Source organism: Sciurus carolinensis, chromosome 1, assembly GCF_902686445.1.
Source record: "Sciurus carolinensis chromosome 1, mSciCar1.2, whole genome shotgun sequence".
NCBI classification, from domain to species: domain Eukaryota; kingdom Metazoa; phylum Chordata; class Mammalia; order Rodentia; family Sciuridae; genus Sciurus; species Sciurus carolinensis.
In genome coordinates this window covers 153,107,884-153,179,972 of record NC_062213.1, presented here as the reverse complement: position 1 = coordinate 153,179,972, position 72,089 = coordinate 153,107,884, and the positions used below count along the sequence as shown (strand labels likewise).

The following is a 72,089-nucleotide window of genomic DNA, read 5'->3' as shown; positions in this document are numbered from 1 at the left end:
TGGCTAATGTCTACCATCTTGAACTCAGTTACTCCTTTTTTTAATTGAGTAAATATAGTCCTTATGCTCAATCTTGATTGGAGGCTAAAGTTCATCAATCAATATGAATTTATTTTGAAATGAATTTCCGAGAACTGAGTTTCATGTAGAATAGCTTGAGGGGTGGGAGAGGCTTATGTTGTGAATCTTTGGAAGTGGGAAAATGAGATATTGTTTTCTCCAACATCATCTGAGTGAATCTATAGATAATACAAACAAAAAAATGAAGATAAATGTATCATCATAATTTTATGCTTCCCTGTTATAGCACTTGATAAATTATAATTGTCTCTTTTTCTGTGAGCTTCTCTGGGGCCAGGACTAGGGTGTCTTATTTAGACACTTATCCCCATTGTCCAGCAGAGTGCAGAAACTGGAGAATGTACCAGGGGGTGAATAAAGGAAAAGATGAATAGATGAATGATTGGTCAAATTTGTTTGTTATTTTGATTGTCACAGTTGTTGTTTTGATTCATAAGGTTACTTTTAGATCACATCCCTGATTCCTATCAGTCAAAATGGCCAACACATTTCTTCTCCTACTAAGGGTGGTATGTAATTATAACTATAGGTTAAGTGATAAGTATGTTTCAAGTTTTAATATTAATCTTCTACTAACAACTTCAAGTTTCTTGCCTTTACATTTAAACAAACCAACAGTAGTAGTTCCTAAATTCAAAGTGAAGAGCCAATTATACATCCATTGAATAATTCGGTAGTCCTGATATGGTAAAGACAGCTCTTGTGAAACAAAAAAGGGCATCAGCAAATTATATACCATGTCCATGACAATAGGATTCTTACATTTGTCTTTAGGATCTAGAAAAATGCCTAGAAATGAATGAATAAATAGATGAACATTGTATTGGGTATTCTTCTCAAGGCTAATTTGCTATCAATAAAATGACTGGGAGTATAGCTAGAAAAAAGAAATGATAAATTATTTTCTTCAATAGTGTCTATCTAATAAACAAGCTATTATGGTTTACAAAGAGAATTCTCATTTTCCAAAAGGTGTCCTCTAAAACTTCTTGTTCAATAAATTGTGCGTTTTATAACCAAATAAACCTGAATCTCTATAAAGAATGGACAAACAGGGTTTTTTTTTTTTTTTTCCCCAGAATAACTGTGGAATGTCTTTAAGCTTGCCCAAAGTATTCAAACTCTTGATACCTTGAATTCAAATCAAGTTTGCAAAGGAGAGATTAGTTTGGAAACTTTTGCAAGATTAAGTTGTTTCCCTGAAGGTCCTTATATGTAATCATAAGGGCACATGGGGGAAGGGAAGGAGAAAAACCCCATGTAAAAGGAAACACGGTGAGGCCATGCATCAGTTATAGAGCTCTAATATTATTTTATAATTAGACATTTGGCCAAACTTTGATAAGGCATCAAATGTAATTATGACAAGGTAAAATAGAAGAAAATAGCTCATTAAAGAAGCCCAAATCAGATTCGTTGAATTTTTTTTTCAGAATCTGCTTATCTTGCATATGAAAAAAAACAGCTGAGGGGGAAGGAAAATAAGATTAGTAGATTCTAATAGCTTACCATGCAAGCTTTTTTGATTAGTTTGCAACTGCTGATAATGGCACAAAAATGTGCATTAAAGCTGTGAAATATTCCATGAAACAGCTACAGTGTCTTTTCTTGGCATCTATCCATAAGTGCAGAAATTCACATTCAATTTGATTTGCTGGCAATTTTTTTCCCACTGTAAATCCCTGATAATCTTTCTTTAGCTAAGTAAATCATGTCTGCCCAGGCTGTGTGCAGTTGAGGCAGTTATCCAAAGAATCTTGACCTTAAAAAACTCTTTGATCTGTAGTGTTCACACTTCCATATGAACATCTTTTTTTGTTTTTTGTTTTTTAATCATCCATTGTTGAGACAATTTGCCATTTTATTATATTTTATGACAACAAATTTTTGAATATCTACAGTATTATTTTTTTTCATTCATTAAGTAGAGATGTTTTGCTAAACTAGGAATTTTTTTAACAACTGGATTTAGGGAAGTTATAATTTTATTGAAATTAAACTTTAACTGTTATGTTCAAAAGACCTACCTTAGTCAGGCACAGTGGCACATGCCTATAATCCCTGCAACTCCAGCTCGGGAGGCTGAGGCAGGAGGATTGCAAGTTCAAAGCCAGCCTCAGCAATTTAGTGAGATCCTGTCTCAAAATGAAATATAAAAAGGGCTGGTTTGAACTTGTGGTTTAGCACCCCTGGGTTCAATCCCCAGTACAATAAAAACAAACAAACAAACAAAAAACCCCAAAACCAAAAAAAAAAACAAAACAAAAATCCTACCTTAGATTTTTTTGACTGTGAAATTTATAAATAGATTTGAATTAATCAAGCAAAGTTACAATCTGGAATGGAGTAGGAAAAAAAGGACATCTTTTTTCTTTTTCCTAAAGGGAAATGAATGTCTATACTTTGGAAAAGATGAAAACTGTTTCAATCAATCATTGGGCCACTGGATCCTTTCACATGGTCTGAAAGAAAGAAATAAAGAAAACAACAAGGAGTTTCTTCTTCCTTCCTCTCCTGTGTCAAAACTTACATCAATCTATCAATTTATCTATCTATCTATCTATCTATCTATCTATCTATCTATCTATCTATCTAGGACCTTGTACATACTAAGTAGGCGTCCTATCAATAAACTACATCTCTGGGCTCAAAGTTAGATTAAACGAAAATGTCAGTAAGGTTTATAGCAACAAATGGGTTTACTGAAGTAATCAATCAGTACCTAAAACTGTAATTAATAAATGTTTCAGTCATACCAGTGATCTGTCATATTTTGTTTGACTAAACTTAGAATCTTAGATACTGGTGTTTAAAGGAGTTTGGATATGATAATCCCAAACTCCTATTTTACATGTTAGGAAATTAAATTTCAAAAATATTACTTATGTAACCTGTCAGTGAAAGCCTGAGGTATGGTGACTTTTATACTCAATTCAGTCAAAATTGAAATGCCTTGTTATAGGACATAGTGACCAGATTTGAGGCATGAGGCATATTTGTTTTTATATTTATCATTCTTTTTCCCCACCAGAGAAGGTTTATATCCAACAGCCAATGTTTGTTTCATCTGGATTCCAGATAGCATTTTTCCACATCCCTTTTAATTCAGAGGCAGGGAAACCTGTAGTTCTTACCTTCCAGTTAGACTTGTACCCAACTTGAAGAAACAGAATGATCAGCAGAGTTTCCAGGCAAAGTTTACTTCTTATTGTGGAAATCACATGAGTTCATGAGTCCCGCCTGAACCCAGCTTTTAGGACTCAGTTAAGACAATCGAAATTAGACTATAAAGTCATTCTAGTTAAGAGATATGTCAGCATGCACTAAACCTGTATGGATCATAAGAATCACAAGGGGCACTTGTTAGAGATAGTAGATTATCTCCTGAAGGTTTTAAATCCTGAAGTCTGATTTGATAGATTAGGCATAGTTCAGAAGCACTAGCATAGGACACATCAGCTCACTGGAACCACGCAGGCACAGCAGAGCTTTGTGGGATGCTCCTTCTATGGGAAGGAAAAGTTTAAAAAGCAAGATCTATACACAAAGGCAAAGGACCTTCTTGGTCTTATTGGTCATAGCATGCTTCAAAGTTGAGGTTGTTGGATGACATTTGTAGCTCTTAGGATAGGGTCAGTGCTCTAGAATGAAATAGTTATGTTTCCCCTAGAATTGTTTAATTAGTTGAGGTTAATTTTGGCATGTCAAATTAAAAGTTGGTTTTGATATCCCCAGTGCTTAGTATCCTTGTCACTTGACACGTATTGCTGAAACTAAAACTGTGTTCCATAGGGATGGTAAGGAAATCTTAGATAGATCTTTCTATTTAAGATGATTTTTATCTTTGAGACTGTAAATGTACAGCTATCTCTTTAACAATGGTAGAATATTTAAATTTTCTCCAGTGCTTTAGCTTCTGAATCTTGTGGAGAAAGGAATGCTTTTTGCAGTGATGGGGGGCTTTGTAAAGGTATTTGTGCTCTCAGATAGTCTGGATTGCCATGAAATTCTGGTTTAATTCTCATCAATAACACATAGTTTATCCTCTGAGGTGATTTTTTGTGTGTGTGTGTGTAAAGAACCTGGTGAATTATTTTACCTCTCTGTGTCTCAGTTTTGATAGTAACATAGTAACAATCATTATATTTACCTTAAAAATTCTTGTAAAATATAAATTAATTATTAATTAATATATTAATGCTTAGAATAGTACCTGGCAACAAGTACTCCATAAGTTGTTAACTAGTTGTTAACTGTGATCATTTGAGAATGAGAGGAGTTAAGATGCAAGGAGTAAGGAAGAAATGGACCATTGGACTATGTGGAAGACAGATGACAATGGTGGTCCTAATTTCTATTCTTTTTGTACCCATGTTCTCTGCAATGTGTTGTAGTAACACCTTCCTCTACAGAGATGGAGTCTATTTTCCCACCCTTTGAATCAGGGCTGGCTTTGTGATTTCTTTAATCCAATAAAATGTAATGGAAGGGATGTTATGTCATCCTTGGCAGGACATGCATGATTGTACTCTGTGGGACTTTGCCTCTGCCATGAAAAAAGCCCAGGCCAGCCTGCTGGAGAGTGGAAGGTTATTCTAGACCCGTGAAGACCAGAAAATGTATCCTTCTGACTCCAGGTCAAATTACTGACCTATAGAATTGTGAGCCAAATAGATGGTCAATGTTTTATGCCTCTAAATTTAGGGGTGGCCTATCTGACCAAATTTCTTTCAAATTTCTTAAAAATCCATATGCCCGAACTTGTGATATAAAATATTTGTATAAATGCATTTTCCCCCAAAATTTCATGAAAAATTGATTTTGCAGAAAGGTGGGTTATGTTTGTTCTGGGTCTTCAATTATGCCCTGACGTATGATCTTGAATGCTATTGGACAAGTACAGTAGATCAACTTGCTGCAGCAAAATGATCATTATCTATACACTGAGAAGTCAGCAATTGGGCCTTGAGTCTCTCCCTGGGCCTCACTGTGCGTTCTGTCTAGTTCGCTCACTCCACAATGTTGAGCACTTTCTATGCCAGGTGCTGTTCTAGCACTGGGGATACAGTAGTGAACAAAACAAGCTCCTGCTTTCAAGGTGTGTATGAATTTCCAATTGCTGTTGTAACTTACTATCATAAAATCACAAATTTATTATCTTATAAGTCTGTAGGTCAGAAGTCTGAAATGGTTCCGCAAAGCTGGTTTAGTCTGGGGTGTTTAGTGGAGAATCTGTACCTTGCCTTTCCCAGCTTGTAGAGGTTGTCCATGTTTCTTGCCAGTGACCTCTTCCTCCATTACTGAAGCCAGAAGCTCAGCACCTTCTCTGTCCTCTGACCACTGCCTTCATCCTCACACGGGCTTTCTTTGATTGGTTCTCCAGTTCTCCCTTATAAGAACCATTATGATTATGTCAAATCTACCCCAATAACCCAGGATAATTTCCCCATCTCAAGTTTAAGTTTTATCATACCTACAAAGTATTCTTTCATCACAGAAAGTCATATAACTTTAGACACAGAGTTTCATTCAATCTACCACAAGGAAGTTACATTTTAGTAAAGTTAATCTTTATAAGATAAAGTCCAAGTTCTTGATTACGGCTCAGATGACTTTGTAAACCTCTTTCTTCTCAGCCCTGTGTCTAGCAACTCCCTGCTGCAAGCATGTAGTCCAGCAATGTTGACTTGCTCCTATCATCATCCCCCTCAGAGTACATCTGCAGTTTTTGCTGTCCTGTGCTTTGGATCTTTCTCTGAGGCCCTTTACCTACATCCTATACCTGTTGGTTGGCAAAATACAACCTTCCCTTAGGATCCTTTATCCATGGGAGACTGGTTCCAGGACCCCTATGAATACCAACATCCAAGGATGCTCAAGTACCTTGTAGAAAATTGTGTGGTGTTGGCATGTACGCACATCCTGCCTTTGTTTAAATATCTCTGGATTACTTATATTTAATGCATGTTATTGGGCGCAACTTAAGAACAGATTGATCACCTCTGAGAAGTCCAAATTTGAGGGTCTTTATTAGCTGGCCGGCTGACTGTCTCACACAATGCCCCCAAAAAATGGCTACTGGGGGAACAGCCTGGACCATAGGGTTGCAGAGGTTTTTATACCAAAAGTCAGTTCATCAATCATAAGTGTCTGTCAATATGATTTAAGATTACAAGTTAACATCATGAGATCTGAAATCATAGCACAAGGGAGGAGTGGGTCAAATGACTTACTTAGGTACAAATTAAAGAATGGTTACTAACATCTAGACAATCACTGTTGACGTCACTGTTAACATGGTACATTGTTTAAGAAAATAGGAATCACAAAGAGAACAATTTTTTCATTATATGAGAATTGCCATTTTGTGTTGCCAAACAAGTCATGCTAAGTTAACTATTGATGGGTACAGAGGCGGAGTGTTCCCATGGGAGAAGCATTTCCTACATAACATGGAGTCTCAGAGCAAGATGGAGTCTGTTTAGTCATTGCCCATATAGCCTGGCCTATAACATTTCCATGGAGCCAAATCTGTCGGCCCATCACAATGCAATACAAATACCTTGGAAACAGTTGCTGTTCCGCACTGTTTAGGGAATGATCACAAAGTCTATATAGTAAAGTTCAGCACAGATACCATTAAGTATTTGGTCAAATCCACAGATATGATGAAAGGTACTTAGCGAGGACGTGCCTTTGACTGAGAACTAATGCTCCTCCATTCATTCTTAGAAGACCCATGCCCGCCTCTTGTCACTTTATCACGCTGTATTAAAACTGTGCATTATGTTGTTTTTCTCCATTAGTGGAGAGACTCTTTAAGAGTAGGGAGTGTTAGTCATTTCTCTAGCCCCACCCTTACCATCGTATCTGGTACACAGTAGGGCTTAAAAAATGTTAAGTCAATAAGTTTTGTGACATTATTATCTAATTGCAAGAGGAAGAAAGGCGGAAGGAGAAGTTGGAGGAGTTTTTATCTTGAGTACTTTAGAAAGTTTGGTAAAGAGTGGATCTCTCTGCTGAGCCTGGGAGTGAACAGCAGTTTGCAGGCTGTGATGAGAACCTGCCCCAGGCACCTGTGCTTCAGGGCAGCTCCTCTCGGTGGGGGGTACTTTTGATGTGTGCCTGCTTTGATCCCTGCTGTGTAACTAGGGGCCCAGAATGTTCTGGAATGGAAAAAAAAAACAAAAAAAAAAAACCCTACTGACTCTTTTCAGTTTCCAGCATCTAGGGTGTAATAGAGAAGAAGAGCATGGGGAGAGGGCTGGTTTCTCTGGTGGCAAAATAAAATAATTTGCCAAAAGGTAATTAGTCTTTCCAACATGATTGAGAGCTGAAGCAGAAGAAAAGAGGATGCAGAGGCAGAGAGGACACGCAATGTGCAGCAGAGAAACACAGAATGCAGCATTAAAGCAGGGACAAGAAAACAACGAGACAATGCAGAAGGGCAGCAGGGGGAGGTTAGCCAAGCTGTTCTGTCAGTGGGACACCAAACCATATGTGGAGGGATTTCGTCTAACATGTGGGTAACACATGGGAACCCTGGGAGTGACAATCGAGATGCCCTCCTATGAAGGAACAGGGCAACAGTTTGTGGGATCCCAACAGGGGTTAGGAGAGATACAGAAACCCACTGCTGCCATTCCCTGTGTGGGAGGCCCCGCGGGACTTCCATTTGTGTACTTATTTTTAGAAGTGTAAATTCTGTCATTATGTTCATGATAAATCAAACTTACTAAATTCATCTGAGATACGGATTTATTTTTTGAAACAGAGCTTATGTTTTAGAAAGTTTCTAAATTTATGCAGTAGTCATATCCTATTGACTACCTCAAACTCACAGAAATGTTGTAGGGGTGAAGGGAATTTCTCCCTCCCTCCTCCAAAGGGTCTAGTCACTGAGTCTGCTGAAATAGACCAGCAACAGACAGATTAACAGGAGAAAAAAAATACAAATTTATTTACCTGCCCAGAGGCATCCAGGAAGGTGAATATTTAATAACCCAAAGGGATTCAAAAATTTATGTATGATTCTTCATCAGGGAGAGGAAAATGAGGGGTTGTAGGCATTTTGAGGGATAGTAAATGATTTTTAGGAGATTTAGTTTTTCAGGCAGTGAACCTACAGAACTAACTATGACCTGGTACTGGGGTGGGAATCTCAGGTTATAAAGAGAGCACCAAGTCTTCAAAGAGAAACACCCACAAACCTTTGGAATATGAAACAAACAACTCTTGAGCAATCCAGCCCTTCCCACATACTCATTAAAGACTTTGGCAAACCAGAAATGACCCTAGCCTCATTATAAGAGTATGACACACACACCCCGAATGGAGATTTATGAAGCTAATGAGACAGCATGATTCGACCATGCAGGCACAAGGCCCACGTCAAGGAAAACAGGTGCAAAACTGCTGAGGCTACCCAGACTCCACCTCTAGGTCTGCCTCCTAGCTACTGTCCCAGGCCAGGAAGTGGTGACACGCTTTGAGGTTTCCCACAGTATTCCAGGCTCAAGTGTGTACTACTTCCACTTTACAAAACTCTATTGCTCAACTACTCATACCTGAAATGTCCTCGAAATCTTTTTCTGCCACATGGACAAGAACGTGGAGACCCCCATGTGGTGACAGTGAATGAGCTCAAAGTGCGATGTTTGATTTTCAGTCTTTTCCTCTGTTATATGAATTTAATCTTCCTTGGTTAGTAACATTTTAGTATTTCTTTGATGGATCTTGCTTTTAGGTAAAGAGGTTTCAGAGGAAAACCTAGTTCAGCATCTGCTGATCCCCAAGTGTCTTTAAAATAATCAGCATAAGGTATCAGTTTTTGAGCTCCATCAATATAATGCTACTTTAATCCTTTCAGGTGTGTGTGTGTGCGTGTGTGTGTGTGTGTGTGTGTGTGTGTGTGTGAGAGAGAGAGAGAGAGAGAGAGAGAGAGAGAGAGAGAGAAAGAGAGAGAGAAGGTTATTAAGAACTCTTAAAAGAAGGGAGCATAGAATAACTTTGAAGAGCCATTGCTAGAAGGAAAAATCAAGCCCCCTGAAGTCACACATACTAAGGGGAAAACATCTAGATTGTACTTGAGCAAACATTTGATGGACTTGATTCAAAAAAGAAGCACTTTCACTGGGCACGGTGGTGCACACCTATAATCCCAGAGACTAGGGAGGTTGAGGCAGGAGGATTGTAAGTTCAAAGTCTCAGCAATTTAGCAAGGCCCTAAGAAACTCAGTGAAACCCTGTCTCTAAATAAAATATATGTAAAAAAGGAGGGCTGGGGATGTGGCTCAGTGGTTTAGTCCCTGGGTTCAATCCCTGGGACCAAAACAAAAGCACTTTCTAGTGTGCTCTATATTCTATGGTTAAATTGTTCCAGCCTCATATCCTGGAATGTGATGGAATATACATGAGTGGAAGTCAAAATCATGATAGTTTTCCAATAAAGGTTAAAATTACATGATTAAAAACACAGAAGGCAGGTACCTTGTCTGTTTTGTCACACAGGAATAGTTTCTATACATTGCTGCAACCCCAGAGCTGCAAAAGCCCCAGCATACTATTTTCCAATGTGGAAGACAGAACTTGAAGAGGTTTTAGACATTTTATTATTTACTCCACAGCAGCAGTGAATCTGGATACACAGAGAGCTGTGCTAAGCCCACAAGCATGGGGAATGTATAGGGTAGGCTGCATGCCCACCATGCAGGTAGATTCTTCAGAGGTTTTTTGAGTACATTCCCAAGGACTGGAGGTCAGGGGAGTGGCCAGCTCCTCCTCCCCATTCCACTTGCTACCACATTCTTTTAGAGACCTTCTTATCTAATTGCAAGCTTTCCCAGGCACTGCTGCGTGCTTAATCCCACAATCACAAATACTTGATAGAATGCACAAAAGTAAAGAGAATCCAACACATTGAATCTGAACATTTTAAGCATGTGCATGGAAGTAACAACTGGGTTGAAAATCACTATTGTCCAAAGATCTTGTGCCTCTGAGACCTGGTGCTCTGTGGTTTAATTCTAGGAGAAAGTTAATAACATTGATAACTGCACTTTAATCGAGTGTCCATTGTGTACCAGATATTGAACTAGACAATTTAGGTACATTTTTCCTAATCCTCAGAAAAACTCCCCAAGTTACAGATGGGGAAATAGGCTAAGAGAAGTGCAATGTTTTCAGTTACCCAGCTAGTAAATGGCAGAGCAGTGACTTAGACCCAGATCTAATGCTACATAAATGCTTGGACTCAAACTATATCATCTCCAACAATGTATCTATTTTGAAAAAACTTTATTCCTTGCAATAATGAATGCATGTTCATGATGATAAATTTGGAAAATACAGGAGGGAAAAAAATCCATTGTCCCTGCACAATTTTAAACACAGTCAGTTCTCAATATTTGCAGTAGTTATGTCCTATAAACTCACCATGAGCACTGAATTAGTGGATTTTAAATCTTTGTTCCAAGGGGAAATACAGGATTAGGTTCTTGGAGACTCTTTTCACAACAATTTCATCAACCAATCAATACATAACCTTGTTTTATGTGTGTTTCTGTTTAAAGATGCCTTATTTAATATGTATTATTGATTTGTTAGCATTAGACTCACAGCCAACAGCACAGTAAGTCATGCCTGAATGGAGCTTATCTAACAGACACAGAAAGAACATCACAGCCCTCATTCCATAGCTCTTCAGCACTAGGCTTGGGAATCATTGTTTTAAATAGTGAAATCAGCAATAAAAGCACAAAAATTGGGAAAATTGACACTACAAAACAGACCCCGGAAAGGACATTGATCTACAATATGAGCTGAAACAAGGTAGCAGAGTGTCACCCCTGCTTGTGTGTCCGGAGACATATTACACCTCTCCACTCGTATCTCTGAAGAACTGTGGAAGTGCCACAAGCCTTAATTTGAGGGCAACAGATGCATTTTAGGAAGTAGGCAAACTCACAAACATGGAGTTGTGAAAAATGAGAATTGAGTCTATTTCTTCCTGAGGAGTCAAAACACCAAAAGGTTTGTGAAAATCACAAAACCAAAGGGTTGGTGAAAAAGGTTTTTCAGAAACACTTGCAAAGGGTTTTCACAAAGTCAGAGAATTTGGAGCCTCATGCTGGACACAGATACATCCATCTATTCATTTATTTCATTTAACATCTCTTGGATATTTACTTCCTAAGCATGTGCTAGGCTCTGGTAGTGCCACAGATCACACAATAATCAGAACAGCTCTCTAGCTGCTCCTGGGTCACTGCAAAGGTACAGACACACGAGCAAATTATTTTGATAAAAGATGGTCATGGACACACACACAGGGTCATTTTTACTTTATTTTTTATTAGTCCATTATAGTTATACGTAATAGTTGGGTTCATTTTGGCAAAATCATACAGGCATGGAATTTGATTTATTCCATTTCAGTCCCCATTTTTCCTCCTTTCCTTCCCCTCGTCCCTCTCCCTATTCTTCTTTCTCTACTCTAGTCTCCCTTTGACTTATTTGCTTTTTTATTGGTGCTTTATAGATATACATAAGGGTAGAAATCACTGCAGTATATTTATATATATGCATAGTATGATTTGTTAAATTCATTCCACATTTCCTCCCCTTTCCATCCCTCTTCCTTCCTTCTTGATCTTCTTTTGTACTCCACTGATCTTCCCTTTATCTTTTTGAAATCCAATCTCCTCACTCCTCATTTATGCTCTATCTTTTCCATTTGAGAGAAAATATTTGACTCTTGAGTCTCTGAGTCTGGCTTATTTCACTTAGCATAATTTCTTCAATTCCATCCATTTACTGGCAAATGCCTTAATTTCATTCTTTAGGACTGAGTAAAACTTCATTGTGTAAATATACAACATTTTCTTAATCCATTTATCTATTGATGGGCATCTGGGCTGGTTCCATCATTTGACTATTGTGAATTACACTGCTGTAAACATTTCATACTATAGAATGCTAATTTTAGTTCTTTTGGATAAATACCAAAGAATGGGATAGCTGTGTCATATGGTGGTTCCATTTTTGGTTTCTTGAGGAATAGCTACACTTCTTTCCAGAGTGGTTATAATTTGCAGTCCCACCAACAATGTATGAGTGTATCATTTTCCTCACATTCTCACTAGCTTTTATTATTATTTGTATTATTGATACTTAACATTCTGTCTTTGGTGAGATGAAATTGCATTTCCCTGATTGCTAGTTGTTGAACATTTTTTCCATATATTTGTTGACCATTTCTGTTTCTTCTTTTGAGAAATTTCTGTTTAGTTCTCTTTCTCTAATTGAGTTACTTTTTTTCTTTTTGGTGTTAAGATTTTGAGTTCTTTATGTATTCTTAATATTAGTCCCTTATCAGAGGAGTAGGTGCCAAAGATTTCTCTCTCATTCTAAAGACTTTCTCTTCATTCTCTTAACCGTTTCCTTTGCTATGCAGAAGTTTTTAATTTGATGGCATCCTATTTATTGATTTGTGGTTTTGTTTCTTGAACTTTAGGAGTTTTGTTAAGGAAATTGATGTCTGCATCAACATGACAGGAGTGTTGGTCCTATGTTTTCTTCTAGTAGTTGCAAAGTTTCTGGTCTAATTTCTAAGTCTTTGATCCACTTTGCATTGACTTTTATGTAGGATAAGAGATAGGATTTTTTCTACATTGGATATCCAATTTTCCTAGAATCTTTTGTTAAGAAAGCTATCTTTAACATATTTTTGGCACCTTTGTCAAGTATCAGATGGCTATAAGTAGCAGACACAGGGTCTTTTGGCAGTACTTAATGATTATTATAGTATAGTTAATAGTCAACCATTTTGTTAGATAGGCCAGCACAGCTGTATTTATGTTAGCTTTCCACATAGATGGCAAACTCCCTCAAGGTAGAGATTTTTTTCTGGGTTGTTTGTTTGAAAAAAAGAGTCTGCAAATAGAAATCATTGTCCATTGCCTATCACAGAGTTATCAGTTGAACATGTTTAGCTTATCCTTTGCCTCTTGAGATGATTGATTTTAGATAGTTTATTCTATTCTGATCAATTTTAAGGAAACTAGTAGACAGGTCCCTTTGAGAGTACATATTAAAGTTTCAAATAAATTTTATCCAAATGCTCAGTGAACTTCTCTTTTCTGTCTTGTTTCATTTGGAAGCAAAGATTTGGAGGGTGTAATTATCATTCTGTATTTTTTTTTATATAAAGGCAATCTCATACATTTTCCTTTTCCAGGTGTCTACATTCATTTGTTTTCATTTTTAAAAATGATATACCTGATTGAAATTAAAACAGTACAAACAGTGCACATTAGAAAACAAGATTCCATCATATCTCTAAAATTCAGCGACCACTATTTATATCAATCTCTTGTAAATATTTTACAGAAATAGTCTGTGCAGGTATTTATATATATTTATATATATAAATTTATTATATTTATATTCATATATATTTATATTTAAATTTTAAAGGACATCAGAATGCAGAGATAGGCCACAGTATGGATAACAAGTTTCCAGGAAGATAGTTTCTTTAAACTCCATTTTCTTCAAAAAGGTTGTTTAAAACTTGTTTTAAACTTTATTTATTTAGGTACTGGGGACTGAACCTGGGGGCACTTAACCACTGGTAATCACAGCCCCAGTTCTTTTTATTTTTTTATCTTGAGATGGGGATCTTGCTGAGTTCCTGAAGTTGGCCTTGAACTTGTGATCCTCCTGCCTCAGCCTCCCGAATTGCTGGAATGACAGGTGTGTACCACCATGCCAGCAACATTTTCAATAACTTACCAGATGCAAAGGTAATAAATGACCTCGAGATGGCTTTTGCTTAAATTTCAGGGAAAGGTCCTGTTACTAATTGAGGGCACATTCCATTCTTGGCACTCCGTCCACATATCTCAGTTGACCTTCAAACGTGATGGAGAAATTATTACCCTCATTTTATAAGGAAGAAAAGTGAATCTCAGAGATTAATTTTCTTAAGGTTTCACTTGGTTGGTAAATAATGGTGCCTCCATTAGAACCCAATCCTGCGTGATTCAGTATTCATGCTCATTATATATATGTATAAAAATACATGTATTCTAGATTCTATACAATAATGTTTGGTATTTTGCTTTTAAATATGGATGGGATAGTTGATAATTAGCTCAGTGTTAAAAAAATCCCTAACGGGGGACTATACCTATAAATTTATCCTTAGATTTCAGATTAATATCACTTTGTACTTGAGTTGATAAAGTCATAAATGTTCATCAATCAGAGCCTTTTATGAAAACTCCAAGGAGTAGAGCTGCATCAGAGGAGACCTGCAGGTGGCACTGCTGCCTGTGTGTCACTGGAACCTAACTCACTAACAGCCTTCACAGATGCATATGTAATTACTTTAGGAATTATCCAACACTTAAAAGTTAAATTTCAGTAAACATTTGAATGATTTATAAACTATGTCATTCCTTGCAATTTATAGTTGATGCTGAAACTTAATTTTCAATTTAATAAACAATGAGTATAATGCTTAATATCATTCCAGTCCAGCAACAGGAGGAATATAAATGCAGGAGGATGGGACACATGAATATCAATTAAGCTGGGGAAGAGAAAGAGGCTTGAATTCTTTGCTTGAGCATAAGGTACTGCGTGACAAATCAGATCACTTAGGAATCAGGAAGACGGATTGAAACTGCTAAAATCTAACAATGGATAAAGTTAGAAATCAGAAAGCTGATGAGAATTTGTGAAAACAAAAGTCTGAGAAATTGTACATAATGGACAAAAATGGCAGGTCTTTTTTTTTATCACTGTTTTTAGTGCTATCATGAATTTTTAAGAAAACGTTGTTAGTCGCTAACCCTAGTCAATCAGATATGCTTTAGAAAACAAAGTAGCTCTTGAATAATTGAGAGACATAAATTCTGGAAATAGAATACTCCAAATTTTTCATTTGGTTATATCGGGATAATAAGATTATAAGCAATTTAAACTGTCTTTCATTTCTAAATCATCTATAATTAAATGTTACATTTTAATGATAATAAATACTAAACTGAAAAAATAACCAAAACAATTTTTGTTGTTGTTCTTTGGTCTGCCTCTGTATCTATCTCTGTCTCGGGTATTAACACAACCCTTTTTGCTTGTTTCAATGCTAGGGAACTCCTGAAGATGGGGTGTTCTGCACAGACCCTTATCCAGGACTGCCATTCATTCGGGTCACTGTCAGTATCTTGGCTGCATTTCTCTTTGAGAAACTGTGCTCAGCTAAAGGGAGTTGCCCTACTCAAGGTTACGTTTCCTCCCAGAATTAGCTATATCCGGTGAATAGTTTATGTGAAGGCACAAAGATTTAACCTTGTCACTCAATCTGGGATAATCTTGAAAGGTTGTCCCAGCTGCCATGGGGTCAGCTGGGTGGAGGCTTCGTAGCAGTTGCACTGCATTGCCATTCAAGTTTTTCCTTTGCTCCAACCCACCTACATCACTTTCTTAAAAGTTGTGTTCCTAAGCAAACTTTCTACAGACAAATGTATGTCTCAGTCTTATGGCGAACATGACCTGTACTAAGAGTGGTTCTAGGAAGCGGACATCAACTGCCAGCCAAAATGACATATCTAAAACATCATTACTCAATTTTTTCTGGATTGAGTAGGGGGTTTTAAAAAGAAAACATGATCAACATATAATATTTGTACTTATGTATGGGACAGAGCATTATAATTCATGTATTCAACATGCAATGATCAAATCAGAATAACTGGCACTTCTGTCTCCTCAAATATTATCAATTCTGTTTTAGAAAGCTTTAAGTTCTTCTCTAGCTATTTGAAATATGTAATTGTTACAGACAAAGCTGTCTATTACTAAAACTATACGTTATAACTATTTCCCCTTCATCAACAGTATTTCGGTACTCATTATTCAGCTTCTCGGTATCCGTCCCCCTTACCCATCCTAGCCTCTAGTGATCTCTATACTACTCTCCATTTCTATGTGACCGACTCTTTTAGCTACCACAAGTGAGAGTACAAGTGGTATGTGTCTCTGTGACTGGTTTATTTCAATTAACATCATGTCCCACAGTTCCAACCATGGTGCTACAAATAACAGGCTTCTAGTCTTTCAGTAGTTGAATGATATTCCATTGTGTGTATATATACACCACATTTTTTTATCCATTCATCCGTGGACATGTTGGACATCTTGCCTACTCTGAGTATTGTCCTGCAATAAACAGGGGTGTACAGGTATCTCTTTGATATTTCATCCCCTTCAGCTTTATACTCAGTAGTGGAATAGCTAGAACATATGGTAGTTCTATTTTTAGTTTTCTGAGGAATCTCTATTCTGCTTCCTTAATTGCTGTACTAATTTAATTTCCTCCCTCCCAACAGTGTATAAGAGTTCTCCTTTCTCTGCATTCTTGGCAGTTTCTGATATTTTTTTGTCCTTTTTATAATAGCCATCTAAGTAAGGAGAGATGATATCTCATTGTGGGGTTTTTTGTTGTTGTTTATTTATTTATTTTTGGTACCAGGGATTGAACACAGGGGTACTTAATCACTGAACCACATCCCCAGTTCTTTCTCAAATATTTTATTTTGAGGGTCCTGCTAAGTTACTTAGGGCCTCAAAAGGTTGCTGAAGCTGGCCTTTGAACTTGTGATCCTCCTGCCTCAGCCTCCAGAGTTGCTGGGATTACAGGCATGCACCACCGTGCCTGACTTCATTATAGTTTTGATTTGTATTTTCCCAAGGATTAGTGATGAGCGTTTTTCACATACTTGTGGGCCATTTGTATAACTTCTTTTGAGAAATGGCTTCAGATCATTTGCCCATTTTGAATTGGACTTTTATTTCTTTTGTTGTTGTTGTTGTTGTTGAGTTGCTTGAGTTCTTTAAATATTTTGGATATTTCAGCTGTCAGATAAACAGTTTGTAAGTATCTTTTCCCATTCTTCAGGTTGTTTCTCAGCACTGTTGTTTCCTTTGCTGTACAGAAGTTTCTCAGTTTGATGTAATCCCCTTTTCCTGGTTTTCCACTGTTTTTGCCTAGGCTTTTGGGATCTTTGCCTATTCCAGGGTCTTTAAGTATTTCTCCTGTGTTTTCTTCCAGTAGTTTTGGATTTTATGCTTGGGTCCTTGATCTAGTTTGAGTTTGGTGAGAAGTAGGGGTCTATTTCACTCTTCTGCAGATTTGTATCATTTTCCCCAGCATTACTGTTGGAAGGGACTGTCCTTTTTCCAATATATGTCCTTTGCACCTTTGTCAAAAATCATTTGGTTGGACACTAGAAAAGGAAAAAAGCCTTCCATATTCATGAATAAGTAGAATTGTTAAAATATTCATATTATCAAATATGATCTACTGATTCATGCAATTTTGATCAAGATACCCAAAAAAACAGAAAAAAAATTCTTAAATCCATATGGAAGAACAAAAGACAGAGAATAATCAAAGCAATTCTGAGCAAAACGAGCAACACTGGAGGCATCACAATATTAAATTTCAAGTTAACTAGGGTCATAGTAACAGAATCAGCATGATACTGGTACAAAACAGACACATAGACCAATGGAACGGAATAGAAAGCACAAAGACAAACTCACATAGCTACAGTCATCTGATTCTTGACAAAGATGCCCAAAACATTCTTTGGAGAAAAGATAGCCTTTTAAACAAATAGTGATGGAAAACCTGGATATTTTCATGTAGAATTAAACTAGATCTCTCGCCCTCAAAATGGGACCAAACCCAAAGTATAAGACCAGAAATTTTGCAACTGTTTTTAGAAAACATAGGTGCAGGCACTCTCCCTGAATGAGACTCATATAGCTCAGGACATAAGGGCAAGAATAAACAAATGGGACACAATCAAAATTAAGAAGTTTCAGGACAGCAAAGGAAATGATTAACAGTGAAGAGAGAATCTACAGAATGGAAGAAAGTCTTTGCCAGTTACTCTTCCAACAAAGGATTAATATTCAGAACATACAAAGAACTAAAAAAAACCTCCATGTTAAAAAAACAACTGCTGGGTGTGGTGGTGCAAGCCTGTAATCCCAGAGGCTAGGTAGGTTGAGGCAGGAGGATCACAAGTTCAAAGCCAGCCTCAGCAACTTAGGGAGACCCTGGGGATGTGGCTCAGCGGTAAAACACCCCTGGGTTCAATCCCTAGTAGAAAAAAAACAAAAACAAAAACAAAACAAAACAAAAAAAACCCAGATAACCCAAAGACTAAATGTGCAAATGAACTGAACAGAGGTTCTCAAAAGAAGTACAAATGGCTGACAACTATATGAAAAAATGTTTAACACTTCAGCACTTAGAGAAATGCAAACCAAAATTGCATTGAGATTCCATCTCACTTCAATTAGAATGACAATCTAGAATATGATTCACAATAAATTCTGGAGAGGATGTGAGGGGAAAAGGAACTCTAATATATGACTGGTTGGACTGTAAATTAGCATATCAACTATAGAAATAAAAAAGCTAAAAATAGAACCATCATATAATCCAATTGTATCACTCCTTGATATTTATCCAAAAGAATTGAAGTCAGCATACTTTAGAGATACACTCATACCCATGTTTATAGTGGCACGATTCACAATAGACAAATTATGGCATCAGCATAGATGTCCATCAACATATGGATAAAGAAAATGTGGTATATATACATAATGAAGTTTTATTCAGTCTTAAGATCTAAAATCATGTCATTTGGAAGAAAATGGATAGAACTGGAGACCATAATCTGAGTAAAATAAGTTAGAAAAACAAGTATCATATTTTCTATCATATGTGGAAACTAAAGGGAATGAATAGGGTAAAAAAAGGGATGAAAAGAGACCATATGTGCAGTGGAAGGGGACCAGGGGAAGGGAGGGAAGATGCATGGGGAGGTATTAGGAAGTAAAATTGATCAAATTACATTTTTATGTATAAACGAATATGCCAAGATGAAACCCATCATCCTGTATATTTAATATGCACAATAAAACAAAACAAAAAATTTTGTCAACTGAGCCAGGTATGGTAGTACATGCCTGTAGTCCCAGCTACTCAGGAGGCTGAGGCTCACAAATTGGAGACCATGTGTTCCATGTGTTTGAGCCCAGCCTGGGCAACATAGTGAGAACACATCTCAAAAAAAAAAAAAAAAAAAAAAATCAATTGGAGGTAAATACTTGAATTAACCTCTGAATTTTCTTATGCCCAGACCATGCTGTTTTGATAACTATAGCTTTGCATTATGTTTTGAAGCCTAGTGTTGTAATGTCTCAAACTTTTCTTCCTCCTCAGGGTAGTTTTGGTTATTCTAGGTCTTTTGTGGTTCCATATTAATTTTGTACTCTTTGTGGTTCTGTGAAAAAATGCCATTGATATTTTAATGAACATTGCATTGATAAATCACTGGGTATTATAGACATTTTAACAATATTGATTCTTCAATCCATGGAAGTGGAATGTCTTTCTAGTATGTTACTTTTCTGGGTAGGTATTGTGAGTGGGATTCTTTTTTCCAGTCATGGGGACAAGACCCAGGTCCTTGCACTTGTATATGCTCTGTCACAAAGCGAACATTCCCTGCCTCATTTTAAAAATTTTCAGCTAGTTATTCTATAAAGTGGCCACTATGTTTTCTATGTTGATTTTGTGTCTTGCAATATCACGGATTTGTTTATAAGTTTCAACTGTTTTTTGATGAAGTCTATGTTTTTCTTTATATGATGGATAGCATAGGCTACTATCTTTTTTGTTGTTGTTTCTCTGCATGTTTTTTCCTCTGGAAACTTAAGATTTTTCTCTTTAAAACTGGTTTTCAGCAACTTGATTCTGTGCTTTAGTGTGTCTTTTGTTGAGTTTCTGTGGGTTTATGCTTTTATCACATCTAGAAAAATTCAGTCATTATTTTTGGCCAAAAACTTTGTATCCTACCCTCCTATTTCTCATTTCCAGATTCCAATTGCAACATTATTCAACTTCCTATTTGAAGTTTAAATAAGTTTGTTCACTTTTTCTGCATTTTATTTTGGATATTTTCTATTATTGTTTTCAAATTCACAGCCTTTTCTGTTGTATTTAAAAAATGTTTTTACAATACCTTTTCTTTGTCTATTTAGTTTTTTTTTTTTTTTTTTTTTAAATGTAGTGCTGGGGATTGAACCCAGTGCCTCTCACACATGCTAGGCAAGTGCTCTACCACTGGAACCACCACCCCAGTCCTTGCTCAATCTCATTCCATGTGTTTTTCATTCTGCATATTGCACTTTTCATCTCTAGAATTTCTATTGGGATCTTTCTTATGTCTGCCATTTCTATTGCTATGTTCTTAATTTCCTTTTATCTGAGTATATTTATAATTCTTTTAAAGTTTCTTTTTCCTGTTAATCCCATTAGCTATTTGTTTCTTTTGATAAATTTTTCTGCTGGTTAGGGGGTTATAGTTTTTGTTACTTTGCATAACTGGTAAATTTTTAAAAATAATTTATTTTGATTCATTGTAAACAAATGGGGTACAACTTATTTCTCTGGTAGTACATGAAGTAGAGTCATACCATTTGTGTAATCATACATGTACATAGGTGTCTCATTCTGTTATTTTTCCTTCCCCCCACCCCTCCCACCCCTCCCACCCCTCTTTTCCTCTATACAATCCATCCTTCCTCCATTCTTGCCTCCCTCCCACCCCCATTATGTATCATAATCGCTTATCAGAGAGATCATTTGGCCTTTGTTTTTTTGGGATTGGCTTATCTCACTTAGCATGATATTCTCCAACTTCATCCATTTGCCTGCAAATGCCATAATTTTATTATTATTTACGGCTGAGTAATATTCCATTGGGTATATATACCACAGTTTCTTTATCCACTCATCAATTGAAGGGCATCTAGGTTGGTTCCACAATCTGGCTATTGTGAATTGAGCAGCTATGAACATTGATGTGGCTGTATACTTCTGTAGTATGCTGATTTTAAGTCCTTTGGGTATAAGCCAAGGAGTGGGATAGCTGGGTCAAATGGTGGTTCCATTCCAAGTTTTCTAATGAATCTCCATACGGCTTTCCAGAGGCTGCACTAATTTGCAACCCCATCAATAAGAGTATACCTTTTTCCCCACATTCTTGCCAACACCTATTGTTGCTTGTATTCTTGATAATCACCATTCTAATTAGGGTGAGATGAAATCTTTAGGATTTACATTTCTTATTACTAGAGATGTTGAACATTTTTTTCATATACCTGTTGATTGCCTGTAGATGATCTTCCGTGAAGTGTCTGCTCATTTCCTTAGTCCATTTGTTGATTGGTTATTTGTATTCTTGGTGTAAAGTTTTTTGAGTTCTTTCTAGATTCTGGAAATTAGCACTCTATCTGAAGTGTGAGTGGCAAAGATTTTCTTCTACTCTGTAGGCTCTCTCTTCACATTACTGATAGTTTCCTTTGCTGAGAAAAAGCTTTTTAGTTTGAATCTGTCCCAATTATTAATTCCTGCTTTTATTTCTTGTGCTTTGGGAGTCATGTTAAGGAAGTCTGATCCTAAGCCAACATGATGAAGATTTGGACCTACTTTTTCTTCTATGAGGTGCAGGGTCTTTGGACTGATTCTGAGGTCCTTGATCCATTTTGAGTTGAGTTTTGTGCAGTGAGGGATAGGGGTTTAGTTTCATTCTGCTGCATATGGATTTCCAGTTTTGCCAGCACCATTTGTTGAACAGACTGTCTTCTCCATTGTATGCTTTTGGCACCTTTGTCTAGTATGAGAAACCATTGACCTACCTGTCTATTTTGGTGCCAATACCATGCTGTTTTTGTTACTATTGCTCTGTAGTATAGTTGGAGTTCTGGTATTGTAATACCCCCCTGCTTCGTTCTTCCTGCTAAAGATTGCTTTAGCTATTCTGGGATGTCTGGTAAGTTTTGATGGGATGCTGGACATTTTTATTGTTTTACACTGTTGAATGCTGGATTTTGTTGTATTTCATGAGTATTGAACTTGGTTCTGGCATACGATGTTACTGGAAGATCAATTTGAACATTTTGAGGTTCTCTTTCAAGATGTTAAGGTGAATGCAAAGTGGTTTTTATTCTAATTTGGCTCTTCTCCTAAAGCACAACCCTTCTGAAGATGCCACCTAATGTCATAGGTATTACAAGCTCTCTCTATTCTGGTTGGTGAGAACATTAACTATTTTCAGCTCTGTGATGTCCAGGGAATTGTTTATTGTTTTTTAGACATTCTTTCCATAGCCTTTTTAATTAGTACTCAAGTTATTCACTTTATTCCATGCAAATACGTAACAGAGAAAGAAGAAAGATGACAAACTCTGGAGTTTATTTTCTTTTGGCAGCATTCCAGATGACCTGAACTTAGTCAACTTACTGCCTCAATGTGGTGAGACCAGTATGCTTTATTTTGGCTCCTCTGCCTGCCGATTGCCTCCAGGAAGTAATCTGGGGCAATCATAAACCTTACTTCCTTTACCCATCTCCCTCAACCTCTCAGGATCATTAGCTCTGCCATTACCTGTAGTACAAAGTTTGAAATAGTTGCTTTATGTATTTGTCTGGTTTTCTGGTTGCCTATGGCAGAGATGGTAATTCAGGTCAGTGTGAAGCTAGATTAATACAAAATACATTGTTTTCATAATGAGCAAAGTCAACATTGCTTTTACTTGTATTATACTGTTTTTTTCAGCATACGTTCTGAGAGATTTTTGGAAAGATAACAGCTAAAATGTATTTTTAATTTTTTACTTCTGAGAAAATAAAAGATTCTTAGCAAGTTATTTGAATTAATAAAAGATTCTTAGGTTACTGTACTTTAGTGTACTTAGAGAACTGTTAAGTTTGAGTGAAATAATTTCATTCCTTTCAATTTAGTTTAACATTAAAACCAGCTATCCTTTCTTTCCCAGAAATGCTACATATCAATATTAACACCCCAAATACACTTATATCTTCAAAATCAAAGGATGGTGTATCTGTTGATGATACGTGTTACCAGGATCTAAAAATCTGAGGAACTAATCTTTCATTCCACTAAACATGAGGTAAAAAACATTGCCATTGACAGGGTAGAAAATACATTAAGAAATATAAGGACAGAAAATTTAAAGGAGTTTTAGTCAGTGGAGATATTAAAAGCTCAACAAGGCAAGAGGAAATAACATGGAATTGAGAATGGGTCTACTGAATTTCAGATTTATATATTACTATGCTTTGGATTTTGAATTTTCCTGAAAGGTCCATGTTGAAAGCTTGTTCCCAGGAGTGTGCCATTAGGAGGTTGTAGAACCTCTAAGAGGTGAGGCCTAGTGAGGTCTTTGGGTCATTGAGGGCATGTCTTTAAAGGGAACATGGACCTTGGCCTCTTCGTCTTTCTCTGACTGTGAGACAAGAGGTTATCTCTGCCACATACTTCCGTTGTAATGGGTTTAATTGATCATGGACTGAATCCTTCAAAACTGCAAGCTAAAATAAATCTTTTTGTCTTTATAAGTTGCTAATCTTAGGCATTTTTATAGTAACAGAAAGCTGATTAATACAAATATTTTGCCTTTTTTGGACACTATAACTACTTTGTTATATAGATGTTCTTATTCTTATTTTGTAGATGAGGAAACTCAGTTTTAAGTTTTCAAAGACAGAAAGGTAGTGAATATTTCCACGTACTTTCTACTACTAAAGGTTGCAAAACTGGACAAAGTGGGGAGAAGATCACAAGATATCAATTAGCAGGACACTGAGGATGGCGGTGGCTCAGAACTATAAAGTAATTAGACATCATCTGATCTTGTGAAACTTGTATATTTCCACACATTTTTTAGACTATTTCATATCTACCCTCTTTTTAAACATGCAATATTCTACCCACCTCCACTTTACTCTTAGAAGTATGACTTTGATTTTTATTTCCCAAGAAAGCAAATGTATCAGAGAATTTCTACATGCAACTAACATCAGACTTACCAATCCATCCATCTGTATTTGAATTTAAAGACTCTACCTTTATATAGAATGGAATATGGCCATGCTGCAGCCTAGGCTAAGCTCTCTATTGGTGCATTGGATCCCATATGCTTCCACAGATCAAGGAGATTGATTTTGAAGATAATAGCTATTCTTTTTCACCATTTCCTGCTTGACTAGATCAAAAATTTCAACCAATATGCATGGTCAGAACCTTTGTCTCATCACTGAAACACAGTTCAAGACTCACAATTTGGTTTTGGTTCATGTCTGTTGACAGCAATTGAGGGGAACTACATTTTTTATAAGGATCTCTTCTAGTGTTACAATTCTAGGTCACTGTAGCAATAATAGCTAATATTTATAGTGCTTATTCTATGCTTGATACTTAGTAAACACTTTGCATTCATTGTTTTACTTAACTCTCACAACAATCCCAAAGAGGTACTATTATAATCTTCATTTTATAGATAAAGAAACTAGGGGTTAGAGAAGTTAATAACTTGTTTGAGATAATTAGCCAGTAAATAGCACAGAATTCAAATGACTTCAGTCTTCATATTATTAAAGTGTCATACCAAGTGTTTTGTGAACTCAATTGTATACACACTAATGTGAATGAAAATTTACCGTTTTTTATATTTATATATTTAATGTCAATAAATAGAAAAGTAAAAGTTGTTACAAAATCTACAATAATTTTTATCTTAATTTGTAACAATTCACATGATCACATACCTTTAAACAGGAAGAGTTTTAGCATACAAACATCTTGGAAAGAATTCTAATTTTAATTTGGTTCAATAATTTAATAGCCATGATTTCTGGGCTAAAGTTATATTTATCATTTTCTGACCCAATTTTTAATAAAAAATAGTAACATTAAGTGGATCACAGTCATTCTATATATTGATAATATAAAATTACATTGAGAAATCAAAAGTCATTAAATATTAAGAGTATATTACATATATTATGTCTTCTGGTAAACTGAAGGAATAGATATTTAATAATCTTGCAGTTTAAGGAAAGGAAGAACAACTTCAAATTTGTACAAGTTAATCAAGGAGAAATCTGGAGAACCTTGTAAAAGGCATTTATATTTGGCATTTTCTTCCAATGAAAAAATATAGTCTGTGGTGTCAACATGACATTTACTTAAATGTTTATAAAAAGCATTTAGGTCACTGATTCTGAAAGTTAGCTGAATACTGGAATCACCTAGTTTAAAAAGTATAAATGTCTATATAATCCCCCTAAAATTTTAAATTAACTGATAAAAGGTAGGTCCTATACATACTGGTTGCCTAAATTGATTCCAATGTGCACCAATTTAAAAATCATTAGCTTTGAGAATTGTTTTATAACCAGAAAATTAGTCTTCATATGGATTCCCCATGGCTAGATTTCAGTGAGTATGTTGTTATTTTAAGTATCTGATAGATGTATCTCCCTTGATTAAAAAAATAAATACTTAAAGGGAATAGATTTTGATTTATTCATCATTGTCTCCACATACAGGGAACAATGAAAGGCACATAGTAATTGCTAAATACTATCTTCTGAATGAACACATGATTGCCCTATACTTCTTAAGCATCTCCTCCTTCTGGTAGATTGTGAGTGTAAGAATTCAAAAGATATTTATGGAAACAAAAAGAATGAATAAAGAAATGGGGATGTTTAAAGTGAAAGAAAATCTTACATAAACATATTTTAACATACATATATATAAATAGATCAAAAGTAGAAAAAGAATATACAAAAGAGTGCAATATTTAACAGTTGAAAATTCACTGAACTTTTAAATATTCTTCACATTCTTATATTTAGAAACGAAGAAGTAATCCTAAATAACAGTTCTTCAGCTAATATCTATAAATGCATGCGTAGATAAGTTTTCTTTTAAAAACAGATATAATCTTGATGAACACAAACACAGCTCAGTTTTCAAAATTCAAGTAAATAAAATTTTAGTTACAACCATGACAGGTTTTCCAGATAGTAGTATTACAAAACAAACTGTTTCTTGTTAAAATATTTGGTATTGCCTTTTGTTATGTTTTCTTAGTTGAGATTCAGTAGCTCCTTCACAGTCTCACATTGATAACTATTTTGACACATCCTCACATAATGCGTTTACTTTCTGATTAATGACAGAAATCCTTTTTAGTAGCTAATTTGCATATATGGCTTCATTTATCAAAGTTCCACAAGTATTAGATAATTTTTAATTTGGTTAGTATCTTAGACTACGAAACTTTGGTTTTCTTAAAATCAGCATTGGTTGCTTGATGGCAGGTTTGTCACCAAAAAGTGCTGCTTCACTCTCTGTGGTTGGAAATCTCTTCTGATATATCAAGGGATATTCCTTCTGAAACTTAAAAATGAGGTGAGGAATTAGAAGACATTTAACATTATTTCCCTAGTTGATGCCAGTGCTCAAAATTTTATAATGAGAATTCAGCACATTTTTCAAAGATGGATTACAGAGACAAATATTCTTTCATTTTATCCTTAATTCTTTTTCCCTTTCATTTCACATATGTGGAAGGCACACTAAAAGATCTCTTAGCTCCCTGCTAGCACTAACATTCTAAAATTCTTTTCTATTGCTAATTCCCCCTTAATTTCCAGATCTCTTCTATTGTAAAGCCCATGAAGGTCTCAGGGATTTGGTACAGTTCATGTTTCTTTGTGTGTTTCTGACTTAGAATTATTCTTACTAGAATCATGGGGCAATTGGGAGTTTGCCTTCAAGCAAATGGTAGTGATGAGTTAATCAAGTTATGTATTAAAGTCCAGATTTTATAATTGTTTTCCCAGGCCAATTTTAAGCTATAATTAATAAGCTATAATTCTACAAACCATTAGAAACAAAGGAGTGAATTATTATTTTTGCTATTATTTAAAAATTCAGGATATATTTTAGAAGTAGTTTAATGCCTACATATAATACACCATAATATATAGCCCATATATTTAAGTTACAAATGATTAAAATAAGAAATTAGATTCTAAACATTACTAAAAGGCAACCACTTACAGCATATTATAATTGAGGACTTGTTCATTCTCTTACCTGCTTTAGTTTTCTTCTTTTCTCTTTTAGAGGTAAACTCTTATTTTTAATAATATTCTCTAGAAGTTCTGCAATTGCTGCTTGAGAAGTAGAAATCTTTTGTTCATCAAATTCCTGTGCACTAATCTGTTTACAATAAGAATAAGTTGGCAAAGGAGCAAATAGTCCATCTCCAGGATTTTTAATCTGTAGTGAACAACATGAGATAGTAAAAAAACTATTAATTCTGGTCATGTCCTTACTTGGTAAAGCATTCTTTTGGTGAGATCTAGTATAGAATATTTTGCTACTAATCAAACATTCAATGCATTAAGAAAACTGTATTATGCAGTAGTGATGTCAGTAAGATCAAAAGTCTAGTTCTACAGTCTACTAGTTTTAAAACTCAGCATAAAACATCAATATTATGACTTATTAATAAAGTATCTGTCTACTGTTCTTTAGACAGTAGACAAGAATGGCTGTAATTATAAGCCAGGAAATAATAGAATGAGAAAAAGCATAATGTATGTGCTGGTCAGCCTAAGCTGAATACAGCAGTTATCTGTTGTTTCTGGCAGCTTGGTATTCTTTTTCTCTTTCTTTTAATAATTCCCTACCGTGCTTTTCCCTCTATCTTCACCTGTTTTGAAACGAATTCTAATATTGTAGAACCAATCAGAATATGACCCTCTTTCCATCATTCTCATACTCAATTACCCAAAGAATGCACATTTAACCTAGATTGGGCCAATTGAGAGTCCAAACCCAGAACTTTTCAAATTGGGGCTGGAGGGATGGCTCTTTTTCTTTGCATTCCAAACATAAGGGTATGATGCATGCACTTTCATCAACCATGTTCCCCATCATGTGATGGAGCCATTTGTTAAAAATAGGACTGAAGTATAAATATGAGGTGGTAAGATGTGCACAGGTTCCTAGTTCTATGTCTACACTACTGACTTTTAGAGGTTATTTATATGTGCTAATAAAATCTCCCTTTTTGATGGGGCTGGTTTGAGATAAGTGTGCCATGTGCAATGACTAATGCACAGACTTTTAAGACTCAAATATACCTACGTGGCCCTTTTTTAAGTAGTCAAGATGTTTCTCTACTGCAGTCTGTAAGTAAGAGGGTACTTGAAGAATTTCCTGATGATGATCCATTAAGAAAGAAACTAATCTTGTAGCAAGAAGCTCATCAAGATCCACTTCTTCAGCACAGCACAGCACACACCGAGAAAAAGTATGTATCATCTAGAAACAGTAAAAAATTTGAATTTAAAAATTTAAGATTTCATATAAATTAGAATATCAGTAATTTCCAGGCGGCACTATGTGAAGTAATGAGATAAACTGAGAAGCAGACTTCACTTTAAAAATGAAGACAATAATTTATTACAGTTAGAAAGGTACACATTCTATTATGCTTAAGTCCTTTTTAAAGTCCTTGTGAAGTATTTCCTTAACATAATTCCAAAGGATTATATAAGGCTTAGATTTATCTTTAGTTTTGTCACAATTATATCAGTAAATATGGCAGGTTCTATTAATACCACATGGACATGTTGGTTAAAAGACTGTTAGAGAACAGGGACTTACCACATTAAGTTAATTTCACAAAAATATAACCAGGAGAATATATCACTCACACAGAATACAGATTCAGCACAGGTTGTAAACTTGGCATTATATCTTTTAAAACTCTGGAAAATAGCTTAAAAGCTTATTCTATCAGTCTTTAAACAGCAACTTAATACACACATGTTTTAGTTCCATCATAGGAGTCCTTATATCCTGAGATAAATTTTGTTTCAAAATTCATCACTGTTATATCCATATAATCTACTAACACACACACACACACACACACACACACACACACACACATACACCTCATTCTATAATAATTAGAATGGTTTTTCTTTCTAGTTCCAAGGCTCAGTCCTTAGCTTTTTGCTCTTTTCCATATTGTTCATCCTCTAGAACTCATTTGCTCTTATTATCTTCAGCTACCATCTCTATGTGGATGTCTCAATAAAAACTTTCTCTGACCTGCCTTTTTGTTCACCCAGCTCACATTTCCAGTATTTTACTGGATAAATTTTACTTGAATGTCTTATAATTTTAAACCACAAAGTATAAAATCAAAATTATCTCTTTTCTACTCATGTTTCTCGAAACATAAAAATTTATACAATGAGTCAAGATGCAGTCTGTAATAAAAAAATTATTCTTAATAATGACATAATTACAGACATCATTACCCTATGTACATGTAGGATTACATGAATGGTGTGAATCTACATTGTGTACAACCACAGAAACCAAGTTGTATCCCATTTGTGTACAATGAATCAAAATGCAATCTGTAAAAATAAAAAAATCACAAAATGAAAAAAATATGCCATAATTACTCAAGAATAGTTCTTCTTTAAGTTTGTCACTATATTAAAAAAACTGGTATTATAATGAATGGAAGAACAGCATAGTTAAAGATTTCTTACTGTGAGAACCTTTGGTAAATTAAAGCTCCAGCCTATTGTGGAACCAACCTAGATGTCCTTCAACAGATAAATGGATAAAGAAACTGTGGTATATATACACAATGGAATACTATTCAGCCATAAATAATAATAATATTATGGCATTTGCAAATAAATGGAATTGGAGAATATCATGCTAAGTGAAATAAGCCAAGCCCAAAAAACCAAAGGCCAAATGTTTTCCCTGATAAGTGGATGATGATATATAAAGGGGGTGGGGGGTGCGGGGAGTGAGAGAAGAATGGAGGAACTTTGGATTATGTAGAAGGCAACGAGAGGGAGCGGGGTATGAAAAATGGTGGAATGAGACAGACATCATTACCCTATGTACATGTATGATTACATGAATGGTATGAATCTACATCATGTATAACCATAGAAATGAAATGAGGCACCTCATTTGTGTACATTGAATCAAAATGCAGTCTGTAAAAAATTAAAAGATAAATAAAAAAAAACAAGAAAGAAAGTGGCAGTTCTCAAAGGAGCCAGATCATTTGAAGGAATAATTTTCAACCAATAATCTGTACATCAATGCTTCAATCTACATTTTCTAAGAAATCTGAGACAGCTTGGTAATAATGTTTCCTAACTTGTTCCATCATGATGACCTACTACCATAATTCATCAAATACACCTTTCCTACCACCATACTCTGAAACACTTACAATACATGGATTTATTTCCCTTTAGTTCTCCACTTTCACAAAGCTCTAGTATCCTTAACGGTCAAACACTATGATACCATTCTCTTCCTTCACCACCAAACAGAAATGGCACACGCTAGCATAATGTGATGTGACTGTATATGGATCACTAGAAAGGTATACAGGATGCATGAGAAGGCTAAGTCCTCTGTCAAGATTAATACCAGGATACAAAAGTATAACAGACTGGGCACAAAAGATTAGTGCAAAAGTATTTGCTACTAGAAAAAGTTATAGATTTCTAAGTCTTTCTAACTCAAAAATCTAGGACTTCAAAATCAGGACTCACTTGAGTGGTACTTTAAGATAGGTTTTCTTTTTTCATTTGGTTTTTCACAAACCAAATTATGAATCAGAGCTTATTATTTCCATAAGAAATAAACTTACCAGTGATCTTGTACCCATTACATCATGGAGTTTGGGCATATCAGCATTTTGACTCATTCGAGAAATCATGCGCATTAAGAGTTGAAGCCGTCTACGATTTGGTGGGGGAAGTAACAAACAACATAACTGCAGTGCATTGATGGCAACTCTCTCTAAATGAGGTTGCAGCAAACCTAGAAGGCAAAGTCACCCCCACCCCAAAAAAATTCATCAGTGATACTAGTTGCTTTCATACTACCAGTAAATACAGTTATAAAAAGAGGTTAAAATAATATCTTAACATTTCATTTCTTTTAATTATGGAGAAATTTCCATATTCCTCAAAAACATAACAAGTCTCATTATTTTCTTCATTATGCATTTCTAAGTATTAAAATTCTTAACTTATTAAAAATAAAGTGACAAAGAATAAGCAAAATTGAAGAAAAAGGAAGTGCTTTAAGAGGTTGAATAAATCTTGGTTATATCATGACAAAAGTCCTTTACAGGAATATCTTTTGGAGAGAAAAAACAAGCAATTTCAGAGAAGAAGAGCGATATAAGCAAAATAGAGAGTTAGTAAACATAAAAAGTTAATTTTGCATGCACTGGAAGCAACAACCTTACTTTGCGTGCCAGTCAACATAGAAGAAGCTGGAAGTAAAGGATTTTCTGCAAGTTCTATTGTACTTTTGCAAAGTCTTTTATTGATTGTGGTACTAGACTCTCCGAGTTCACTGTTCATAGCTGTTTGCATACTTGTGCTGCCTTTTCCAAGATTTGGTTTCATGATAATTTCAGCCACTGGTGTATTGATATAACTACTCCGTCTAGCACTGCTTCTTAAAAGTAAACTCTGAGATCTACAAAGTTGTTTTGACTTGCATTTCCCATTAGATAGTTCTTCTTGGTCTTGAACAGTCAATGTAGAGGTTCTCTTAAACCCAGCACAGAGTGGCTTTTGAACACTTTCCTCTGAGTGAAGATTCAATAAGAATTCCTGGTTGGGCTCTGACTCTAAAACTTGTTTATTATTTTGTCCTTCTATGTTCTGAACAGATTGATGGAAGGTACTAGACACCTTTTTACTTGAATTCTCAGGCATATCTATAATTCCCTCCAAAGAAGAGCACCTTGGTTTGATGTTAGAGGCCAGAGCATTCATACTACTTAAGCCTATTAAATTATGACAGCTTCCTCCCATTATGTCATTGGCACTGGCTCTTCTGTTTCTTAAATTAACTAGTTGTATTTTCTTAGCACATCTTTCTTGAAATCCTTGATCACTTATCTGTAGTTTCTCAGTAGAATCTGATTCTTCTTTGTTTTTGTCTTTGTGAAGCAGACTAAGAAGAAGACACTCAGTTGATTTGAAGGAATTCAGATTATTTAAGTGAAGGATTTTTGAAGTCTGTGGATCATCTTGGATTTTATGAATCCCACTGGGTCTATCTGAAACTGTGACGTAGCCACAAACAACTACCAGGAAATGAAACAAAAATTAAGATGCAACTGTATGACAGTGAACAAAAATAAAAAACAATAGTAAAGTTAAAAAACAAAGCATCACTATGATACACATTGTTAGTATAGTACAAATAGCAGCTGCTTAATGTGGAAGGCACTTAAATAGGACACATGCAACATTCAGTTATAAACGTGCAAGATTGACTAGAGGTTTCCCATTTTTCTGTGATATAAATAACATCCTAATTAAATGGATCGAGTCAGAATTCATTTAAAAATATCTGCTTTCATCCTGTAAGTAGCAGAAACCTCTTAAATGTAAGACAACCATGGTATAATAGAACATTTAGACTCATCTGTTGGTATCCTTGAGGAACTCATTCCCGGATTGCCAATGGACACCAAAATCTACTGATTTAAGTCCCTTATATAAAACAGTGTAATATTTGCATATAACCCAGCATATGCTCCCATACCTTTTAAATATATATTTCTTGTAATATCCAATGCAATATGAATACTATGAAAAGAGTTGTTATGCTCTATTATTTAAGAATAATGACAAGGAAGAGAAGACTGTACATAATCAGTACAGCTGCAATTTTTTAATTTTTGTTTTTCTCAATATGTCCAATCTTGGGTTGGCTGAATCCATGGATGTGGAAGCCAGAGACATGGCTGACATTCCTGACATGGACTTTTTAGTACCTTTGAATTTTTTGTTATTCATGAGGAACCTATTTATGCTAATGTAACTCATGACTGGCCATGCTTACAGTGTCAGAATGTTCAACCCACATCTACAGGGAAGGAGGCTGACGATTGAGTTCAATCACCAAAAGTCCATGATTCAATCAATCATGCCTGAGCAAATAAAACTGCAATTAAAACTCTGGAACAATGAGGCCAAGGGAGCTTCTGGGTTGGTGACTACATGGATGTACTGGGAGGTAGTCTTCCCAGAGAGGGCACAGAGGCTCTGGGACACCTCTCAACTCCATACCTTGCCATTTGCATCTGTTCCCTTCAGCTGTTCCAGAATTCTATCCTTTAAAACAAACTGATAATTATAAGTAAAGCACTTTCCTGAGTTCTGTGAGTTGTAGAGAATTACTGAACCTGAGGGGGGTTTGAGTGAACTTCTGAACTGATAGTTGGCTGGACAGAAGAGCAGATACCCTGGGGACCTCACTTGCTGCTGGCATCTGAATTGAGGACAGTCTTGGGTAACTGAGCCCTTAACCTGTGGGGTTTAGGCTAACTCTGGGTGATCAAAGTGTTAGAAATACATTGCATTGTATGACACTAAACTGATGTCAGGACAACTGATATTGGAACAATATACTTGAATCATTAGAAAACAACAAAATAGCAACCACAGTATTATAGCCTGCTATTTTCATATTTACCTATTTACCTATGCTTCTTTTCTTCTCTCTTTTTTTCTTCTTTTTGAGACAGGGTCTTGCCATATTAGCCAGGCTGTCCTCAAGCTCTTGGGTTTGAGCATTCCTCCTGCCTCAGCTGAATGAGTAACTGGGACTACAGGTGTGCCACCACACCTGGCTACCTCTGCTTTTAGACCTCTTAAATTTTAAGAAACTTGAAAACTTTAATAAGCAAAACTCATACATACCCAAAATGTTCACAAATAATTCATAATATTCAAATGTAAGTAGAGGTTCAGGGAGATCCAGAAAATAATCTGCGATTGTTCTGAATACATCTCGCTCAAATCCAACGTAAGTTGGGTTATTTGTATCATTACTTCTTGGCCCTAAAATGTAGAAGGGAAAATAATCAAAATATATTTTAATTTAAATACAATTTTAAAATTATGTATTAAAGTGTAATACATGTATTGCACAAGGGAGCTTTTTTAATGTATATTTTTTTAGTTGTAGATGGACACAGCTTTATCTGATTCATTTATTTTTATGTGTTGCTGAGTATCATACGTAGTGATCATATGCTCTACCACAGAGCTATAACCCCAGCCCCAGGAGAGAGCTAGGTTTAACAACAAATTCTGCCACAATCCAAAATTTAAAGGGTTGTGCACATTTCATGCCTTATTATTATCTTTTAATTAGAATTCACTGTAAGCAGTCAACTGCTAGCAGTTTTATTTTAATACCTGAAAAGTTATACACAAAGTAAAAATTTTAATATATTTTAAACCATGAGGGGAGTTTAAGTAAATATTATTGCAATTGATTTTGTAAAGCAAAGACTATCTGGATAATACAAAGAATTCTTCCAACTTATCTTTTATAAATTTACATTTTTATTAATAAATTTTACGTGACATGAAGCATACCCTTAATTAACTTAAATGATATCTACACTGTGATTTCTTAATATTAACACAACTTTTTAAATAATTATGGTAACTCATTAATGTTTTCCTCAGAAATAAGATTGGATCAATTAAGAAAACTGAGGCTCAAAGTAATTTGCCTCAGATGAAAAAGTCCTTGATAGTGAAGCTAAAATTAGAACTTACTGAATGTACAAGGTCCAGGACTTTTAGGTCTAACAACATTTAAAATATGGTTCATAGATTACATATATCAGAATTATGCAATACGTTTATTAAAAATACAAGCTCCTGTACACAAACCAGAATCCACAGAGGTGGAACTAAGAATTTACTGACCTAAAAATGCTTGCTTCTGGTTCATTAATTTAGTGGTTTCCAAACACTTACTTGGGAATCTTCACTATAAGTAATATAAAAAAAATTTCTTGAACTACTGAATCAACCAATCAGAATCTCTGTAGTCTCCCTAGTGACTGTGATATGCATTCAGATTTTAGATTCACTATGCCATGTGTCAAGTTAAAATCTCTCTTCCTAAGTCCAAATCATCTTTTATATCTGTTTCCAAACTTTTATAAAACTAAATATGTATAAGTACACACAATGAAAAAAAGCACACATACAAATAGCTTAAAGACAAACATAGATCTTATATAGAGCAAAACAGTTATTTTTCTAAAGAAGATATAAGAAATATTCTGAATATGCTTCACTATTATTAGAATGTCTTCTAGGGCAGAAAACATGTTTACTGGAAATAATAAAGAATTTATAGTTAGAGAATTTAGGTTTGAGCTCTAAATCCTTCACATTAACAGAAAACTCAGAGGGTCTTGATTTTCTCCTCTGGGAAAAAAATTGAGAATATTGATTATTGATTCTTATATTTCACAGAATTACTCTGGGGTATTAAATAATAAATAGGTAAAAATCTTAATTTTGCCTCTTCACTATATTGCTATTAAATTGAAATTCAGTAAGTTATATATGAGGTATCATTTTGGTATACAATGGATTGGGAAGTGAGGGAAAAGAAATCCCTAAAGATGAATGTCAGAGAAATCTGTATTAATGTGCTTATCTGAGTTGTCAACCAAGAGCCAAGAATGAGAGAGAAGAGAATTAGGTATGGAAGGTTGAAATAGATATTAAGTCTTAAGGTTATGAACAGGATCTTTACCTTAATTTCATAAATAAAATGTTTCTGTAACTTATTTACATTGCTATTTATTCTGTTATTTTGTCACATTGACACCCAGTGGACAACAAAGGAATACTTATCCTGAACATTAATAAAACCCTATCTGATTTTCATTAAGTTTATAAGAACTAGAATCTATACTACATTTATAACTAAAATTATTAAAATAAAGTTAAATTTTGATGATTTAGAAGCATATATCTATAAATTTTCAAAATTTATTTTGAAATTAATTAGGGCTTGAACTAGGATCTTAAATTATAAAATCAATTGTCACTGATCACTATGAAAAAGATTGATCATTGAAATGATAAAAGATTATGGATTGGTGACAGATCTTTTTTTTTGTAAACATAAAAGTCCTATTAGTATGTACTTGGGACTAGTAGCATGTTATAAAGCACCTGAATATTGAAGCCACGTACAAGGAAAAAGGGAATGAAGTAGGCTTTATGAAACTTTACTTCTGATTGAATCTTTTCTGCCTTACAGGCTGTTTTACTTCCAAGTGGCCACTTGAACCCTCTGGTCTCTCACTGAGGTAATCACTATAGTCTAGATTTACCTAAAAAATCCTTTGAAATCCTCTAGCCTATGATTTTGATTTATGTGAACTGAGCCATAAATGATAGGCTTGCATTATAAAATCACCTTCTGCAAAGAAAACATTACTTAAGGGCTCCATAAGTAATCAATTATACTAGATTTTCACTTAAACATCAAGAGAAATAATACACTTTAATTTTATTAGGATTTTTATGAGTTATTTAAAAATTTCCTTGGTTCTTGCTAAATACTTATTTACATATATGACTTACATATATTTAAATGTATAATTTATAAGTATAATTTAACTTACAATTTGCTAGACACTTCATGGCAGATAATACCCAGTGAGGAAGGTCATCTAGACACAAAGAACATAAACATTGTTTATTAAGTCACACAATTTTTATGATAGCATATTTTAGAACTTCACACTTATGTATAATTATTCATGGATATACACATGTATATACGGGTATATTACCAGAATTAAAATATATCATATGTTTAACAACACATAGGATGAGCTTAATACTTTAAAATATAAAGTTTGGAAAAGCTATAGAGCTCTTGAGTTTGACTCTATCTACAATACATAAAATAATTAGCTAAGTCCAAATCAAGAATTACTTTGGGGTACATTTAGACATAAGCTTTTAATATTCATTTTTATCTACACCACCATTTTCATTTTCTCTTCATCCTTATTTTGGTTCTGTCTGTTGTTATATTACTTGAATATTACTGACTTTGATGAGACCTATGCTTGAAATGAACTATAGTTGAATATTAGGGTATTTTACAATGAGGCTTCCTTAAAATCTTTCCAACTGCCACCATTTTTATCTTGTTCATCATTAAATCTTTAGCCAATGCCTTGAAAATTATATATTTCAAGACAAATGTAGATAATCAACAGATTTTACTATTTTTTTTACCTTTTGAATGCTTAACCTGTTATTTAAAATATCATGCATGAATGCACCTTAGTAGTTAAACAATTTCTTACACTAGCATGAATAATATTCTATAAAAATTTTTCCACTGTTACTACTAAAGCAAGTATAATATAAAACAATAGACCCTCTGGTGTTCCCTCAGTGAAAATATTGCACTTTCTAAGTTTGGGTCTCTCTGCTCTCCACTATAGCTGCATCCTTTGTTACTAAGTTTGGAAAGATTCTGTTTTCTTTTATTAATACCAACCTGATTTGTCCTGTAGTACAACTACTCCATGCTTACTGGTATTGGTCATGTTATACATTACATATTGAGGAATTACTTGGCTTGGATTTATCAGTTCTTCTAGGGATGGCACACCTAAAATGGTTTGCAGGCTGAAAAGAAAGAATAAACCTTTTTTATTTCCTCCATAAAAGAAGAGAAAGAGAATATGAGTATGACTAGAGAACAAAGTCATCAGAATATTTTATTTAGTTCTTAAACAAACTCCCAAAGCATCTAATTTTAAATATATTTATCCCAAAAACATTCCAAAGATTCCAATATAGAACATTAAACTATAGCTATGACTTCAATTCAATTCAATGAAAAAGCAAATTATACTGAAAGTATCTATTTCTATAGCAAATGTTTATTTATTAGGAAACATATATAGGTTAAATTCTAAACTTTGAGAATTAATCTGTTCTTATTTACATATTCTTAGAAAATGTCAAATTAATAATCAGAATGTTTCAGGAATTTGATTTTAGCTTAGGTTCATCTTACTAGATCAGAATAATATATCTCCAAACTTCTTCAATATCTTCCTGGCTTATTTCTCTCTTATCAGCTGAGTTTTCTTGATCTTCATTGATCATTTCACAATTCCTTTTCTCTGTATTTTCCTGATGAAAAAAAAAAAAAAAAAAAGAATTACTATTGTTTGTTATACTCAAAGTAAGGAAATATCAAACAGGTACCACTCATAACACTTACTAGTTTTATTAATACAAGTCTATTATGGAGCTACAAAGTAAGTGCTGAATAAATAATGTAGCATATGGTTTTGGTTTTTGATTTTGTAGTTGCCATTAACATAAAAGAATCAACTTATTTCTAAGTATTGTTCACATTATAAAAGTCTAGGAGCAAGACAGATTAGTTGAGGAGTTGTGTGGTGACATATTGGTGTTATAGTTTTGATCTTGAATGTCCCTCAAAGGTCCACGTGTTGAAAACTTGGTCCCTAACCTATGGCACTACTACTGTGATATGGTGGAAACTTTAGCAGCTGGGGCCTAATGGAAGGAAGTCAAGTCATTGTGGGGTGCCTTTGAAGAGGATATTGGGACCCTGTCCTTTCCTTTCTCTTTTAATTCTCTGCTGCTATGAGGTGAGCAGTTTCCTCTGCCACACATCTCCCACTATGATTAACTATCTTCCAGCATGCTCCAAAGAAGAGAGTCAAATGACCATGGAATGAAACCTCTGATACTGTGAGCCTAAATAAACCTTTCATCCTTTGGATTCTCTCAAGACATTTTGGCACAGTGATGGAAGGCTAACACACCAGGTAAGAAAACATTATTAAATTATTTAAGCATCATTTTCAACGTCACACTATCATTTTTGTTGTTGTTTCTATGGATGTGAAATAAATTTACATATATATTTTTAGAATGCAATGTCAATTAGATTTTGGTATTGGCTTCAATATTAAAGCATCATCTACTTTTAATATTTTTATTATTAAGCACATAGTATTTATATTAAAAATTGTGATTAATAAAGGGGCATTTTTACCTGGAAGAAATGTAATCCATGCTTCTTAGGAGTTCTACGAGATAAGTTTCTTAATTTAAAAACACTATCTTTATCTTTGGGAAAGTTCTCTATGCTGTTTTTTCTCAATTCTGGATGTCTTCGTGGAAGAGTTTTAAGTGGAGAAGTTGCAGGAAATCTGGTTTAAAAATAATATGCAATTAAACAATATAAGATCAGAAATTAATTTTTATAGCCTATTTTAAAATTCACACAAAAACTTTGATTTACTTATATCACCAAGGAATGAAGATTCTACATGAATTAATTTTCCCATTATACTTTAAAAAATATGTTAATAATTTCTTGTTTTAGTACATTCTGCATATTTTAATTTTACTTATGGAAAATTCAGGGTTACTATTACAATTTGTTGGAGAAATACTTCTTACACACAAATGGCTCTAAAATGCAACGATTTTCTACATTCCTTTGATGAGTTATTTAGTTTGTATATATTTTCTGGTTTTTGCCTGTCTGTTTATCTTAATTTTCCAAACTTAGTTTCTTGCTCCTTTTGGTTATGTTTTTTCCTCCTTTTGTTTTAGTATAAAATATTTCAAAGATAAAGTACAGAACATAATAGAAACTGACATTCATGTATGTAACTATCAAGTAATGCAATCATTGACATTTTCCTGAAGATTTCACTTTTTTGTTAAAGTAAAAGAAAATCTTTGCACATTCCATTTTTTCTACTCTCCTGTTTAAAGGAAATCATAAATCATGATTAGTGTCCATGCTTTCATATTTTCAAAAGATATGTATGAACAATATATGGTCTTTTTCAACTCATGGTTTCTCTTCTTATTCATTAAATTTATACATAACCTTTTTTTTGGGGTGCTGGGGATTGAACAAGGAAGAGGCACTCGACCACTGAGCCATCCCCAGCCCTGTTTTGTATTTTATTTAGAGACAGGGTTTCACTAAGTTGCTTAGCACCTTGCTGTTGCTGACGCTGGCAATGAACTCTCAAAACTCCTACCTTAGCCTCCAGAGCCGCTGGGATTACAGGTGTGCACCATCATGACCCGCCCATGCATAACTTTTTAGTGACATTAGAAGTTCCTTCTTATTCTGTCATAGAAATTCTTTCTTTCTTTTGTGGGGTGTGGGGGACAATGGTATGGCGGATTGAACCCACGGGTGCTTTACCACTGAGGTATATCCCCAGCCCTTTTCATGTTTTTATTCTGAGACAGGGACTAAGTTGTTGAGGCTTTGAACTTGTGATCCTCTTGCTTTAGCCTCCTGAGTCACTGGGATTACGGGTATGTGCCACCATGCTATACAAATACTTCTTAAATTCCTTCATAATAGCTTTATTCTTCATGTTTAGATGTCTAAGTCATACATAACTTATACTGAGTTCCCGCCTATGTGTGGGTTTGTTTTCCCAGCATTTAAGGTAATTTAAGCCCAGATATCAGGTAAGGCAATTAATACTCTCTTCTTTGTTCTTCAAAACTGCCTTGGGCCTTTATCAAATGAATTTTAGAATTTTCTTGTCAAATTCTACAAAAAGTTATATTGAGATATGGAATGAAAATGTACTAAATTTACACATGAATTTGGAAGAACTGACATACACATAAGACAATATGATATTTTTGTCCATTTATTCCCGCTAATAACAATTAATCCAGTAAGGACTCAAACATTTTTAGTAAACTTTATTTCTAGGTATTTTGGAGTTTTGTTACCATTATAAAAGACGAGAGGCAGAGAGTAGTTGAGTAGCTATGCAGAAATGCAAATAAGAAAGAATAACCTAACAAAAAGAGCATTCATATTGGTGAGATAAGTATATAGAAAGTAATAGAAAATGAATTAACACAATAGGAAAGAACCTATATCTAAGATATTTAATTTGAAAAATGTTAATGTTATAGTAAAAAAAAAAGACATTAGAATTCAAAGACCTAGTTGAACGAATATTTAACAACCCTACCTGAATGAAAGAAAAAACAATTATGTTAGCAGGAGGGGGTCAGAAAGCCTTAATAGAAAAGATTATAAAGGAGTTGAGAAGAAATGTTTTAGTTTAATAGTTTCATAAATGTATATAATGCTTCAAGGTGGAAGAACATTTCAGAAATGAGAAACAAGATTTGCTGAAGCATGGTCTCAGCATTCTCATTTGTAAAAAGGGATGCTCTGCTCAGTTATTCCAGGGATCAAATAAGAAAACATGTAAATCACAAAGCAGAGTTTCTGATACATGATAACTGCTTGATAAATATTCTCTTTAACCTATGTTTTTTTTGGTTGTTATATAGTTTGCTATTATCTAATCACATGAATTTTTAGATTGAATTATGTTATTTGAAGGTAAGAACCTGTGAATTTGCCTTATAATTACGGAATCCACAAAACTAAAAGTCAGTATCATATGTCCTTGAAATGTCATAACACTTTCATAATGGGCAGTGATGTTTCCCTTTCCAATTATTATATAAGCTAACACTCAACGAATTTGAATTTTGTAGCCATTAACTTAATCTCAGACTTTCTAAATGATTTTAATTGAATTAGAACACTTTTCTAAAGAAAACGTTAGGGGTAGGGAAATAACTCAGTTGGTAGAGTGCCTGCCTTGCAAGCACAAGGCCCTGGGTTTAATCCCCCGCACCACCCCCCAAAAAAAAAAAAAAAAAAAAAAAATGTTACTTATCTTGAAAAAAAGCTACTATAGTAAAAACATGATAAAAGTGGAGATAAAACTTTATAGTAATTTCACTTTGTAGTTACGTATCTGTTAAGTACCTGAATAGCTGATTGTTGTCATCAAGATTTTCTGATCCCCATCTGCCTTTGATATCTTCAATTACATGATTCTTCAGAAATTTTCTCAACAATTGAATAGTTTGTTGCCTTGTAACTTCAGGACCAAAATTACTATTATTTCTTAATAGGTCACAAAGCCAATCCACTGCTTCTCCTGCTGTGAAACAATTGCCATATTTTTTAAAGTGTTGCCTGTGTTTTCTTAGAGGCATTCCTGCTCGAAAAGATGTAGTGACTTCATTCCACTGTAAAAATTAAAAAAGAATTAAACCTCTTACTGATTTGGAATATATTAGGTAAATAAATTTCTTTAATTCACATCTGATTACACTAAAATTTTTTGAAGAAATCATCTTATTTGTGCTATATAAAAACTTTATATCATGCTTTCCTTTTACTAATTCTAGTGCTCTAGTAATATTTTCATATAATAGAGTTTTACTAAATATATTCATTGGCCAGTCAGTTTATTTAGGACACTTAGGAAAAAGGAAGAACTCCAGAGTACCTCTCTCTTAGTCCTTGCTAGGGAAAGCATCTACTTCTTTTTTTTCACTTCAACTAAGACTAACACACTGGTAGCATCTGTGCCAGGATATGAGATTTATAGTCATTATTTTACTTTAATTCTCACAATTTTATGAATAGGTACTATTACTTCATTTTTTGTATACGGAATATGAAGCACACAGATTAATAATTTGACCAAGGTCACACAGCTAAGTGATAAACCAGGCATTCGAACCCAGGTTTGAATGACCCTAGAATCTGTATTCTCAATTATTGTGCTGGCCACATAAAACTTCTGGCAGGCAGTAATTATACTGGCAAAATGCCTTTACTACTAGGTATTTATTTATCTTTTATTTGAAGATTTGTCTGGTGAACATAGAACAGATGAGGTAAATTAAGTAAAATGTGAATCCACTGCATATCTAAGAACCTTGTGACATCTACATTAAAAAAAATTATTTTCTAAATTGTCCTCACATCAGCCAAATTTTTATATTTGTGAAAGCTCTAACACTGGAGCATGAAGGTGTTGGTAGTATAGAATGAACACATCATTTTTTAATTGAAAAAAATCCTATATTGGAGGTCAAGAAATCTAATCTGTAACCCTATGTATGTGACTATTAGCTATGTTATCACTTGTCTAATCTATGTGGGCCAGGTATCACAATATAGAATCTTAAGGCCTGAAAACATGTTAACTGTTTTCTTTCCACACCTCCCCATTTCATTTTAATATCAAGCAGCCCATTATGTACTGGCTGGGTATATAGTAGTAAAAATGACAGAAAGGAGTCTCTAGCCTCAAGGAGATTACAAAATGGCTGTCCTGAAAAACAGTATAGTGTAGTGGTTTATAGGTGAGCTCTGGAGTCACACCACTAGGGTATGTTTTCCGATTGTAGCTCTATTTATTGCATGAATTTTTGGGTCTTTTTTTATTCTCTGTGCTTATCTTCTTATTCATAAGGTAGAGACATTAGCACCTACCTAATGAGTTTGTACTAGTAAGTGTGGAGTAAATGTTAAGTTTTCATTATTTTATTATGGTGTCCTACTTTCATCTAATTTAATAAATTTTTAATAATGTGATAGTATTACCTGATTAAGGTTCTTTCCACTCCTAAATTCCATTCTTTATATTGATATACAATTAATTATTTATTGAGCAATAGAATTCATGTCAAGATCACCATATCTGGAAGATCTGCACTCTTCTAATTCTTCTATTTACTGTTTATGTGACTTTTGGGATAGCCATTTAACTTCTGTAAGCCTCATTTTCCACATTGTTAAGTAAGCCTAAGAATACATGCCCACTCCTGAGGGGCATTCCTGAGAGGATAATTTGCTTATTATTGTATACATCACAACACACTTTCATATGCAGGGCCTCTCAAGAAATCCCTTAAGGTGGGCACGTGTTTCATGCCTATTTTACCAATGTGAAAATGAGGCTCGCAGATGTTAAGTGAATCTCCTAACCACAGAACCAGTAGCTGAGTATGCAGGAGGGCTGAAGCTCTAAAGGCAATGTAAACTGTACACACAGATCCAGTGACCACCCACAGGGGTTGCTGATGGGTACTTAAAACTACTCCGGCTTTAGTAGGAGGCTCTCTCCTAGAGCTGTTCGGCCTGTACTTTCTGCCTCAAATTCTTCATGCCCAAGAAAGGACTCACACTGGGGTTTGCGTTCAATCTGACCCTGCCAAGCTCTGGAGCACAATCTGGACTCTAATTCTGGGCATGGTTCGTAAAGTGCGGGTGGGAAGCCACTCAAATCGGTGTATTCCATCACGTTCCCGGGGTCCAGACACCGTCAGGCGCGGGGTCGTCTAACCAAAGCGAGTACGATGCGGCCTTTCCCGGGCGCTTCCCCGTGGCCCTCAAGCCCCAGGCAGCTGGGCGCAGAGGCCCAGACCAGCAAAGGAGGGGAAGAGTCGAGCCTGGACAATTCCCCTCACCCTCCTTCCACCGAATGGAGGTGCCCGGGCTCCCCTCCCTCTGCCCGAGTGGTGGCTTCCGCCGGCTCGCGGACCAGTCTCGTCGTTCCGCGTCCTCTTACCAGCTTGGTGGCCCGATAAGGCCCGGGAGGGACACCCCGACCCTCCATAGGTCAACGCTGGCCGGAGTCCATGGAGGGGGAAGGCGACGCTCGGTCGGTGCTGTCCCGGCGGCGATTGCTGTCGGGACACAACTGTCGGCCCCGCGGTTGATTTGAATACCTCGGAGGGCTGCGCTGATTGGCCGCGCTCCGAGTCACGTGAGGTCGCCGCGGGGTGGGGGGGCGCAGTGGGCGGGAGGAGGCGCATCGGACCTGCTGCGCAAAGGTGGTGAGAGCTGTGGGCCGGGTCTGGAGCGCCTGGTACGAGGAACTGCTGGGCTGCCCGATCGGGACCTCTACCCGCTTTTCCAGGCGCAGCTTCTCCCTCTTGCGGTCGCTAGCAAGGTGAAATTATGTTTCCTTGCTCTTAAGGGGCGAGGCGGTTGAGTCCCAAACAGGATTGTTTGGGCCAGCCTCTGGCTTACGGGAATTTGAAATTTGAAAAAGAAAAACCAAAACAAAACACCAAAACAACCAACAGTAACAACAACAACAAAACTCTAAGTCTTTCTGTCTGGCCGTACAGGATCTTCAGCAGTATCAGCACACAAAGCCCAGCGTCACCAGGTGTAGCTTTCTCCTAACATTGCCTTGAGAGGCGTTATGGATGTGTGTTACGGGGTTCTCTCCCTTGGACGTCCTAGCAGAGGCCTTGATTGGGTTCTTTTCAATGAAAAAAATGTACATTCAGTCGCTTCTTCCTCTTAAAGGCTAGTGAAATGGAACACGAGCAGATTTTCATTAAGTACAATGTAAGTTTGAGGGAAAGTATAAAACATACCAAATTGCTTTCCTTAGGAAAATCTCCACATCTTAATAAGAATCCTGTTTATGTATAAACACACTTAAAACATCACTGGGATATTAAAAAAATCAATCTGCAACAAACATCATTTATCAAATGATAAAAAAATAATTGAAGGGAGGTTCCTAGCGTCGAATAGACTTGCCCCAAGATTCAGGTCCCCTTGGCAGAACACAGACTTAAAGTATTTAATAAACGCTTTGTTACCAGTCTGAAACTCCTTGATGCGAGGAATCCCTTAGTACAACTGTACAGGAGGTTGCTTGGGTGATTTGAAGCAGCAGTAGAATGATTTGGAAATCAAATAGCAATTTGAAAGGACAGGATTTAGTAAAAAAACTGGTAACGGAATATGTTGTTGGCAGTGTGGTGTATGGCAGGATGGGTGTAAGGTACATTCTCAAGGATGGAGGAGTCTGTCCATTATAGCTAAAAAGGCCATAAATTGCCTAGCTATGAACTTATATAGGAAGAAATATGTCTTTGTTAATTTGCTCTTATAGTTGAACTTAATACTATGTTATCACAAAAGAAAATGAATGTATCCTTTCCTAGGTATGATGAGGCATAACATTTTTCCACCGAGACAGAAGTTGTTCTAGTGGACTTTCTCTATCATCACCACGGAGTTTCATTAATTCTCATTAGAGTATACGGTCCATGGCACACTGTACCCAGGGTGTTCCCTGCTATATCTCCAGCCCCTAAACAGCATGTAGTAGGAATTTAATAAATATTTGGCAAATAGATGATTTTTTTCCTTATCACTAAAACAAAAGTTTATGGGTAGTAAAATTCAGTGAGCTTTCCTTACTAGGAAAGTTTCTGTAATATCTTCCTGTATGTTTGTAAGTTTTATTTATTTTTGAGATTTAGTCATTCTACCATGGTATGTCTAGTTATGAGTCTTATTTCATGAATCTATTATTGGTCTGTTCTGAGAAAATGTCTTCATTTTTCTTTTGAGTTGCTCCAGTCTGTTTTCTTCCTTGCTTCTGAAACTATTATTGGTTATTTGATCTCTTAGATCTATCTTATTTTTTTTGATGACCTTCCTTCTATAATTTTTATTTTATTATTTTTTTCCCTTGGTTCTGAGAGAATTCTTCTAGCTGAATTTCTAATTCACTGATTCAATTTCCTTTTGCACACAGTCTCTTTTTCATCTCCAAGAAAACTTTTCTATTCTGTGATTATTATTTATTTCTATATAACCTACTCTTGATTTTGACTCGAGAATCTGAATTATGAATTACAGTTTAATTACTTTTCCTTTATGTTTTATAGTAACTTACTGAAAAATGTTCATAGATGACCCTCTTCTTTGAACTATTGTTTCTTTCATTGTATGGATTGCTTTTAAAAAATCAGGTATTTGTTTTAGTCAGCTTTTTGACTGCTGTGACTAAATGACCCCACCAACACAACTGTAGAGGAGGAAAAGTTTTATTTGAGGGCTCATGGTTTCGGAGTTCTTAGTCCATAGAAGGCCGGCTCCATTCCTCAGGGCTCCAGGTGGGAATGAACATCATGACAGGAGAGGGTGGTGGGGTTAAGCAACTCACATCACCATGATCAGGAAGCAGAGAGAGACTCCACTCTTCAGATACAAAATATATACCCCATAGCTACGCCTCAATTCCTACCTCCTCCAGTCACACCCTACCACTTCGATTAATCCCCTTAGGGTTCAATTCACTGATATGGTTAAGACTCTTAAAACCCAATCATTTCTCCTCTGAACCCTCCTTCATTGTCTCACATGTGAGCTTTTGGGGGACACCTCACATCCAAACCATAACAGTATTCTTAAAAGATTTTTTTTTTAAATTTAGCATTAGTAACAAAATTAAGTCCAGAAAAGACCAGGTAAATTCATGTAAATGTTTCCAAAATAACTACTTTTTTAACTTTTCAATTGCTCATTCCCCAAATCTTGCATCTTCAAGTATTAAGGCTTTAGATGTTTAGTTGACATGTATTCTTTTGCTTGGCAATCAGTTTTTATTTCCTCTGGGAAAGTGTACTCCTTCATTTGGGGTAATATGTCTCCCACTCTATATTCAGAATAGAATCTTCTGTCTTCCTTACTCTTGGGGATTACCTAGTAATAAACACTTGATCCAACTGAGTCATGGTAGTCTGCTCCCCTGAGTCAGTGATATCATAATGTGACCCAACCCAAGGTAATGAGAATCCTCTGAGATTTTTTTCAAACTGGATCAGGAGAAAACAACATCTTCTTTCTGGTGACTGAGCTGAGAAGATATGAGCCAGGAGTCAAAGTGAATTTAGTTATAGTATGTTTGATTAAGGAGACCCTAGTCAGGTAAAATGTGCTAATGTCCAAAGAGAAACAGAAATGAGAGATAGAGGGTGCCAGTTTTAAATTTTCTGAAGATTGCTTGCATTCCTGAAATTGGATTATATGAGTCAATAACTTCTTAAAATCAAGCCAGTTTGTGTAGACTTCTTGACATTTACCATCCAAAGATCTTCATTAAAAAAAGTTTTCAGGAATACAAATCACAAGGCTGGGGATATAGCTCAGTTGGTAGAGTGCTTCCCTTGCAAGCATAAGGCCCTGGGTTTGATCCCCAGCACCGCAAAAAAAAAAAAAAAAAAAAAAAAAAAAAAAGGAAAATGACAATAATATCTCTCAGGGGGGTATTACATTTAATCCTTTAGTAAGATTTTTATATCATTCCAATATGCTTCGGAGATCTATAACAGAGAATATCAGAAAAGCTCTATAACTAGACTGGGTAGACTTTTCAGGATTACTCTCAATAAAGTACTGCCCTTCCTGAGGATCTTGTCAAATGTTTAATAGCTAAAGTCTTTTGGGAACTTAGGACTCTTCATAGGGAGTTTTTGATCTCTCCCCCAAATTAAAGAATCTTATGTCCAATTACATACTAGACATTTACACTTAAACTTCTATTAGGGCATCTTGTAATTAACAAATCCAAATCAGAAATCTTGATTCCTATCTGAGATCTCTGATATCCCACCTAGTACAAAGTTACTCACTTCTTCAAAGATTTGGGTAAAACTCATATTCTCAAATATGCTCTCACAGTCTATTGAGAGAATCAAGGAGGAGGAGAGTGACCCATAGTCAGGTTTCCATATTCTATTTTTTCTTTGTTGTGTTTGTATGTTATAGAATAATTATTAGGAAAAATAAATATTTGGGATGGTAATTATTACAAGGAATTCAATTGTGTGATTTTTTTTCCACCCAAGATTTTGTTATATAGTCCTAGTGAGTCTGCTTCGGTTTTCATGCTTTTGTGTCATCCATCGTAGAACAACTAGGGTTAATGTAAGTAGCCAATAGAACATTGCAGAAATGAGTGTGAATCTTGACATTGAATCATAAGAGAAATCCCTGCTCATGTCTTGCTCTCTCTTGCTCTAGGGAAAGACAGCTGCCATATCATGAGATCATTTATGAAGGAAGCCTTTTGGAGTCTTCTCTGTGGGGACCAGTTGAAGTCCTTCATCAATAGACAGCACTGACTTAGTTAGGTACCCCAGAAATGGATCTTTCAGTCCTAGTCAAGATTTTGGATGATATACTCTGGACAACATTTTTACTGCAGTCTTATAAAAGTCCTTGAGCCCAAACTACCAGTTTGGCCATATTTAGATGACCCTCATGCAGAACTATCTAGGCTAATAAATTTTTAGTGTTTTAAGCTGTTAAGTTTTAGGAGAATACTATATATCAATGCATAACTCATGTAAAGAGTCTCATTATTCTTAAGAAATCAACTGAATGAATGGTAGTAGAGTTCAATGGAGAAGGTTATGGAAAGAACAGATAGAATGAGGATTTCTGCTTTGGATTTTTTAATTGTAAGATGCCTTATAGAAATTTAAATGCAGATGTCTAGTATGAAGTTGAACATAAGATTCTTGAAATTTGGGAAGAGATGGAATTTGAAAAACTTCTGTATATAACTTGTATTTAAAATGACAGGACAGATAAGAGAGTGGAGTTCATCACTGCATCACTCTTGTGGTTACAAAGGATGTCATTGAGATAGGAGGAAAGAGAAGAAAGTGTTTTCAGAAAGGATCACTCCACCCTGTCCAAGGACCTGGCAGGTTGAGCAGGAGGATATAGCAGACAAGCCTCAGTGGGAACTGGCAACGCGGAGCTCAGTAGCACCTTCATGAGAGCAGTCTTATTGTAGTGGGAAACACAGTGAAGCTCAGTGGGAATGACTTGACAAGATAATCAGAGTTAGGAAATTAAGGTAGATACCACTATCATGTTCAAGAAGTTTTTCACTGAAAGGAAACTGAGAAATATGAAGGTAGCCAAAAGAGGGTATGAAGGCACAAGGGGTTGATTTTTGTGTGTTTGATTTGTATTTTAAAAAAGTAAGATTCAGAATATCAGACTATATAAGCTGATGGGAGCATTTAAGTACAAGAGAATAATTGATGATGCAGAAGAAAGGAAATAATTATGGGAGCAAAATCCGGGAGAAACTGAGAAGTGGAATAGTAGCGCAGAAACTGGCCTTTGATGGGAACAGGAAGTATTTCCTCCTTCCCACTGAAAAGGCAATTATAGGCCTATCCTGTAGTGATACAGGAAGTGTGGGAGTGGAACATGTATCAGAAAAACCATCTTGCCATCTCAATTCCTACTCGATGTTACATAAATTATTGAAGAATTTACTCTCTGATACAGAGTTCTGATTGACTATTCATTCAACAAGTATATATTAAACTTGGAAAAACAATGGAATGTTTTCCTCTAGGGGCTGAAAACCTACTTTGGAAATGGTCCTGCAAACAAGCCATTAAAATGCAATAATTTAACAGTGATCATAGAAGGACTCACATCTGTTCTGGGGAGATGGGAAAAGCTTTAGAGCACAGGTGTAGTATAGATTAAGGAGAAGCAGAAACTTGCAATTTAGCAGATCAGGGTAGCTATAACAAAAATAGCAATACAATGATAATAGATGATTATAATAAACCTCATTCACATATGGGAGAATAGGGAAAAACTGTGGTGGTGTGTCATTTTCTACTTTGCTCCTTGTAGTTTGTGTGAATGATTCCACATAATTGTATTTGACCTTCACTGGACTATCCCTGGAATTCCCTGTAGTAGCATATCAGTGTATTGATTTTGGTTTGACCGATCCTCAACCAAACCAGATTTAGGAGTCTTCAGAGGTCAGGAATTCAAAATCTTCTTAAAAAGAGGATGCAAATATCTAAAAGCTCTTAAAAAAATACTGCCTCTCTGTGAAATAAGACCATCTAAGCATTATATCTTCTAAGCATATACAATAGTTGTCCCACAAAATTATAATATAGTTGAAAAATTCCTATCATCTAATGATGTTATAGCCTTCAGGATGTCATAACTCAGAGTGCACTATTCACATATTTGTGGTGATGCTGGTGTAAACAAATCTACTGTGTTGTCTGTCATATAAAAGTATAGCACATACAATCATGTATAGTACAGGTTACTGGCAATTATAATAAATGTAACTGCTTTGTGTGTTTACTATAATTTTCATCTTTATTTAGAGTATATTCCTTCTACTTATACGAAATAAAGTTTACTGTAGATAACATGCTGTGTTTTAGCAGTCTCATACATCTCCTGTTTACTACATCTCTTGATTTTATCAATAGGTCACATGAAGTAATTGACTTATTTGTAACTATGCTCTGTAAGGTATTCTGTGATACATACTGATGGAATTGCCTAATGACACATTTTTCAGACTGTATCCCTGTCATTAAACATCACATGATTGTATTTGAAATTCAGATTGAAATTCAGTCCTATGCAGGATATTCTGGTTAATCAGAAAATTCTTTACTGTTGGTACACAATTCTTGTTGAAAATCTTTCTAAAATAAATCACTGCTCTTGATATCATGTTGATGCTTAAAAATGTTTATTACAATTATGTGGAAAGTGTTTAGTTACTTTTCAGTTTTATTTTGAATGGGTGTTACTATATACTTAAATTTTTTTTTTCCCCTTATCTGTTGTCTCATCTGGCAGAGAGGTAGAAGTAAGGGAGGAGGCTGTAGGGAATTCTAATGCTCATATCACATGTCATTTTATAGACTTCTATCTTTCTTTGAACTCAATGCCAATTTTTTATTCTCTTTTAAGTTTGCTTAGTTAGAACTTATCAGCAGGGAGTGAAATTCATTAACAAATTTCAGTCAGTATATATGAAAAATGCGTCTGTAATACACAACCATCGAAAATCTGGGACTGCTCCGGTTTAAAGTGATTTTTATGTTTTAAATAAAGATGATTCATTAAAAGTCAATTCCCTTTAGTTGTACAGTTATACAGTTCTCAGACATAGCTATGTATATGTGTATGTATATCTGTTAATTCTCACATCAATCTAAAATTCCTTTGACAGACTTCTCTGTACCTTTAGTGAGTACATGGGAAATCTGGTAGACTAAGTTGCAATATTGACCTTGCCAGAGGGGCTTTATAGAGGAGTGGTGGTTTGCAACATTTTTATTGAGAAAAAAACCAAAGGCAGAATGCTTTCTCTTATATGCAGATGCTAATTCACAATAAGGAGGGGAGGCACTAGGGAAGAATAGTTACTCTAGATTAGGTAGAGGGGAGTAAAGGGAGGGGAAGGGGTATGGGAGTAGGAAGGATAGTAGAGTGAAACAGATATTATTACCTCATGTACATGTATGAATGCATGACCAAAGCGATCTTACAATATGTACAATCAGAAAAATGAGAAATTATGCTCCATTTATATAAGATTTATCAAAATGCATAAATGCATTCTATTGTCATGTATAACTAATTAGAACAAATAAAACTTAAAATAAAATAAAATGGAAACAAAAAAGAATGCTGTGAAGTCTGGAAATGACTCTGGTAGGTAATCATAGAACAAGAACATTCTCTCCAGAGTAGTTTATTGATTGATTACACGGCATCCATTTTCCTTGTCCACCTTCCTTACAATAACCAGATTTTTCTTAGGTCTTCCAGGTCTTTTACATATTACTTACAAGTTCTAGGACATATCCCTATTGCCAACTCTGAAGGAGTTATGGATTGCCTCAAGGTAATACCTTCCTCACATGAGGGAGTTTTTACTCCCATGGGACTGGACTGGTTACCACAAGAATCCATTGCTACAAAGTCAATCTTCCCTCCACATTTTGACTTTGCACTTGGCCACTTGCCCTTCTTCCCATTCTCTGCTATGAGACGAAGCAGCATGAGACCAGCATGAGACCTTAACAAAGGCAACCACCCGATCTTGGACTTCTCAGCCTCCAGAACTATGAAAAATAAAATGCTTTTCTTTCTAAATTAGTCATTCTCAGATATTCTGCTGAAGCAACAGAAATGGATTAAGACAATAGTGTATTAGAACACTGCTGTCGGAAGGAGTCGAGGAATATTCATTCTAACTTTGGCTCTGCCCTTAACTAGCTATGAGACCTTGGCAAATCACTTCCCTGTTTTTAATTTTCTCATCTATAAAATGAAGAAGTTGAAGTAGATGTATAAAATTGTAGCAATTCCAGTAACTGGTAACAAACTAATCAAATACTAGAACAAAAATCTATTTAACAATGATTTTAATACTGTTTCAAAAATATATTCTATAAAACATTTTTCTAGGATTGAATTTGTTCTTCTAAATCATTAAACATTATTCATAAAAGTAAGTTTACCTTTGGGATTTAATTTCATACATTAGTTAAGATCATTCTGACAAAATTTGATAATGGTCCTAAATTATAACTGAAAAAGATAATATATCAAAAGTATATATTAAATACATTTAAATAAATATTAATTTGTATAATTTGCTATACAAAATTTGTTCATTTTTTTTCAAATTGTTTTCATGATGCATTAACTTTGGAGGAATTTGGATATTATTTGTGTATGTGTGTCTTACATTGTTGTTCATTATTCAGTCTAATTGATGCCAGGGGTATAAATCAGACGATTGTTGGCTGCAAGGAGCTTATGATCTGTTGGATGAAAAAATCGGGTTAACTGATGATTGACAAGTCAGTTAATATATGAAAACATGATCACTAATCATCAGGGAATTTCTAACAAATTCTAATGAAAATAATGCTGTACTCTGGATCTGGAATGTTCTCCAGAGGCCCATGTGCTAAAGATTTGGTCCTGTTTGGTGTTATTGGAAGTTGATAGAAACCTTGGAAGGTGGGGCTAGTGGGAGGTTTATGTAATGGTGGGGGGCATGCCCTCAAAAGGGATTGTAGTATGGGGGTTTCTTTTCTTTTTTCTTTTGTTTCCTGTCTGCCAGGTGAACAACTTTGCTCTACTATTTATTCCCTGCCATGATGGCTTACTGCCTTGCCACTGGGTCCAAAGTGACAGGACCACTTTTTCATGGAATGAAACTGCCAAAAATGTAAGCTAAAATGAACTTTTTCTCTTTATAAAATAATTATATCAGGTATATTTTTATAGGAACAGAACTGACTGATGCAAATAATATATTCCAGTTTTTAATCATTAGATTACTGATAATGCTAGTTGTAAGGAAGACTATGGCAGTGGGGACATTGTTTTGTAATAATTATGCATCCTATTTCCTTTTGTTCCCTTATTCTACTTTTTTTTTTCTTTTTAGATCTTATAAACATCAACACATCATATGTTTATTTGAATGTAATCTCTTTTCATCCACTGGAATGTAAGCTCCATGACAGAAAGTATTTATATTAGAAACTCTGCAAGAGCACACACTAATTTGGAGAAAGTGAAGGAATCTATAAATGTTTACTTCAGGAAAATATTTATTCTGTTTCTATAAGACCTTTATTTTCCTATTGTGTGAAATTTATTTTTATCGGGCATGCATTCATGTAATATTTAAATTGTGAATTAAATAAGCAGATACTATAATTTCTTAAGCACTATGACAACTATAATAAATTATGTAGAATAAATAAGGAAGTCATGAAAGCTTTCATTGGAAGAGTCTGCATGAGAAGGAAATGTCTGACCAAACTTGACAAATGAATTCGAGATGGACAAGTAAGGAAAGGAAGAAAGTCTCATGAGAAGAAGCAACTTATTTCTGGACTATAAGGGGAATTGCAAGTCATTTCTATACAGCTAGTACATAATGCAAAGAAAGGAAGAGTAATATGAAGTTATAGAGATAAGTATGGGGTAGATCATAAGGACACTTACATGCTCTTAAGGATGAATGTAATCCCGATTATTCTTGATTCTAGTTTTAAAAATAATTTTCCTGTTGCCAACCACATTGTAATGGGAGTCCTTACATCTACTTTTATCCAGTTATAATTTGTACTCCATGGAGCAGTTAGTTGACTTTCTACCATATAGTTTCCTTTAGTATCTCCTTTTCTTTTTTAGTTGTCTTTGGTGTTAATAACTACAACTGAAGACCAGATAAGGTCACAAATTTTCCTTCAAAATGCACATTTTAAGAATAAAAATAAAACACATTTTAAATAACTGAAGAGGACAAGAAGAGTCTATCTTATTTATAGAGATATTTGCTATTTCTGTTGTTCTTCCTTCATTCTCAATGCTACAGACCATTTTGGGTGTTACTTCCCTCTGTCTGAAGAAGTTCCTTTACCAATTCTTTTAGAACAGATGTGCTGACAACAAATTCTTTAGTTTATTTAGCCCCATTTGAGAATATTTCATCTTCATTCCTAACAGATATTTTCTCTGGATATGAAATTCTGGGTTGAAAATTATTTTTCTTTCAGCACTTTATAAATATTGTTCCACTTCCTCCTGGCCTCAATGAAACAGCTGCAGTCATTTGAATAAATGTTTCACTAAAAGCAATGCATCATTTGTCTCTAGCTGCCTTCATGATATTTTCCTTGTCTATAGTTTTCAGCAGTTGGAGTATGATAGTTCTGAATATAGATTTTTTTTTCCTGTTTGGGTTCATTGCATTTCTTGAATCTAAAACTTTATGTCTTTTCTTCAAATCTGAGTAATTTTCAGCCATTTTTTCATCTTTTTTTTTTTTATCAACATAGTTTTACTTTTTTCCGTGTGTGACTAGTATAACAAAAATGTTAGTCTTATCATTATTGTCCAACAGGTTCCTAAGACCCTATTTAATTAAAAAAAATTTTTTCTCTGTTTATTAGACCATTTGGTCATTATTGCTTCATTAAGTTCAGTAATCTTTCCTTTGTCATTCTATTCTACTATTGAACCCATTCAATAAATTTTTAAATTTGTTATTGTATTTTTCAGTTTTAAAATTTCCCTCTGATATGCAGACGATAATTCACAATAAATGGGGAGGGATAAGGAAGAATAGAGTTATTTTATATCAGGTAGAGGGGAGTGAAGGGAGGGGAGGGGATATGGGGGTAGGAATGATAGTAGAGTGAAACAGACATTATTACCTCAGGTACATATATAACTGAATGACCGATGTGATCCCACAATATGTATAATTAGAAAAATGAGAGATTACATTCCATTTATGTATGATCTATCAAAATGTATAAATGCATTCTACTGTCATGTACAACAAATTGGAACAAATAACAAATTAATTAAGTAAAAAAACTTGATTTGGTTTCTATAAATATTAGGTTAAATTATCCATTTTTGCATGTATTTTGAATTACTTGCCCTTACTTGTTGGAGCATTTCTATTATAGTTGACCTAATGTCTTTTGCAGATAATTACTTCTGTGTCATCTCAGCATTGGCATCTGTTGATTGTCTTTTCCCCATATGAGTTGATAATTTTTTCTTTTTCATTCATAATATGCCAGGTAATTTTGTATTATATGCTGGACATTTTGAATACAGGTGGTCCTTAATTTATGATAGGATATGTCCCCATAAACTAGAAGCTTATTTATCAGAAGTTGAAAATACCATAAGTTGAAAATGCCTTCTATTAGGCAGCTTTGTCTTACTATACCAAAATTCCTGACACAAGCTTCTTAGGAAGTAAAGAGAGATTTGCTTTGTTTTATGTTTCTGGAGGTTCGAGTTCAAGATTGGGCAGCTCCTTTTATTTGGGTCCCTGGCACATTATAGTGAAGTGTGTGTCAGAGCAAGTATTCAAATTGCAAGCCAGGAAGTAAAAAGATGGTGTGGTCCTAGTTCCACAATACCTTTCAAGGATATGCCCTATCTCTTGAGGTCCACAGAGCCTCCCAATACCTTGTAAAAGGATGAAGCCTTAACATATAGACATTTTTGGGAAACTAGTGCAAACCACAGCGTGCAACTTAGCAACACAGTGCACTGTAGAGTGTCGGTTATTACCCTTATAATTGCGAGCCTGTTTGGCTGTTTGGCAGAAGCTGTGACTAGCTTCTGCTGCTCAGTATCACAAAAGAGTGTCATACTGTATACTACAAAGATCAAAATTTAAAACTCAAAGTATGAACTTTAGACATTCAAACTATCTACAGAATGTGTATCTTTTTATATATTATAGATTGAGGTCAATCTATACTATGAATCTTTGTGTCTTGCTTAAATCCTGTGGAAAATATTGATATTTCTGTCTCAGAAAGCAATTGACCAAGTTGATCTAGGGCCACAGTTACACACCAGATTTCTCAGGCTATGGTTTCAACATCGGTTGTTTTCAGAGTTTTGTAGTGCACTGAATCTTTCTTGTGTGTGTGTGCCACTCACACTGTGGCATATGAGTGTGGGATATGAGCAGTGATTCAGATGAGATTGGACACATTCAGGGTGGTGTGAACATAGTCCATATGGGGGGGGGGGCGGCGGGTAGGAGGCAGGGGGTGAGAAAGATCATGGAATGAGATTGACATCATTAACCTAAGTACTTATATGATTACATGAATGGTATGGACTCTACATCATGTACAACCAGAGAAATGAATAGTTTTGCTCCATTCATGTACAATGAATCAAAATGCATTCTGCTATCATGTATAACTAATTAGAACAAATAAACATTAAAAAAATAATGATTCAGTCCTCATGGGCATTGGGACACTGTTCAGAGTCAAATGTACAAATATGCTGCTGGGGAGTCCACGGAATTTCATAAACAATGGTGTTGCTTTCCCACACTCCTCACATTCTGCATTCTTTCCTGGAACTCTTCAGTTCTCTGGGCAGAAAGTTGGGTCTTTATTTACTCCACTCTGTCACACACTTCCTGTGTCTCCATCCAAATCTTTTGCAAAGCATCAAAAGGATAGAAGAGGGTGGGAAGGAGTTGCCTAATCCCTTTGAACCACATCGTCTCTGTCTGAAAATGAAGGACCCCCTCTCACATAGTGTTTTCAGGCTTCTAGCCTCCCTTTGTCATCTCAGCTGTGGTCACTGAACTACCTTTGGTTTGCTTGGGGGCAGAAGAATGAGAGAATGGAGAAAAAGGAAGAAAAATGGAGTTCTTGCACTCTCTGAGTGTTGGGAAACCCCCTTTCTGTTCCTTGAACTTCTAGGTGAGAACTGGAGGAATACTCTTGGCATTATCTGTATTCAAAACCAAATTCTGTTTTTGGTTAAGCTGAATTGACCCCAGGTCAGGAGATGCCAAATATAAGGCAAAACTAATTTTCATTGCTGTTGCACAGTCTGATTACTATGGTTAACAGTCACATACTGTATATTTCCAAAGGTTACAAGGAAGAATTTTGAAAGTGTTCACCACAAAGAAATGATAAATGTTTGGGGAGATAAATATGCTTAACCTGATTTAAACATTATCAACATATGGATGCACCATTCATATGTATAATTTTTGTGTTTTTGTGTATCAGTTAAAACAACAACAACAACTTTGCTACCATCTCAGTGGTATCTGATTTCTGGTTTTCATTCCCAGTCTCCTTGCTACTATTCACTTTTAAAAGTCATCAAATCACTGCCCCATGCACTGTGTTGGAGTTTTCTACTTGTGTTAGTATAGTAGTGAGCTACTAGTAAGCAATTGGTTGGTTGATGAAGAGTGGGTGATTATTATAGCTTCTCAAATTTAGAATTTTTGAATGGAATTTTTTGAAAGCAATTTTTTTTTCTTTTATGAAGGGAAATTTAATTTCTCTCATAAAATTCTTCTTCCAGATATTAAACTAATTGTCCTTTTTTATCCTGAAAGAAATAATGTTCTTCACATTGTTGTTTATGTCTGAAGCTATTTGTAGTAGGCTTAGTATGTGATTGATTTTTAAAATAATTTATTTTGTATATTTCTTCAATCTAATTACTAATTTAATGTGTATATTCTGGCTTGTGGATCTTTGCATTCTAATAACTCAAAATGAAACAAAAGTTACAATATATCTGAAGAAACAACTAAAGTGTTGAATTATGTAAACCAATTACCAGTATAAAATATCCCATCTATTATTAGAAGTTTTAATTCTGAGTTTATATTAATAATCAAATAGTCCCAACTATTTTAGTAGTATTTATTTTTAAAAAAGTTAAAATGCAATAAATTTTCATATGTTACTATACTTGCTTCTTAAAATTATTAGGTTCATTCTTATAACTGGAAAAATAATTTTAAAAATTAAATTATACAAAATGAAATTCTTGAATAATTAAACACAAGGAGTAAAGATCATTTAAAAATTTTACATTAAATAAAATTATTTATAACTAGAAAACTGCTGCTTAGGATGAATGATTACTACAAAGGAATAGAGGGGAAAAGAAGTTGTTCAGATATATCAACTAATGATCAAAAATCTTATTTATTTCTGGGTTATCTCTTCATAAAATATGAATATGTTGCAGATGCAAGCAATTGCAACTGAATTGTATTGTAGTTGGTACTGTAAAGCTCACGAACCTTTAATATCATTTCATCTTAACTGCACGTTAGAGACTTTAGTCTTACTGGGTTTCAGACACTAGAAGGAGTTCTAAATATAGGAAACATTGTGTCATGGGCACTATAAAATGAATTGCTGGACTCTGAGATTCAGACTTGGTCAGGAGTGGATTTAGCTTATCTGCCTTCCCTTGTCACCATATAAGAGGGTAATTAGGTTGAATGCCTACTTTCTAGAAGAAGCCTAAGTTTATAACAGTCATACATTTCCTAGGAGCCATGACATTAATCCTCTTTAAGATTCTTCAGGAGTACCTATCAGGAAGTGACAGATTTCTTTAAGACTAAATATTTTTTACTTTTGGGTAAGTCATCACTCCTATCTAAGCATTCATTCATCCTTTCAGCAAATATTTACTTTACTCCTACTATGTTCTAGAGACTTTGTTCAATCTGGGGCATTATTAGCCAGTAAAATATACTTTCACTCCAAGTCACAACCTAGCAGAAAATACCAACCAATAAAGTGAGATTTACTTGATACTGTGATACAAGTATAAATCTGTGGGAGTACATAGTGGGGGACATCTAACTCAAAGAAGGCCTAGGATAATACTCAAGGTCAAGTACAAATCACCCAAGTGGGAAGATGATAGAAGAGGCCCTCCTTGACTTGCTCAAGGGGAGTCTCCTAACACCTATTGCCCATAAATAGTGATTTTTTTTTTTTTTTGTTGCTCTACTTCAAGGTTATTTTGCATCTTCTAAAGAGTGCATGCCTGGCAAAATCTATGCACTTTTCCTCTACTCTAAATGATGGTGAGGACCTAATTAATATGCAATTCTAATCAAATACAAGTGAATAAAAACAGTGATTGGTCATAAAGAAATATTATCATGCATCATAAATAATTTTATACATTTACTATCTCCTAAACCGAGTTATTGCAGTGCTTCCTGATGGCATCTCTCAGTAGCATTCCCTGTTATCTCATCTGGCAGCAGATCCATTCATCTGCTTGTCTAACAGTTCTATTTTGAGATCTCTTCAAATTTCTTATCCCTTATGGATCATTCTGCCCTTGTGAAATGTCAATCCCATCTTTGTTAGATTTGTTACTCATTTTATCACTTTTTAGACAAATCACCATGACTTTCTATGTCTTTTTTACTTGACATATAAAAACTGTGGATATTGTGACACTTTAAGCCATATATATGTTGTGTAGGATATTAAGAATTTAATGTCTCTACCATCTTGCCATCAGATACTTGTTGCTTTCCCCAAGGTTCCTCTTGTTATTAAAAGTTTCATTTCTGAACTTACTCCTTTATATTAGTTTCTCAATAAATTCCTACAGTGTAGTAAGAGAAAAAAATAAATCTTGTTTGCTGGATAACTTGGATAGATGAGTAGAGAATAAATTATTAAGTCCAAAGTCCAAAGAAGAACATGACTACAAGGTGAAGATGGAACTGAATTCTATTTATGTTCATGGACAAGATGGTTTTGGAATTGTGATCATTCACCTCATATGTGTAGGTGAACCTCAGACTTCAGCAAGAGTCACATATGGACATTTAGACGGTCTGATGAAGAACCTGGGTATCATAAAATGTATGAGCGAATGGGCTTCTAAAACATGGAGGTCTTAAAGAAGTGTATTTGAAGTTGCTTATATTGTGCTTGAATGGCCGTATTCTACAGGATACGATGAGTCTATTTGTTGGGATATTACCTACAGGATTGCAATTTCCATGAACAAGTTGACTGGCATTTTGTGTCTATGTAGTAAATGCTGTGTAATGAATGAAGAAACATGGCACAAATTACAATACCACACTCCTCAAAAAATCTTGTTATTACCTTTCTTTTTGGAGAAAAATATGTTGTACATTCACATGAAAGAAAATAAAGGTTGTATCTCTGGAGGTTTTTTATGAGTATTTGTAGTTGAGTAGGTGGCTTAGGGTGGCATTGGAGAGATCAATAAACTTGGATGACATTTGATTCTTATAGGCCTTGTCAATTTTACAGAATATTATGATCTAAGGAGATCTGTCTACTTTGAAATCAAGGAACCATCAAGGATCACTACAAAGAGCTGAATTGATGTTTTATTTATTACCATGAGAACTTCTACTATTAATATAGAGCAATAAGTAAGAATATGATATGAGAATTTCTATTAATATAAAGCAATAAGTAAAAATATCCTATGATTAATAGTTTAAAGTAAAAAAATGAGGTGACTAGCTTTTTCACTCAAAGCAATTTCTCTTCTGTTTCACAATTACTCAGTTGCATAGTCTCAAGAAGTTACTATCTCTTTATATCATAATTAATAGATAAAATATGACACATTTCTGTTTCCTAACCACTGCTTATCCAAGCAGTCACAATCTGTTGTAATCCGATTTTGTACTACCATATTTATAAGTGAGCAGCTTTAGATTTTCAATTTTAGTGAGAGAATTATGGTAGTTAAATAAAGAAACACTGATATAAGTCAAAGAATTAGAAACTGAATAAACTTTGATATTGAGACACATACATATTCTTAAAAAATTAATAATAGTAGAACTAAAGAATACAAAGTTATTTTACATTTATAACTTCAAAAACTATACAATTCATATTTAAAAAATTGCTTAAAATTTTTATCACAAGGTTTTTAGGAGCATTTCCTACTTTAATTATATAAAATATAGTAAGAACTACCCAGAGATTTACCATTTCCCAGGATCATTTTTCTCAGTTTCATTCAAATCAAACATGTACAGATGTATATCCCTGAAAAAAAATGTTAAGATCTGTTACCCCTCTGCAAAGAAATTGGCTTTAACTGGAAATGTGGGTAATTTTAGTGCAATGTCTTGGTAGGTGTTTTGATAAGGGCATGCCCATCATTCATACAAGAGGTATGAGTTGCTTTTTCTACGCCTGGCCTCCTGTCTTTGAAAGAGAGTACAGTTCTTGACTCTTGACTATATACTCTCTAGAGGCTGGAATCATAGTGAGGGATGGCTGGTGTGCCCTGAAAGATGAGTATCACACTGAAAGGCTGGGTGATTTGGGGAGCATTGGCGGATGCCCTCAGACCAGAAAAATAACTCAAGGACGGGGTACCATAATTACAATTGAGGGACTGCAATGCCTTCCCCTGCCCTCAACTGCCCTCAACCTGGTGGTGACATAAGATTTAGCATCTCCGTACTCTTTCCATTGAGGAAGGATCTGCAGCTAGGTGCTTGTGGAGATGGGGAGTTATGTGTCAACCTCTCCTCTTCACTTTCCCTCCTATCACCCCAGTTTCCAAAAGACAGGGGAAAGTAAATCTGTGGTGATGAAACCTTGAAGAGTAGAAACTCTAAGAAAAAAATAGAGAAGATGACTTAATTAGCTAAAGTCACTTAACCTAAGATGGGTTTGTAATTCAATTTACCTGGCCTGATGTAGAGGAGCTCCCTAGATGCAAGGGAAAAACATGTTGGAGAAAAGGCTGGTGGGAGGATCTCCCCACACAGCAGTAGGGCACAACCTGCTGTTGTTGGGTTCTTTAGCCTTGCACACTTTACCTCCCTGATCTGGAGGTGGCATGCAAAGCATCTCATGATTTCGATGTGGAATTCTAGGTACAAGTTCTAGACCGATGTGTTAGAATGTTCTACCATTGTCTAGCTTCAATCAGATATTAGATAAAGTTGGATGGAAGGACCTGGATGGACTTCTTAGGACTAGCGTGGAGATGTCTATTTCTTTGTGTGGGGCCTTGTCCCTGGCAGGGATTTTTCTGAAACTGTTAATTTATGATTTTACTTCCTCATAAATAAACTCCATCTTCCTGGAAATGGTGCTATTGTGCATCCTACAAGCTATTATGTAACTTGAAAATACAGTTTTTAAGGTGTTGGCCAATCAATACTGGTTATGGGAGTTGGTGTTGTGGAATTTTCTAGATGTTTAACATGCAATTAGATTATTGGAGAGGTTAGTAAACTACATGGGGTACACATTTAGGGTGGTTTGGTTTGGTGCTTATGAGAAGGTGAAAATTTGTTTTGATATTTACCTTTAATATTTTCTACTCTTTTGTATTTAACTTGAGTTAAAATTATGATAATTATGAATAAGTACATAATGACATAAAATGCAGAAGGACAGAAGAGCTCCTGAGGCAATGGGGTTGCTGATGGAGCTAGGGTTAGATTCTTTAGAGAAGGTGAGATGATTATTTCTGGAAGGAAGGAATAGATGCAGATAAGGATGTAAGTGGTAATTTGCATTGAACAACTTTCTTAATCTTATCAAAAGCCTTTTTATCCAGACAAAAGTTCTGTAGCTATTATTATAATAAGTGGGTTAATAAGGAAACTACACCATAAATAAATTAAGCATTTTCTAAGGACACATTTAGAGTCTTGAGTTCAAATCCTGTGTGTTATGGTAAGTTATTTCCATAGGATATTGTCTCTTCCTTATTTTACATCTAGTTCTATTAGCAACAGAACTAGAGAAAATATTTCTTCAAAACTACAAAAAGGCAGTGGTTTCTTCACAGTGAGCAAAAGACAACCTAACCTCAGAAGTGACTTCCATCACTTTTGTCAGATTCTATTTGGTAGGAAACAAGTTACTAGGTTCAGCCTACACTTAAGGAAAAGAGATTACCCAAGGGTATAAATACCAGGAGGTGAAGATCATTTTAGAAGTTGCCTACCATGTCCAGAATAAAATATTTGTCAAAATATTGATGAACATTTTTTTTTCTAATGATCTTTTGCTAGCAAGTGATAAGAGCATATTCTTTAGGCCAGGAAGTATCTTAGATTTAATTATTGACAAGTTATCTCATTTCTCTTTAGGTTTAGTGTGTGCCAGATTGGATACAGTCAAAAGGGCTAAAAGAAATCAAAGTATAGAGAGATGAGGAGAAATTACTATTTACTATAGGTTTATGTGCTGGTTTGGAGTAGGCCAGTGGTAGGATATGTGCTTAGTGTATACAGGGCCCTGGGTCGATTCCCAGCACCAAAAAAGGGGAAAAAAAGTCTATAGGCAAGAAACTTTGTTGGGTGTTGTATCAGTCTGTTTTCTGTTCCTATGATAGAATACCTCAGTCTGTGTACTCCATAAAGATGAGAGGTTTATTCAGGTCAAAGGTCTGGAGGCTGAAAGTCTAAAGAGCATGATGCCATCTCTGGTGAAGACCTCCCTGGCTGCATCATACTATAATGGATGGCACCATGAAAGGAACATATGCAAGAAGGAGGATTTATGTGGTGATACATGAAGACAGATTGATAGGAAGGGCCCAGCTGTTTTCAATAACAACTCAATCTAATGAGAGTTAACTGGGATTCCATGAGAACCACTTAATCCCTTTGGGGTGACATCCAATGACCTCCCACTCTGCTCCATCTCTTAAAATTTCCACCACCTCTTAACATTGCCACGGTGAGGACCAACCTTCTAATACATGAACTCATGGGGGAAACATATACCATATCTAAACGGTAGCAGGTGCCTCCACACATAGTGTTTCACCTCCTTCAAACATTCATGCATGAAATAGAGAAGCAGTTTATCTTAGTGGCAAGGCTGCATCACAGAGCTGTGCAGGTTGTACCCTGCATCACTCTGGAGTCATGTGAGCAGCACCTACTGGAGTGTGCACATGGTAGCTTTGTTTAGTGGTTGCATCCTTGGGTCTAGAGTCAACACTTCCTTATTAGTTGTGTAGTCTTGACAATTTAATGTATTTAAGCCTTCGTTTCCTTCTATCTAAAGAATCATAACATTAGTGATCAGAACTGCTATGAGGATTAAATGATCTTATTGTCTCGTAATCATCATTACCACTCTCTCAGTGTTTGCTAGGATCCAGGCACTTCTTTGAGTGTTTCAAGTATATTAACTCCCAACAGCTCCATATGGAAGGTAGTTTTATGATTATACTTTACCAGTGAGGAAAGTAAAGCATAGAGAGGTTAAATAATTTGCCTAAAGTCATAGAACTAGGAAATGGTTTGACTCCAGAATCTGCATTTCTTACCTCACTTTACTATTTCCCATTCTGGAGTCAAGCTCATGTGTACTACAATGCCTGGCACCTGGTATAGTCTCAGCGTTAGCTCTTATTATCATCTTTGTTTTGCTAATGGGAAATAAAGTCTTGTAACTGACTAATAACTTACCTAAATAGTAACTCAGTAGATTTTAATCCACATATGGCTACATTCAAGGCATAGGATGTCCTTTGTTTTGCTTGGTTTTATTCAAAATACTTATACCAATTATGAAGCAATCTTGGTTTAATGAAAACAGCTACAGCTGAGTAGCTCCTCAGGGCATTGCTACACTATAGTGCAGCACAAGCACTAATGTTCATAATGATGTTTAAGACTACCAAAAAAGAATAAATTTTATATAATGTATCTTCCATAAGATAGACTGGAAGTATATAATATATTTTACAAGATTTTCATCAAACTCATTAAAATAGAATCAGTTTGATGCTACAGGAGTAAGCTTCAGCTACCTGGAAAATTGATTTATGATGTACACCTCATTTCTCAGCAATCTCAGTTAAATGAAGTGTGGCTACATAAAATAAGAGAGAGCAAATGCAATGGATTTGGATATTTAACTACAAAATGGACTTCAACAGTTCAATTTCCTGACTCTAACTGGAAATATAGAAGGTTCTGGAACCCATGTAATGTTAAAAGAATGTGATCCACAAAACAGTGTTTACTAAAAGTTATTTGTAATAGTCAACTTCCCATCAGTGTAACAAATACCTGAGAAAATGAACTTATCCAGAGAAAAAAGGTTTATTTGGGTTCACAGTGTTGGAGGTTTCGGTCCATGATAGGTTGGCTCCATCCCTCCGGGCCTGTGATGATATGCCAAGGTGGGAATGTGTGGTGAAGTCATTCCCCTCATGACTGGACAGTGAAAAAGAAGGAAGGGAGTGGAAGTCCACAGTCTCCTTCACAGGTACATCCCCAGTGACCTGAACACCTCTCACTAGGCCTTACCTCTTAAAGTTTCTACCACTTCCAGGAATGCCATGCCAGGAACCCAGCCTTGAGCACATGGACCTTTGGGGGACATGGTAGATATAGACCTTAGTTATACCTTTTCCATATAGTCATACACATATAACGAAGTTATTAATTATGTATCTCTCTCTGTCACTATCATCATGAAAAAGAGGATGGAGCTGATTGATGAAGTATTATTGTGTGAAGAAAACCTCTTTATCTGTACCAACACATGAACCACTAACAAAGATAAATGCTATTGTCAATTCTTATTTTCCAGCCTATATTGGATCATCAACATGGGTTGGGAGTGGTGGGGGGAACTTTTTATATTTCTATAATCATGTTACTATTCTCATTTTACAAAATGTCTAAATTTACCTGTACCCATTTTCCATCCATCTTTCTGGCTTCCTTACTTTGAAGGCGTTTTGAAGTTCTCTTTTCTGTTTTTCTGTATCTCTAGGTGATAATGTTTTCTTTCATACAGTTGAAAATGTTGAGGAAGAAGTTTAATTAATTAAATTAGGCAAAAAGTTCATTATAGTCAGAAATACTTGAGATAACTGGTCTACTACAAGCCAGGAAACTGGGTTCCAATTCCTTAAATTCTCTAAATTTTATTTTCTCTCTATGTAAAATTAACTGCTACCTAACTCATAGCTTGTCTGTGAGATTAAATTATATAATCAATAGAAAACTCAGTATAGTGCCTGGCAAGTTGCAAGAGGCCACTAAATGTTAACTGTTATTGTTAATATTATTATTGCCAATAATATTATATTTTGTTAACACTATTTATTAGTTATTGTTTTTAAGTACTGAGAGCTTCCAAACATGTACTTTCAGTTCAATTTCTTTTCTAGATTCAGACCTGCCTGCACCCCATGTCTAGCTTTCAACAATCCATCTGCTTAAGTCTGTTGCTATAGCTATTAACTTTAGTTACGATTTGGGCCAAGCTCTAGGGACAGCAATGCTGTTCACTTTGCCTAATGGAATTGTAAATGGACTCTTTAATATTCCAGACACTTTTAAGTTATTGCAATAGTCCTGTTTCAATATTTAACATCTGGTCTTAAACATTTTCAGATTTCTGTCTCAAACTTCATGCAAAGTTCTTTCCTTTTCGAAGTGTAACCACAACTAAGTGCATCTTTAGCAGTAGGAAGCTGAGTTTCTCCAGTCCTCTGATCTTTTAGCCACTAGGTCCTCTACGATGTTCAGGTCTAGAGGAAGGAGAGGGAAAAAGCAAATCTCCCCTGTTTGACTGGTGGTTGAAGCAGTTACTTGCCTATTAATGAGAGGTCGCAGGTGTGCACTGGTCATTTCTGTCATGGGCTGCAGGAGGGTCCCAGTCAGATTTCCTGCTAATTCCCTGTTCTGAGAGATCTAGTTTAAGACTAGTATTTTCTACTTTCTACACAATTAGGTCCTACTTTGTCCTACAGTATCCTCCTAGGGTGCCTCTTAGAAGATGTTCCTGCAAGAAAACTCAGACCTAGTTACCCTTTGAGGTATGCACTTGCCCCGGTCTTAACCCTGTCAGTGCAGTTTCATAGCTTCTAGTTCTTGTAGCTCTGCTTTTAATTTTCCCTGCTTCCTGGAGGAAGATTAGTGAGTCTGCCTATCAGACTGTACACAAGTATACAGCCAGGAAGCAACATGCATTTATCCTTTTCTTGCAGAAACCCTAGTATTGTAAAAGTGATTTTCATGACAGTCCCCATTCCCAGTTGAGTTTAGAAGGGGAAGCATTCTTGGAGACTTCTTTTGGGAAAGGAAGAGATCTTTTTCCTTTGGCACTGTACTTTGAGAAAATCCACTTACTCTCTTACCTCAGTCTTCTGTATGTTTTGACTATCAGAGAGGATGTGGTAGAGAAGATTCTTGGCTTTGTGCCTACCATTAGGTCCTAAAGATAAGTGTCTGAACCCATCTGGTTCTCTGCTTAGAATGCAAATACTTTGCACATTCTGTGTATAATTTTGAGCCTCTACAGCAATTCCAGAAAATGAGACAAAATTCCATATGGACATTATGTTACACTCCACTGAATTGTCAATATCAGAGATCTCCTATTTCTCATTTTATATCTCCAATATTTAATATAGTATTTGCAAAATAGTAGGAAGTCAATTAATATGTTGGACCAATGAATGAAAAGTCACATGTAATACAAAGAAAAGCTGATCCTAAATTCTATAGCACAAAATAGAGAAAACACAATCCTGAAAATATGTACTCTGAGAAATTGCTATCTTCATCTTAATACTTTATAACACCGAAAGTTCTTGAATTATTCCCTATGATACCATCGTGTTTATTATGTGAATTTCTATACTTTTATACTTTCATTTAACTTTCTACTTATTAGTTAAATAATTACCTTATGAGAACAGTGGGAATAAATTTAAATCATTACTGTGGTTTTACAGAGCATTCTGTTGTAACTTAATGACTATGAAATGATCTCAGTTCTACTCAGAATTATTAAAAGGCATAGTCCAACAAGTATTTTTACTCTTGCTCATTCTTTTCTGAATCACATTTAAAAGGAGCTCTTTTGCACTGAAGTGATTTTTTTCAGGGTTTTGTACTCATTTTAAATATACCAAGTTATTTATTTTTCTTTTGTTTTTCTTTTTTCTTTCTTCTCTCTCTCTCTCTCTCTCTCTCTCTCTCTCTCTCTCTCTCTCTCTCTCACTTTCTCTTTCTTTCTTTTCTTTCTTTTTTTTTTTTTTTGGTACTGGGAATTGATCCCAAGGGTGCTTAACCACTGAGCCACATCCCCAACCCCTTGTTGTATTTTTTTAGAGACAGGGTTTCACTGAGCTGCTTAATTCTTCGCTAAATTGCTGAGGCTGACTTTAAATTTACAATCCTTCTGCCTCAACCTCCCAAGCTGCTGGGATTACAGATGTGCACCACCATGCCCAGCACCAAATTATTTATTTTTTATGATTTCAAATTTCTTCTTTGAAAGCATTATTTTAAAACAAAGTAATCAAGAGAAAATTTAAATCTAAATTTAGTCTTTCAGAAAAAAATGAACAAAATTTCATGAAAAGTAATGAATGTTTTGTTTTATAATTCCTTGGAAAAATTGGGACTTTTACTCAGTTCCCAAGTAGATTTACTCAAGCAATTAGCCAATAGTCATCTTTAGTTATGTGAGAAGGATTACTTGACATGAACAAATCTCTATGCATCCTTATTAGAAACACAAATAAAAATAATTAAATGGTTCTGTTCCAGTGCATTTCAAAAATGTTTAGAAGAGTAGAAGGGTATAAACCTCTAAGAGCTAGTGTTCCAAAAATCTCTAGGAATATACAGAGATTGCTGAAGAAATAGCCCACATACTCAGTTGATTGCCTGGCTATTTCAGGTCTTTATGGGAAGCCTTCATAAGGCCAGTTACCAGGGAAACCTTTTTCTCACTCAGAAAGGCTAATTGTGTCCTAGGAGTCCATGTTAGCAGAGCTGTAATCTTGATATACTTTAATTTCATCTAATTTAACAACTGAGGCTAAAACACTATAGAAACCAGATGCGAAGAGTGCAGAGGGCAAAAGCAATTTTATATCCTTCAGTTGATTATTGATACTAACAATAATGGTGACACTATTAATAAAATAATTATAAACATTTATAAGTGATTATTTCTTGTCCATTTGAGCTGCTGTAACAAAAACACCATGAAATGGGTGGCATAATCAACCAACATTATTGCTCATAGTTCTGGAGTCTGGGAAGTCCAAGATTAAAGCACTGACAGACTTGGTGTCCAGTGAGGGTCACTTCTGGCTCAGAGAGGGTCATCTTCTCATGTGGGGGCATTACCTGCTCACCTCCCAAAGATCCTACCTCCTAATATGATCACATTTGGAATTAGGCTTCAACATATAATATGCAAGGACACATACATTTAGTCCATAGCATACTCTGTAGTTTAAAAACTGCAGTTACTTAAATCATGTCTTTCAGAAGACGTTATTATTATCAGGCTCGTAATAGAGATGAGGAAACTGAAGACAAGTGAATTGTGGATGGCCACACAAGGATTAAATAGGAGCCTGAAAGTTGTACTCAGCCTCCTTGGTCTCAGAGAGCAACTACCCTTACACGTTACCCATTTTTCCAAAATAAAGTCAACTCCTGTCTTTGATAATGAGAATACAGAGGTAGGTTTAACACAGATCAAAGGAGGCATGTAGTTTCAGGACCCCTCACTTGTGTGAGTCAAACTCCTACATCCCTGAAGAGGCCCTAATAGAGTTTATATATTTATGTGAAATTTTGTGATATTTTTCAAAAGTAAGATATTTTCAAACTGAAGTCAATCTTTTATAGCATTTCCCCCTCTGTCTTGTTTCCTCTGGCATTGAATTGATGTACTTTAACTGCAGATAGTTTTGGAATCTGGCTTAGAGGAAACTGATTTGCAATACACTTGATTTAGTGAGAATTATGTGGTTTGCATTCACTCCTGTGTATAGTTAAACCAATGCTAGCCATGTTGATGCACAGATGTTTTACAAGAATATTGCTGTACCTTACGGTGTTGACTCAACAAGTGTTCAGACATGAAAGTGTAGCATAGGCAGTTGTTCCATAATATTAATTCATCCTATAGCCTTAGCCCCTAAAGTACATAGGTAGAGGAGAATGAAATCGAAATATTCAGAGCCAGAAGCTAATTTGTGGAAATGTGTCCAAATATCAGGTGAGTAAGATATAAGTAGAGAAATGGACTGTTATCAATACTTAGTCAAACAGTTCTTTCCATGATAGAGATTTTCACAAATATGATAACAATCTTAAAATTTTACATGCTGTGGCCAATGACAAATTGTAAAGTGAAAGATAATTTAATAAAGTTAATTAATACAAACATGCTATGTTCTGATGTTGCTTTCAGTATTGCAATTCAATAAAATTTGCTATGATTATTCTTGCAATTCAAATAAATAGCTTTATACATAATTTTGTATGTATAATTTGTATTATTTTAAGAGGTCCCTCTCTCTCTCAAACATGAAGTATAATAAGAAGGTTTCATATACAACCTCCACTGAGAGCATGTATACGCAGAAAGTATTTGTTGCATGAATTGTTTTCTGGAATTGATTTTGATGTATAGGTGACCTGACATCTTGAAGTTCTGAAGTAAAAAAGCCTCTGACCTTAAGGCACTGTGGGTAGATTTTCTCTTCAAGATTGGGAAATTGTCTACACTTTCTGAAGCTAATATACTACACAAATTTATTATATTTTCACTCTGATACTAACCCAAAGCTAAGTACCAGTATTTTATGTTCAGTGATTTCCCTTTTTTCTCTAGCAACCTAGCCGCTTACCTTCACAGGGTATCAAACAAAACCATTGTTTAGAAAAATGAGCCTCAATCAAGGTGTTATAATTTGATTTTTTTTTTTTTTTTTGGTCTAGGGAGGATTTCAATGAATGTGCTCTATACTGGAGAGGAAACGTTGGAGTCTAGAGTTTGGATGTCACAGATGTTGGAAGGCTGCTGAGAGTAATAGGATCAGCATATTATTCTTTCAATCCCCATAGGTCTAGGAGCCAATGGTTTTTCCGTAAGACTGAGTGGACTGTGGCTCTATAAGTCATGGCTCATGACTACTGCTAATTACTATTTGGTAATAGTACCTGGAGTCCCAAGTTATTTAAGACGGGTAACACTGCTCTGTTAAGTGGCACATGGATGACTGGGCAATTAATATCACAGAGGAATGATCTAGAACTGAAGATCACAGCATTTCCCCTTCTGTCTTGTTTTTTCAATTTATGGAACCAATTTATGGAATCATGTACTCACCCTACACCCCTGCTCCAACCCTAGACTCTCATATGTGATCTTAGAATAATGATTCTCAAATGAATGGTCCCTCTCCATTTATCAGAATACCTGTAAATGTT

At 35.2% G+C, this 72,089-nt stretch overlaps 1 protein-coding gene across 3 annotated transcripts; it reads right to left on the bottom strand.

Annotated features, from left to right (window-relative positions):
• Positions 1–24,773: 24,773 nt before the first annotated feature.
• Depdc1 (DEP domain containing 1) lies at positions 24,774–44,560 on the bottom strand. 3 transcript variants are annotated; one of them, XM_047563301.1, is made up of 12 exons: positions 44,421–44,560; positions 41,819–42,084; positions 39,032–39,188; positions 38,015–38,133; positions 37,490–37,620; positions 36,597–36,644; positions 33,850–33,990; positions 31,374–32,225; positions 30,768–30,940; positions 28,208–28,384; positions 27,149–27,334; positions 24,774–26,446 (listed from the first exon to the last, which is right to left on the bottom strand). In XM_047563301.1, the coding sequence occupies exons 1-12, from the start codon at positions 44,466–44,468 to the stop codon at positions 26,306–26,308; spliced, it is 2,439 nt and encodes an 812-aa protein (XP_047419257.1). In that variant the 5' UTR covers positions 44,469–44,560; the 3' UTR covers positions 24,774–26,305. The 3 variants fall into 3 exon arrangements, with proteins under 3 accessions (XP_047419257.1, XP_047419274.1, XP_047419264.1); XM_047563318.1 differs by lacking the exon at positions 31,374–32,225; XM_047563308.1 differs by lacking the exon at positions 24,774–26,446 and having other exon boundaries at positions 27,212–27,334; positions 28,204–28,384.
• Positions 44,561–72,089: the final 27,529 nt, after the last annotated feature.

Excerpts from the sequence above, each read along its gene's own strand:
- Depdc1 (XM_047563301.1), bottom strand. The coding sequence starts at position 44,468 with ATGGAGGGTCGGGGTGTCCCTCCCGGGCCTTATCGGGCCACCAAGCTG. Across the intron at positions 42,085-44,420 it reads CTTATCGGGCCACCAAGCTG|TGGAATGAAGTCACTACATC; the intron begins GTAAGAGGACGC and ends TAATTTTTACAG. Across the intron at positions 37,621-38,014 it reads AGATATATTATTCTGATCTA|CCTGCAAACCATTTTAGGTG; the intron begins GTAAGATGAACC and ends CTTTCTTTTCAG.